This window comes from Phaseolus vulgaris, chromosome 8, assembly GCF_051622355.1.
Source record: "Phaseolus vulgaris cultivar YP4 chromosome 8, ASM5162235v1, whole genome shotgun sequence".
Classification (NCBI taxonomy): domain Eukaryota; kingdom Viridiplantae; phylum Streptophyta; class Magnoliopsida; order Fabales; family Fabaceae; genus Phaseolus; species Phaseolus vulgaris.
In genome coordinates this window covers 40,966,922-41,039,010 of record NC_143505.1, presented here as the reverse complement: position 1 = coordinate 41,039,010, position 72,089 = coordinate 40,966,922, and the positions used below count along the sequence as shown (strand labels likewise).

The 72,089-nt window shown below is 46.3% G+C and overlaps 1 protein-coding gene across 1 annotated transcript; it reads right to left on the bottom strand.

The window, feature by feature from the left end:
* Positions 1–43,468: 43,468 nt before the first annotated feature.
* On the bottom strand, positions 43,469–48,292 carry LOC137825010 (uncharacterized). Its single transcript, XM_090294404.1, has 4 exons — positions 47,806–48,292; positions 47,630–47,709; positions 47,288–47,414; positions 43,469–44,269 (listed from the first exon to the last, which is right to left on the bottom strand). Exons 1-4 carry the CDS (start codon positions 48,250–48,252, stop codon positions 43,733–43,735), a joined length of 1,191 nt encoding a protein of 396 aa, XP_090150530.1. The 5' UTR covers positions 48,253–48,292; the 3' UTR covers positions 43,469–43,732.
* Positions 48,293–72,089: the final 23,797 nt, after the last annotated feature.

Genomic DNA, 72,089 nt, shown 5'->3' with positions numbered 1-72,089 from the left:
TTTGTCTTGACATTGCTTCTGATATTGTTTCTGGGCGTCTTGTGCAATACACACAAGACTTTGGTTTTATCTTTTCTGCATATGCCTGCTTTGCTGTCTTACTGTCTTGTATACTTACCCCTTTCTCCTTTGAGCTAACTTATGCACTTTCATTTCATGCAGACACCATGTTGGGTAAGAACATGCTCGCCGATTTAAAGGCGCTCGCCCGCAACCATGGGTTGGCGACCGGCTCCCAGACGGTTCCCAACTCAGCGGTCGAGAAGGCCATCATCCAGGGGCGATCACCGCCTAAGGCGCCCACCCAACGAAAGAAACTGGTCCTTAAGAGGCCAAAGCGGAAAGCCCCCCAAATTGTCCAAGAGGATGAGGAAGAGGACGACGAGGTCACAGAGGATGGCCTTGTCACGAAAAGGAAGAGGGTGGCACCATCTTCTCCACCTGCCCCGCCCCCTCTTCCAGCTTCAACACCACCATCAACACCCGCTCCTCCTTCTTCACCACCAGCACCACAAGCCCCTTCACCACCAGTCCAAGCAGTTCCATTGGCCACTGCGCCACCTGCAACTGGGGCTCAAGAGCCAAACTTCTTAGAGGACCCCCCGAGCGCCTCTACTTCACATATATCAGCAGGAGGGGGCCCTCCTTCCAACGCCTCAGCTGCAGGAGTCGTTCCAATCGGGGATGAGGTCGCTCACACCTCTCCAATCCTAATCACCGAGTCCCCGATTGCGTCGCCGCGCCAAGAAGCAACCACCGAAAATATTGTTAAGGAAGGCGGCGACGAGAACCCTCAACAAGCCCCCCTGGCGCCTCTCCAAGCTGCAAATCTTTCCCTCGAGGTCACGAGGATGTGGGAACCTCTGACTGCTAAACTCAAAACCATTGCAGAGGATATCCCGTCAATCATAACGAGAGCTGTGGAGAGCTCCACCAGGCGGCTACAGGATGACATCTACAACCTCAAGACCGAGAACAGCACAATGAAGGTCGAGGTGGAGAAGGTGTCATTCAGCCTAATGCTCGCGGAGATGGAACATTCTCGAGTGGAGGATGCCCTAAACACCGAGCTTAGGCTTGCGCGCAAGGAAGCTGTTGACCTTCGCCGCAAAGTCCATGAACTTGCCCAAGAAAAAGTCGAGCTTGAAAGCAGAATCGTGCCTCTACGTACCAAGGCGAGCGACCTGGAGGCTCAAATTCAAGCCAATGCCGATAAGGTACAGAAGCTGGAGCAAAGGTCGATCGACCGTGAGAAGCTACTTGGGCAAGTAGAGAAAGCAAGAGATGACGCCATGGCTGATCTCTCCGAGGCAAACAAAGAGAAGGTGAAGATGGCTGCCGAGTTGGCTCAAGCTCAAACAGAATCCAAGAAGGTGGCTGACGACCTTCTTGAAGCTCAAGAGACCAACAAACAACTCCGAAAACAGGTCGAAGAGCTGGAGCAGCAGAACCAGGAGCTTAAGTAGCAGGTCGAAGGATTTCAGAAGCAAATTGAAGAACTTAAGCTATGTTCCGCTCAGATTCTGGTTGCCGGGTTTGACGCCGCTCGAGAACAGTTCGCATGCCTATTCCCTGATCTCGACCTCAGCATGGTGTCATTAAACAATGAAGTAGTAGATGGAAAGGTCGTTCCCGCCGAAGGCTCAACCAACTCTACCCCATCTGCTTCTTTATGAATTCACTTGTATTTACTTTGTAAAAAACTCTTGCACACGTATTTTGAACAGCTTCTTATTTCAACTGCGAAACTTGGACATTTCTTCCGACTCCTTTTGAGCGTTTTACTTTCTTTGTATGTTTAACTCTGCTGCGTTTAACTTAGCGATTTTGCAAACATGACCTTTGGCGTAACCGCTTCGAGCCGATTCGAACTTAAGTGATAATCGCTTTAAACAACTTGTACCCCTGAGGCACTAACCTGATCGTAAGAAAAGTTCCAAGCAATGAACTGTGATTCAATCATTGGTTCAAACAACGTCCCACTTGACCCGCTTTATCAAACAAGTCTTTCAACCTTCTCACCGTGTTTGAACTTTTCGCGATCACCTAGACCTCTTGGCAACACCAGCTTTCCTTAGCCTCAGGCTTTGGCAGTCATTTCTTTATCTGAGGCAGAAATGCCCTTTGGGATCTTCCTTTGCCTCCCTGAACCCCAGAGCTAAAGACTGGCTGGCTAGGCGTTCTCTTCGAACCTACCTTAGCCACCTTCGAAGCTTCTTCCACCCTTTTCGCCATACCTGAACTCGTTCAAGACGAGAAGGATTTTATCTTGCCCATACTCGCGCACAGGCGAGAAGGTCTTTAAACTCGCCTGAACTCGCTCATCGGCGAGAAGGACTTTTACTCGCCTGAACTCGCTCATCGGCGAGAAGGACTTTAAACGGCCTTAACTCGCTCGACGGCGAGAAGGACTTTGTCAGGTGCCTCAACTTGCCCAGGGTGTACATCTCCTCCCCCCTGGATGCACTAAGGACCTTTTCTTTCTCACGCCTGCACTCGCTCGACGGCGAGGAGGTCTTTGATGGGCCTTAGTTCGCACAACGGCGATAAGGACTTTATCCGGTGCCTCAACTTGCCCAGGGCGTACATCTCCTCCCCCCTGGATGCACTGAGGACCTTTCTCGCCTGCGCCCGCACAACGACGGGGAGGTCTTTAACTTGCCTCTACGTTGCCCCGGGAGTTACATCTTCTCGCTCCCAGAAACACGGAGGACTTTTTCTCTTTCTCGCCTGCACTCGCTCAACGGCGAGGAGGTCTTTAACTTGCCTCAAAACGCGCGAGGGCGTTGAGGTCTTCCATCTGGTGCCTCCGATCGCCTAAAGACGATAAGGACTTTAAAAACTTAACTGGTGCCTCTAATCGCCGAAAAACGATGAGGACTTCAAAACTTAACTGGTGCCTCTAATCGCCGAAAAACGATGAGGACTTTAAAACTTTAGAAAATACGCGACATATCTTTTCGTGCCTTGAATCATGTACAAATGACAAGGTCTTTCTTCGAAACTTTTGGAAATAACACACATGCAATCCGAAAACACCTTATACTTCGAAAACTCTTCTTTTATTGGGTGGCCTCATTAAAAACCCTCCTTAGGGAAAAAAGAGTGCCCCCTTAAAACTGTTTTAACAGAGACATTGCAATGTAATATTTGTGTTTGTCTTTACTTACAAAGCTCTTAGCTATAGTACAACTTCAGGTGTGTGGCGTTCCAGGTACGAGGGATCGCCCCCCCTTCCAACGTCTCCAAGCGATAGGCTCCGTTCCCGAGTGCCTCGGTTATTCTGAACGGTCCAGTCCACTTGGGCGATAGCTTATTCTCCATCTCGTACTGGTGGGCCTTTCTCATCACCAGATTGCCTTCTCTAAACTGCCTTGGCATCACCTTTGAGTTGTACCTTCGCTCGACCCTTCTCTTCACCGCCTCAGCCTTCAGCCTTGCCTCCTCCCTGACTTCGTCCAGCAAATCCAGGTTCAGTCTTCTCTCTTCATTCGAGTCTTCCTCTACAAAGTTCTGGAATCTCGGCGAGCTCTCCTGAATCTCGACTGGAATCATGGCATCACACCCATAGACCAAGCTAAACGGGGTCTCATGGGTTCCTGACTGCTCGGTGGTGTGGTACGCCCAAACTATACGGGGTACCTCCTCAGCCCAACTTCCCTTGGCTTTCTCGAGCCTTCTCTTCAAACCTCTCAGCAACACCCGGTTAGCTGATTCCACCTGGCCATTAGTCTGAGGGTGCTCGACGGATGCAAACACTTGCTGAATTCCGACCCCTTCGCAAAGCTTCTTCAACAGGTGGCTCGCAAACTGAGTCCCATTATCTGATACCAGGCGCTTAGGCACTCCAAACCGGCACACAATATTCTTCCATACAAAGCCTTCGATCTTGTGTGCGGTGATCTGGGCCACTGGTTCTGCTTCAATCCACTTGGTGAAATACTCAATCGCCACCACCAAGTACTTCATCTGCCTGATCGCCAGTGGAAAAGGTCCCAGGATGTCGATTCCCCAAGTATGAAATGGCCAAGGGCTATAGATCGACTTCAACTCCTCGGGAGGTGCCTTGTGCCAATCGGCGTGCTGCTGGCATTGTTTGCAGCATTGGGCATACTTCTTGCAATCTTCTCTCATGGATGGCCAATAGTAGCCTGCACGGAGAGTCCTCGCGGCCAGAGCTCGACCCCCGACGTGACTTCCACATATTCCTTCGTGGAGCTCTGCCATAATCCTCGTGCACTTCTCGCCGTGTATACATTCCAGGAGTGGGTGAGTGAATCCAAACCTGTACAGATCGCCATCAATCAATGTATACTTGCTGGAATTTTTCTTTACCTTCCTGGCTTCTGTTGGATCTAGCGGGAGGAGGCCATCCGCCAGGCACCGCTTGTACTGTGTTATCCACGTGTCTGGCTCATTGGTGGCGCAGACCTGCATCACGTCCACCTTCTCTCCTCGACATGCTCTAATCCTTGGCGATCTCAGAGTTTCTTGTGTCAAAGACTTATGGCTTCTCGCTGCTCTCTCCGTCGACCTGCTTATCTGAAGGACCAGGTGATCTGCTACAAATGCCCTCGGCGTCTTCAAAGTTTCTTGAATCACTGTCCTCTGCCTACCCCCCTTGCCTGAGCTGGCGAGCTTAGCAAGCAAGTCAGCTCGGGCATTCTGTTCTCGGGGCACATGCACCACTTCGAAAGAGGCAAAGGAACTCTTCAATTCCTGCACATACGCCAAGTAAGCCGCCATTTGTGGATCTTTAGCCTAGAACTCGCCTGTTACTTGCCCTGTGACTAGCAGCGAGTCACTCTTAGCCATCAGCATTCTGGCTCCCATTTCTTTAGCCAGCAGAATCCCAGCGATCAGCGCCTCATACTCTGCTTGATTGTTGCTGGCTTTGAAGGCGAATCTCAACGATTGTTCGATCAGCACGCCGTTGGGTCCTTCCAATATGACTTCAGCACCGCTACCCTGCTGGTTTGACGATCCATCCACCGAGAGTACCCAACGGAAATTATCTCCCTCAACCCGCGTCGCCTCTGAAGAGAGCTCGACTACAAAATCTGCAAAGATTTGCCCTTTGATCGGGCCTCGAGGCTCATATTTAATGTCAAATTCTGACAACTCGACTGCCCACTTCACCATTCTTCCTGCAACGTCAGGCTTCTTCAAGACCTTCTGGATGGGCAGGTCAGTCATCACCAGTATTGTGAAACTGTGGAAATAGTGGCGCAACCTCCTCGCCGAAAACACCACAGCCAATGCAGCCTTCTCCAGGGCCTGATATCTCGTTTCTGGGCCCTGCAACACTTTACTCACGAAATAAATAGGCTTCTGAGCCTGATCCTGGTCCTGGGCGAGCACCGCACTCACCGCCCTCTCAGTCACAGCGAAATACAACCTGAGAGGGATTCCCGCCAGTGGTTTGCACAAAACCGGCAGGCTCGCCAAATATTCCTTCAGCTTGACGAAAGCTTCCTCGCACTCTTTCGTCCAAGCGAACTTGTTATTGCGCCGCAGACACTGGAAATAGGGATGTCCCTTTTCTCCGCTCGCTGACACGAAGCGGGATAGGGCCGTCATCCGACCCGTCAGCTGCTGGACTTCTTTCACTGTAGTCGGGCTTCTCATCGCCAAGATGGCGGCACACTTGTCCGGGTTGGCCTCTATCCCTCTTTCAGTCAAGAGAAAACCCAAAAATTTTCCAGCCTCCACGCCGAAAATGCATTTCTCCGGGTTGAGCTTCAACCTGAACTTGGCGATCGTCGTGAACAATTCTTCCAAGTCTGCAACGTGCTTGCTTTTCTCCTGCGAGGTCACGACCATGTCATCGACGTAAGCTTGCACGTTCCTTCCCAGCATTGGTGCAAGTACTCGGTCCATCAGCCTCTGGTACGTGGCCCCCGCATTCTTCAGCCCAAACGGCATCACCTTATAGCAGTAGCACGACCTCTCCGTCATGAAGGCTGTTTTCTCTTCATCCATGGGATGCATCTTGATCTGATTGTAGCCCGAGAAGGCGTCCAGGAAACTCAGCAGCTTGCACCCTGCAGCACTATCAACCAGGGCATCAATGCTTGGTAAAGGATACGAATCCTTTGGGCAAGCCTTATTCAGGTCGGTGAAATCGACGCACATGCGCCATTTCCCGTTGCTCTTCTTCACCAGCACGACATTCGCCAACCACTCAGGGTACTGGACTTCCCTGATGTGGCCTGCAGCGAGGAGTTTCTGGGTCTCATCCTTGATCGCCTGCCTCCTCTCTTCATTAAATTTCCTCCTTCTTTGCCGCACCGGTCTCACCATATTGTCCATCGCCAGATGATGGCACAAGAAGTCGGGATCGATCCCGGGCATGTCCGAAGCGGACCAGGCAAACGCGTCCAGATGCCGTTCAATCACCTTGGCGATCTGGTCCTGTAGATCGATCTCCAGAGATCTTCCGAGCTTGAAAACCTTCCCCCCGATCTCCTTCTCGAGCCACTGCTCGACGGGCTTGGGCCTTGATTCTCTGGCGATCACCGCCTTGGTGATTCCCAGCTCCCTTGCTTCCTCCGGGCGATTCCGCGCCTCTTCTTCCTCCAGGCCAGCATTCCTCTCCCCCAGCTGAGCATCTACCATCTCTACGTCCCTTCCGGCGGCCTCCTCCCTCACCGGCGGTCTGGGCTTCACACCGGGAGGTGGGGTGGTTGTAACATAGCTGACTGATCTTTTGTTTTTCAGGCTATTTTCATAGCACTTTTTCGCTTCCTTCTGATCAGACTTTATCGTGATCACCACCCCTTCCATGGACGGCAGCTTCACCTTCATGTGCCGAGTCGATGGAATTGCGCCTATCCTGTTGAGAGTGGGCCTTCCCAGCAGGATGTTATATGCTGAAGGGGCGTTTACGATGAGGTACTTGATTTTCTCCGTCCTCGACCCAGCCTCATCGGTAAACGTGGTTCTCAGCTCAATGTACCCCCTGACCTCCACCTGGTCGCCAACGAACCCATACAAGCACCCTCCATAGGGCCTTAGCTGGTCAAGGGGCAATTCCAACTGCGTGAAAGTCGGCCAGAACATCACGTCTGCCGAACTTCCTTGGTCCACCAGAACTCGGTGGACCTTCCTCCCCGCCGTGATCAATGAAATAACAATGGGATCGTTGTCATGAGGCACAACGTCCCGAAGATCCTGCTTGGTGAACGTAATGTCCACTTCGGGCGAGTGATCTTCAAACATGTCTACTGACATCACCAATCGCGCGTACTTTTTCCTCTGCGACGCGGTGCATCCACCACCTGAGAAACCCCCTGCAATGGTGTGGATCTCCCCATGGATAGGCATCTCGTGTTGCTGGGCTTCTCCACCTGCCGGCTGGGAACTCGACGCTCCTCCGGTCCTTCTGTCCAGCAGATAGTCGTTTAGGAACCCGCTCTTAACCAGATCGTCGAGCTGGTACCCTAAAGACAAACACGAGTCCAGGTTGTGGCCAAAGCACTGGTGGAACTCGCACCAGACATCCGGCTTCGACCCTAGCACCTTGTCGCCCACCTTCTCGGGCGCCTTCAACCTAGCAGATATGTTAGGGATAGCGATCAGGTCCGCTAGTCCCATGACGAATTTGTGCTTAGGCGAGCGATTGTACTCTCGGCGTGCTGGTTGTTGGCGTGCTGGCGGTTGGCGCGCTTGGCTTCTCTCCTTGTTTCTCCTATCATAAGGATAGCGAGTCCTTTGATCCTTTCTGGCCGCCGCTGCCGTTTCCAGCACCCTCTGTGGCTGGATCCTGGTCTGGGCGCGTGGCCTGGCGGGAGCCACACTGCCTCTCTTCTCGGCAACCTCACTCTCGTCGGCGATGTGAGCCACCGCAAGTCGCCTGACTTCAGCAAACGTCGCTGGATGAGCCCTGATCAAGGCTTCGCAGAATGGCCCTGGCTGCACGCCCTTCTTGAAGGCATAACCCAGCATTTCTTCATCCTTGGCCGGCGATCTGACCATCTGTGCTCCGAAGCGATTGAGGTAGTCTCTGAGGGACTCCCCATGGTACTGCCTTATATCAAACAGATCATAGGACACTCTGGGCGGTGCCTTGTTCACAATATACTGCTCGACAAAGATTTTCGAGAATTGCTGAAAATTAGTTATGTGGCCATTAGGCAGGCTCACAAACCACTCCATCGCCGTTCCCTGGAGCGTGCTCACGAACATCTTACAATAGACAGCATCCGACCCCCCTGACAGCATCATCTGTGTGTGGAACGTGGTCAGATGAGCCTCTGGATCCTCCACGCCAGTAAAAACAGCTTTAACCGGGACCACGCTCGTGGGAATTGGCGTGTCGGTAATCGCCTGAATGAAAGGCATTGGGAAAACACGAGGCGGCGTCGACGGTGCCACCTCTTCAGCGGAAGAACGAACCTGCTGCTCCTGAAGAGCTCGACGTAGCTCCTCAGCTACCTTGCTGAGCTCCTCGTTTCTGGCGCGAGAGGCGACCAGGTCTTCATGTATCCTGGCCTGCTCGACGCGCGAGGCTTCTACAGTGGCCTGTAATGAGCGCATCATTTCTGCCATCTGCGCCATGGTCATGGCGGCGTCGCCTTCAGCTGCGACGGGAGCCACGGGACTGGAACGATTGCTCCTCATCTTTCTCATCAACTTCAGCGAACCACAGAAATACAGCAAATAACACTTCAACCACGAACGAACCAGCGATCAATCGGGGAAAACTCAAGAAACTGCGCAAGAACCCAAAAACACCGCAAACCTTCGCAGAAAACCACCAAGGAACTCGAACCTCCACCAGACAGATTGCGCGAAAGCAACGAAAGACCTCACTCCACCGATTGAAAGACAAACGAACGGCTCAAAACACAAACTTCACCGAACGAAACTCAAAGGAACCAAGAACGACGATTGCACCAGCACACAACCGCGCAAAAAACCTCGAAAAACCTCACGAACTCACGCTGTGGATGGGAGCACGTTTTACACGGCCCCACGGTGGGCGCCTGATGATCCTGCCTGTTGACCGGAGCGCTGGAGAATGCCTCGTCAAAGGATCAACGTGCGCGCCGCTTCTCACCTCCGTTCCTCCTCTGGATCTATCTCAAGAACCTGCAAAGAAACGATACGGCGCCGCTGCGGCCGATCGCACTCCGACGCTCAAGTCAGTGGCGGTATCACCAAATACTAAGAACTGGAACCGTGCAAATCTCTCTCACAAACAGCTCTGTCACTCGCAAGCGTAAAGTGTATGAACTGAACGTGCGTACCTTAGAAAATCTGTTAGGAACTCTTATATACCTGGTGGTTTTCTCTCTCCTGGCAGTTACAGACTTGGACACGTGGCTCGTATCCAACTGTACACGTGCCATCATCTGGAGGCTCCCTGACTTGGCGCTACTTCTACTCTCATTTTGGCTAAGTTACCTATGCATGGTGCTGCCCAGTGCATAGCTAACTCAGGAGTGCGATCTCTACTGAAACTGGCGAGGTAGGGCCTTCATACACCTTCCCTGTGGTCTCGCCGGCCGCCTTCATAATCTGCTTCTCCCTTAACTTCGGCGATGTGCTTGATCTGGCGATCTCCGACTGCCTGATCGTTTGAGTCTGCATCTGGCGGCTTCACCTTTCATCCTGGCGATCGCCTATTCTGGTAAGCTGGAGATCGGAACACGCCAACTTAACTATCGGCGACTACACGTGCCTCCCGACTTCCTTCCCAACTGCCAACCTGGCGCCTTGTCAACACGCCTACACTGTAACAGGATGCCACGTCATCGCATCCGACCATCAGGGCGGTACAGAAGTCATTCATCCTTCAAGTGGCGTGCACACCTCCAAGATCTCCAACCACATAAGTTTCCTTGTGCTTTTCATCTTCTTCTTCCATTTCCATTCCATATCAAAACTCTAAAACATGTCTTTGAAGTTTCTTGTCTTTTCAATCGGTAGAACTTGTTGTTTTGTGTTTATGTTTGGTAGTTTCTTTTAGTTTGTTGTTCTTGTGATTGTAGTTGTGTTTTCTTGAGTTTTAATCGGTTCATTTCTGTTCTTTCTAGTTTTAATTGGTTCATATGCCATAATATGGGTTTCTGTGAGTTTGGCTTGGCTACTTGTGTTTTGGTGAGTTCTTGAATGTTGAGAACATTGATCCAATTCTTAAAAAGTGACTAATCATATTCCAATTCTTGTTGAATCCATAACATATTCATATTATATCCTGATCCTGCCTGTTGACTGGGACGCAAGAACCTTGCCTCGTCAAACCTGGATCGACTTCTGCGCCGTGTTAGCCTCCGTCCTTCACCGTGATTCACCTCAAGAACCTGCAAAAGACAGAACGGCGCCGCTGCGGCCGATCACGCTCCGACGCGCAAGTCAGCGACTGAACCACCAAATACTAAGAGAAAACTCAAGAACTCTAAAGAACCGTGCAAAATTCTCTCTCAGCGTACTCAAGACTCGCAAGCGTAAAGAAGTAATCTAAACGTGCGTACCTCAGAAGTTCGTTAGAATCTCTTATATACCTGCGCACGTTCTCTCTCCTGACAGTTACACATCTGGACACGTGGCCCGCATCCAGCTGTACACGTGTCACCATCCGGAGCATCCTTGACTTGGGCGCCACTTCTTACTCTTTAGGTTTTTGGCTAAGTTACTTATGCATGACACAACTCCGTGCATAGCTGCCTTGGAGCGTGATCTCTTCTGAGTGGCGAGTTCGGGTGCCTTCGTACACACCTTCCCTGTGGTCTCGTCGGCCGCCTTCATGATCTACTTTACTTGCTTCACCGTGTATGTTCAGGTAAGCTGTCTCCCGACCTCATCCTCTGGCTAGCTAGGAAATGACTATCTGACTTCATCTTCGGCGATGTCCTTGTTTCGGCGATCTCTAACTACCACGTGGTCGCGGGTTCGCATCTGGAGACTTCATCTCAAACCCGGTGACCGCCGGTTTAGGTATGCTAGAGACCGGGGCACGCCAACTTAATAACTGGTGACCACACGAGCCCCCCGACTTCCTTCCCTTCTGCCAGCCATGGGCCCTGCTCAACACGCCTATATAATAGCTTGCTGCCACGTCACCACTTCCGACTACCAGGACGGTACACAAGCCCCCCAGTCTTAAGCGAAGACTTGTCCAGCGAAAAGACTAAAGAAGTCACGTCACTACCGATCTACGTGGCGCTGGTGCAGAATTCCAAACGTTCGTACTTTCTGCTTTCCTGACGCTCCACCAAACACTTTTCCAATCGCTCGACACGTGGCTTCATCAACGGTCATCTTTAGCTGTCGTTTACGCTTCCAAAAATCGTTTGAAAAACCCTTAAACCCATTTCATTTCTACTGTTCCATCATCTCTTTGCTTTCTCAAACGCTCTGAGTTTCCTCTGCAAACCCACGACGCTCTTCAACTCTCTCAATCCCAAACTCCCTTCAGCGTTTGTCCGATCATCGAAAGGTACTCCTTTTACTTCCTCTGTTGATATTTGCTGCATTTTAACCGATTCGCATCATCCATTAACTGTCTGGTGCATACGCTGTGGGCTGTTTCTTCTTCTTCCCCCTTTTCGTAACTTAGGGCTTCGTCTTCCATTACTTTCATCACAACGAACTTTCGTTCGTTCGTTTTTCATCCTTCTTTCTCAATCGAGTCGACCTCTGCAACCTTCACTCATCTTTCCCTTCCTTTTTCCTTTGCAGTTTCCGCGATGGCTCGCTCAAAGATCACCGCGAATCCTCCTCCCTCGTCGCGAAACCCTCCATCCCAAGCGCATAACCCACCGCGAGCACCTGGTGCTCCCTCCTCCCAGGCTGAGAGGCCTGCAACCTCTCACCCCAACCTTGCTCAGGCAACTCCACCCATCGCCGGAGGTGCCTCCATCCCCTCTCCAGACTACAAGAAGCTATACCCATGGGCCACTTCAACTTTGCTGAAGGAGACTTCTTCAGTAAACTCTGCTCTGGCGGTGCTTCGATTGAAGAAAGGGGACAAGCCCAACCTTTCGTTCCACAAGGAGCACGATGACAAACTGATGGTGCTGCCTTGCCCCCCCGACGTGCCAGTCTGCGCAGATGACAAAGGGAACAACGACGAGTTGTTCTGCTTTGTGTATACCACCCTCTTCAAGAAGGTGAAACTCAGGTTTCCCCTTACCCGTTTCGAACGGGAACTCTTAACCGAGCTCGTCATCGCCACCGCCCAGCTCCATCCCAACAACTGGGCATTCGTGCGGGCGTTCCAAATTTTGCGCGCGCATTTGGGACTACCGGCCTCGGTAGATGTGTTCCTTTTCCTGTTCGAGGCCAAGAACCCTGGAGATCGCCTTTGGGTGAGCCTGAACGGAATTGCTGGGAGGTCGATCCTTTCTATCTTCCAGCAATCTTACAAGGATTTGAAGGGAAAATTCGTCCAAGTGCGCCAAAATGACCGGGACACTTCGCTGCTCGACGGCTTTCCCTTGTACTGCGTAAACAAGGGAAATAAGGACTCCAAGGGAAGCTTCAGAAAGCCAAGAAGCCCCGACAACATGGGCGAGTTGGACAAGGACCTATGCCTCTTCTGGAAGAGCGTGGCAGCCGCTAACATCACCTTTCTCACCTCTTCGATCATCTCCTTCGAGTTCTTCGAGGACCAACTCGAGGCTCGCATAGGTTAGTGCTTACCTCAACATTTAAGTTTTGCCCTGTGCTGCATCTCTGTTATCTATTACTGGGCGTCTTGTCTGTTGCGCACCAGACTTGGTTTTTATTTCCTGCACCATTTGTTTGTCTCATTTTCACACTTACTCATATGTTTTACCTTTGTCTTTGAGCTTACTTGTATACTTTTGCACTATGCATATCTCATGCTGGGTAAAGGCAAGTTAGCTTAATTGAGGGCGCTCGCCCGAGCCCACGGGTTGGCGTCGGGCTCCCAAACTGTGCCCAACTCAGTAGTGGAGATCGTCGCTGCTCAGGGCAGATCGCCCCCTCAAGGCCCAGCTCCTTCAGAAGCATTGCCCGCTCAACAACGAAAGAAACTCATCTTGAGGAAGCCAAAGAGGAAAACTCCTCAGGTGGTCCAAGAAGATGAAGAAGAGGACGATGAGGCAACTGAGGATGGCCTCATCACCAAAAGGAGAAGGGTGGCACCTTCTTCACCACCTGCTCCACCTCCTCTTCCAACACCAACACCGCCTTCTCCCCCAGCTCCAACACCGCCAGTTCAAGCAGTACCTTTGGCGGCTGCATTTCCTGCGGTTGAGGCTACCGAGCCCAACTTCATGGAGAACCCTCCGAGCGCCTCCACCCATTCGTATCCGCTGGAGAGGGTCCTCCTTCAACAGCCTCAATCACCGAAACTGCGCCAGGTGGGGATGAAGGCGCTCATAACTCGCCGATAATCATCACCGAATCCCCTACATCACCACCACGCCACGAAGCCCAACCTCAACCAATCCAAGAGGGCGGTGGTGAGAGCCAGCACCAGGCTCCGTTAGTGCCTCCACCAACAGCGGTTGCAAACCTTCCCCTCGCGGTCAAAGGGATATGGGGGCCCTTCACAGCCAAACTCAGAATGATGGCAGAGGACCTCCCCTCCATCATATCAAAAGCTGTGGAGAGCTCCAGCAAAAAACTTCAGGACGACATCTCCGTGCTCCAAGAGGAGAATCGCCTAATAAGGATCGAGGCGGAGAAGTTGTCCTGCAACCTCATGATGGCGGAAATCGAGCATTCGCGGGTGGAGGACGCCATGAGCACTGAGCTGAGGGTGGCGCGTAAGGAGGCCACCGATCTACGCCAGAAGGTGCACCTCCTAGCTCAAGAGAAAATTGAGCTGGAGAGCAAACTGGTTCCCTACCGTATCAAGGTGGCTGACTTGGAGGCATCGATCAAAGCAGATGCAGCCAAGGTAGAGAGCCTTGAGAAGAGGTCAGTAGATCGGGAGGTCCTCTTAAGAAAAGTCGAGAAAGAGAGGGATGACACCGTGGCTGAGCTCGCCGAAGCCAGAAAGGAGAATGAAAAGATCGCCGAAGAGCTGGCCCAGGCGCAGGAGGAAAACAAGAAGGTTGCTGAAGACCTCATTCAAGCTCGTGAGACAACTGAAGAACTAAAGAAACGAGCTGATGAGTTAGAACAGCAGATCGAGGGGCTCAAAAAGCAAACTGAAGAGCTCGAGCTGAGCTCCGCCCAAATCCTCGTTGCTGGGTTTGACGCCGCCCTGGAGCAATTTGCCTGCCAGTACCCTGATCTGGACCTCTCCATGGTGTCACTAAACAACGAAGTGGTGGATGGGAAGATCGTTCCTTCTGAAGATTAGCTGCTTCCCTTCATCACTTATTCCTCTGTTTTTTCTCTTGCACACACTTACTTGTAATAACTTTTCCTTTTTTGGTATATGTATTTTGAACTGATACCGCCTTGCTATGAAGTTTTCTGCTTCTTTATATAATCTCTCTGTTAGCTTTATTTCTTCTTGTACAAATCGCTTAAACGAATTTGACTTAGCAACTCTGCGAGCGCAACTGTTCACTAACTGCCTCAAACTATCAACTTTCGAACGATAGCACTCTAATAACTTGTGAACTTAAGGCAATCGAGCTTCAGTGTAAAACTATTTGCTAAACAGCAAGTTCCAATCCAACTAATAGTTTAAGGCATAGTTCACCTGATCTGCTCCATCGAAATGGGCCTTAACTCTTGCCATCGCTTGAATTTCTTCTGATCACCAAAGAGTCTTGGCGATTCCACCTTCCTCTTGCCTTCATAACTTGGCCATTGTTCCCTCATCTGGGGGTAGAGGCGCCTTTCGGATCCTTCTCTACCTTCCCTGACTTTCAGAACAGTAAGCCGGATAGCTAAGTGTTCTCTTCGAACCTACCTTAGCTATCCTTTAAACTTCTTCCACCCTCCACACCGTACCTGAACTCGTTCGAGACGAGAAGGATTTTATCTTGCCTGAACTCGCTCGGCGGCGAGAAGGTCTTTAACTCGCCTGAACTCGCTCATCGGCGAGAAGGTCTTTAACTCGCCTGAACTCGCTCATCGGTGAGAAGGTCTTTAACTCGCCTGAACTCGCTCGTTGGCGAGAAGGTCTTTAACTCGCCTGAACTCGCTCATCGGCGAGAAGGTCTTTAACTCGCCTGAACTCGCTCGTCGGCGAGAAGGTCTTTAACTCGTGCCTCTACATTGCCCCAGGGGCTACATCTTCTCTCCCCTGGAAGCATTGAGGACTTTTTACTGGTGCCTCTACATTGCCCCAAAGGCTACATCTTCTCTCCCCTGGAAGTACTGAGGACTTTTTACCGGTGCCTCTACATTGCCCTAGAGGCTACATCTTCTCTCCCCTGGAGGCACTGAGGACTTTTTACTCTTTCTCGCCTGCACTCGCTCGACGGCGAGGAGGTCTTTATCTCTTTCTCGCCTCAGGACGCGCGAGGGCGTTGAGGTCTTTTAAACATTGCCGGTGCCTCCGATCGCCGAAAGACGATGAGGACTTTCAACTTTAACTGATGCCGCCAATCGCTGAAAAATGATGGGGACTTAGAAACTTTTTAGAAAGCATGCAACATAACTTCAAAACTCGCCTTAAATCACATTCGAGTGACAAGGTCTTTTTTTTTTCAAAACTTTCGCAATAACAACAAGCATGCAATCTAAAACACTTTAAACTTCGAAAACTCTTCTTTATTGGGTGGCCTCATTAAAAACCCTCCTTAGGGAAAAAAGTGTGCCCCCTTCAAACTGTTTTAACAGATACCTTGCAAACTCTTCGTGTTTGTTTTTACTTACAAAGCTTTTAACTGTAATATAACTTGAGGTGCGTGGCGTTCCAAGTGCGAGGAATCGCCCCTCCTTCCAACGTTTCTAAGCGGTAGGCGCCGTTCCCGAGCGCCTCGGTTATCCTGAACGGTCCCGTCCACTTAGGCGACAACTTGTTCTCCATCTCGTACTGGTGGGCCTTCCTCATCACCAGGTCGCCTTCTTTAAACTGCCTTGGCATCACCTTCGAGTTATACCTTCGTTCAATCCTTCTTTTCACTGCCTCAGCCTTCACTCTCGCCTCCTCCCTGACCTCATCCAGTAAATCCAGATCCAGCCTTCTTTCCTCATTCGAGTCTTCCGCTACAAAGTTCTGGAATCTCGGCGAGCTCTCTTGGATTTCCACTAGAATCATTGCGTCGCATCCATAGACCAGGCTAAACGGGGTCTCATGGGTTCCTGACTGCTCGGTGGTGTGGTACGCCCAAACTATACGGGGTACCTCCTCAGCCCACGATCCCTTGGCTTTCTCTAGCCTTCTCTTCAAACATCTCAGCAATACCCGATTGGCTGACTCTACTTGGCCATTTGTCTGAGGGTGCTCGACGGATGCAAATACTTGTTGAATTCCCACCCCTTCGCACAGCTTCTTCAACAGGTGACTTGCAAACTGAGTCCCGTTATCTGACACCAGGCGTTTGGGCACACCAAACCGGCACACGATGTTCTTCCACACAAAGCTCTCGATCTTGTGTGCGGTGATCTGGGCCACTGGTTCTGCTTCAATCCACTTGGTGAAATATTCAATTGCCACCACCAAGTACTTCATCTGCCTGATCGCCAATGGGAAAGGTCCCAGAATGTCGATCCCCCACGTATGAAACGGCCAAGGGCTGTAAATCGACTTCAACTCCTTGGGAGGCGCTTTGTGCCAATCGGCGTGCTGCTGGCATTGCTTGCAACACTATGCGTACTTCTTGCAGTCCTCCCTCATTGTTGGCCAGTAGTAACCTGCACGGAGGGTTCTTGCGGCCAGAGCCCGACCCCCGACGTGGCTTCCCCAAATCCTTTCATGGAGCTCGGCCATGATTCTTGTACATTTCTCTCCGTGCACACGTTCTAGGAGTGGGTGTGTGAACCCAAACCTATACAACTCGCCATCAATCATCGTGAACTTGCTGGAGTTCTTCTTTATCTTCCTGGCCTCCGTCGGATCCAGTGGGAGAAGGCCATCCGCCAGGCATCGCTTGTACTATGTTACCCAGGTGTCTGGCTCATGGGTAATGCAGACCTGTGCCACGTTTACCTTCTCCTCCCGACACACCCTTATTCTCAGCGATCTCAAGGTCTCCTGAGTTAAAGACCTGTGACTCCTTGCCGCCTTCTCCGTCGACTTGCTTATCTGAAGAACCAGGTGATCTGCCACAAATGCTCTAGGCGTCTTCAGAGTTTCTTGGATCACCGTCCTCTGCCTACCCCCCTTGCCTGAACTGGCGAGCTTAGCTAGCAAGTCAGCTCGGGCATTCTGCTCTCTGGGCACATGGACCACTTCGAAGGAGACAAAGGAACTCTTCAACTCCCGCACATACTCCAGGTAAGCCGCCATTTGTGGATCCTTGGCCTGGAACTCGCCTGTTACTTGTCCCATGACCAACAGCGAGTCACTCTTAGCCATTAGCACCCTAGCTCCCATCTCCTTGGCCAGCAAGATTCCGGTGATCAGCGCCTCGTACTCTGCTTGGTTGTTGCTGGCTTTGAAGGCAAACCTCAGGGACTACTCAATCAGCACGCCGTTGGGTCCTTCCAAGATGACTCCAGCACCGCTACCCTGCTGGTTCGACGATCCGTCCACCGAAAGCACCCAACGAAAATCATCCCCCTCAACTCATGTTGCTTCTGACGAGAGCTCGACCATGAAATCTGGGAAAATCTGCCCCTTGATCGGACCTCGGGGCTCATACTTGATATCGAACTCCGACAGCTCCACCGCCCACTTCACCGTCCTCCCAGCTACAACGGGCTTTTTCAGAACCTTCTGAATGGGCAAGTCGGTCATCACCAGTATTGTGAAACTGTGGAAATAGTGGCGTAACCTTCTCGCCGAAAAAACCACTGCCAGTGCAGCTTTCTCCAAGGCCTGATATCTCACCTCCGGGCCCTGCAGCACCTTGCTGACGAAATAAATAGGCTTTTGAGCCTGGTCCTGATCTTGGGCGAGCACCGCACTCACCGCCCTCTCAGTCACAGCAAAATACAACCTGAGAGGGGTCCCCACCAGCGGTTTGCACAAAACCGGCGGGCTCGCCAGGTACTCTTTAAGCTTGACGAAGGCCTCTTCACACTCCTTCGTCCAGGCAAACTTGTTGTTTCGCCTTAAACACTGAAAGTACGGATGGCCCTTCTCTCCGCTGGCTGATACGAAACGAGACAGGGCGGCCATCTGTCCTGTAAGTTGCTGCACTTCCTTCACGGTAGCCGGGCTCCTCATCGCCAAGATGGCAGCACACTTATCAGGATTGGCTTCTATTCCTCTTTTAGTCAAGAGAAATCCCAAGAACTTCCCCGCCTCCACGCCAAAGATGCACTTCTCGGGATTCAGCTTTAACCTGAACTTGGCGATCGTGGTGAACAACTCCTCCAAGTCCGCAACGTGCTTGCTTTTCTCCGGCGAGGTCACGACCATGTCATCTACGTATGCTTGCACATTCCTTCCCAGCATTGGTGCAAGTACCCGATCCATCAACCTCTGGTACGTGGCCCCTGCGTTCTTCAGCCCAAAAGGCATCACCTTGTAGCAGTAGCACGATCTCTCGGTCATGAAGGCAGTCTTCTCTTCATCCATGGGATGCATCTTTATCTGGTTGTACCCCAAGAAGGCATCCAGGAAACTCAACAACTTACACCCTGCAGCACTGTCAACCAGGGCATCTATGCTTGGCAAAGGATACGAATCCTTTGGGCAAGCCTTGTTCAGATCAGTGAAGTCGACGCACATGCACCATTTCCCATTACTCTTCTTCACCAGCACGACATTGGCTAGCCACTCAGGGTACTGGACTTCCCTGATATGGCCTGCAGCGAGGAGCTTCTGGGTTTCATCCCTGATCGCCTGCCTTCTCTCCTCGTTGAATTTCCTTCTTCTCTGTCGCACTGGTCTGACCTGGTTGTCCATTGCTAGATGATGGCACAAGAAGTCGGGGTCAATTCCAGGCATGTCTGAAGCAGACCATGCGAAAGCATCCAGATGCCGCTCTATCACCTTGGCAATCTGGTCTTGGAGCTCAGCCTCCAAGGATCTTCCCAACTTGAAGACCTTTCCCCCGATCTCCCTTTCGAGCCATTCCTCGACGGGTTTGGGTCTAGCTTCCCTGGCGATCACCGCCCTGGCGATTCCCAGCTCCCTCGCTTCCTATGGGCGGTTCCTCGCCTCTTCTTCCCGCTTGGCGTTCTCTCCCTCAGCCTCAGCATCCATCATGGCGACGTCTCCCCCAGCGGCCACCTCCATCGCTGCACCAACAACCCGCCACTCTGTTGGCTTGGGCTTCACACCGGTAGGCGGCGTCGTTGTGATGTAACTCACTGACCTCTTGTTTTTCAGGCTATTCTCATAGCACTTCTTCGCTTCTTTCTGGTCATATTTGATGGTGATCACCACCCCTTCCATCGATGGCAACTTCACCTTCATGTGCCTGGTCGAAGGCACAGCTCCTATTCTGTTGAGTGTTGGTCTTCCCAACAGAATGTTATATGCTGAGGGGGCGTTCACGACGAGGTACTTGATTTTCTCCGTTCTTGAGCCCGCCTCATTCGTGAAGGTAGTTCTTAACTCTATATACCCCCTGACCTCCACCTGATCGCCAGCGAAACCATACAAACACCCTCCATAGGGCCTCAGCTGGTCAAGGGGCAACTGCAACTGTGTGAAAGTCGGCCAGAACATCACATCTGTCGAGCTTCCTTGGTCCACCAGAACTCTGTGGACCTTCCTTCCCGCCGTAACAAGCGAGATGACTATTGGATCGTTGTCATGAGGCACAACGTCCCTGAGATCTTCCCTTGTGAACGTGATGTCCACGTCTGGTGAGTGGTCCTCGAACATGTCCACCGTCATCACAGACCTCGCATACCTCTTCCTCTGTGACGCGGTGCATCCACCACCCGAGAAACCTCCTGCAATGGTGTGGATCTCTCCGTGGGTAGGCATCTCGTGCTGCTGAGCTTCACCACCTGCTGGCTGGGAGCTCGACGCGCCCCCCGTCCTTCTATCCAGCAAGTAATCATTTAGGAACTCGCTCTTGACCAGGTCGTCGAGCTGGTATCCTAAAGCCAAACACGTGTCCACGGTGTGGCCAAAGCCCTGGTGGAATTCGCACCAGGCGTCTGGCTTTGGTCCCAATACCTTGTCGCCAACCTTCTCGGGTGCCTTAAGCCTGGCTGCTATATTGGGAATGGCGATCAGGTCCGCCAACCCCATGACAAACTTATGCTTCGGCGGGCGATTGTATTCCCGACGTGCCAGTTGAGGGCGCCCTAGGCCCCTGCCCTTGTTCTTCCTTGGATCATAAGGATGGCGAGTCCTCTGATCCCTCTTGGCCGCCGCTGTCTCCAGCACCCTCTGTGGCTGGATCCTGGTCTGGGCACGTGGCCTAGCGGGGGCCACGCTTCCCCTCTTCTCGGTGACCTCACTTTCATCGGCGATGTGGGCCACAGCAAGTCGCCTAACCTCAGCAAACGTGGCGGGGTGAGCCCTGATCAACGCCTCGCAGAAAGGTCCCGGCAGCACGCCCTTCTTGAATGCGTAGACCAACATCTCTTCGTCCTTGGCCGGCGAGCGGACCATCTGCGCCCCAAAACGATTCAAGTAGTCCCTGAGGGACTCTCCCTGGTACTGCCTTATGTCGAACAGATCATAAGACACCCTAGGCGGCGCCTTGTTCACTATGTACTGCTCGACAAAGATCTTCGAAAACTGCTGGAAATTGGTTATGTGACCTGTAGGCAGGCTCACAAACCATTCCAGCGCTGTCCCCTGGAGCGTGCTCACAAACATCTTGCAATACACGGCATCCGATCCTCCTGACAGCATCATATGCGTGTGAAACGTGGTGAGATGTGCCTCAGGATCCTCCACGCCGGTAAAAACAGCCTTCACGGGTACCACACTCGCAGGGATAGGCGTGTCTGTAATCGCCTGAGCGAAAGGCATGGGGAAAACGCGAGGCGGCGTTGACGGCGCGACCTCTTCAGCGACTGGGCGCCCTTGCTGCTCCTGAAGAGCTTGGCGCAATTCCTCAGTCACTCTGCTAAGCTCTTCATTCCTGGCCTGAGAGGTGACCAGGTCCTCATGCATCTTTGCCTGCTCTATGCGCGAGGCTTCCACATTCGCCTGCAACGCACGCATGATTTCCACCATCTGCGCCATAGTCATGGCGCCTTCAGCAGCAACTGGCGCAACCGGACTTGAACGGTTGCTTCTCATCTTTCTCATGAAAACTTGACAGATCACAAAGAGCGACGAACAACACCTTCTTCAGCGACGATCGATTCAGCGATCAATCGGTCAGAGCTTCGCAAAACTCCAAAGAACTTCAAGAACACCACCTCAACAGCAGACCTTCACAGAAACTCACTACTCCACCACGAACGAACGGCAAAACTTAGATCTCACCGATTAAAACTTGCGTAAGCAGCGAAAAACCTCACCTCACCGAACAAGAACTCAAACGAACGGTGAAAAACCCAAAACTACCGAACAAAGCCTAGATGAACGGCGGAAAATGGTTGCACCAGCACACAACCACACAAAACTGCGGAAACTTCCAAGAACTCACGCTGCGGATGGGAACAGGTTTTACACGGCCCCACGGTGGGCGCCTGATGATCCTGCCTGTTGACTGGGACGCAAGAACCTTGCCTCGTCAAACCTGGATCGACTTCTGCGCCGTGTTAGCCTCCGTCCTTCACCGTGATTCACCTCAAGAACCTGCAAAAGACAGAACGGCGCCGCTGCGGCCGATCACGCTCCGACGCCCAAGTCAGCGACTGAACCACCAAATACTAAGAGAAAACTCAAGAACTCTAAAGAACCGTGCAAAATTCTCTCTCAGCGTACTCAAGACTCGCAAGCGTAAAGAAGTAATATAAACGTGCGTACCTCAGAAGTTCGTTAGAATCTCTTATATACCTGCGCACTTTCTCTCTCCAGACAGTTACACATCTGGACACGTGGCCCGCATCCAGCTGTACACGTGTCACCATCCGGAGCATCCTTGACTTGGGCGCCACTTCTTACTCTTTAGGTTTTTGGCTAAGTTACTTATGCATGACACAACTCCGTGCATAGCTGCCTTGGAGCGTGATCTCTTCTGAGTGGCGAGTTCGGGTGCCTTCGTACACACCTTCCCTGTGGACTCGCCGGCCGCCTTCATGATCTACTTTACTTGCTTCACCGTGTATGTTCAGGTAAGCTGTCTCCCGACCTCATCCTCTAGCTAGCTAGGAAATGACTATCTGACTTCATCTTCGGCGATGTCCTCGTTTCGGCGATCTCTAACTACCACGTGGTCGCGGGTTCGCATCTGGCGACTTCATCTCAAACCCGGTGACCGCCGGTTTAGGTATGCTAGAGACCGGGGCACGCCAACTTAATAACTGGCGACCACACGAGCCCTCCGACTTCCTTCCCTTCTGCCAGCCATAGGCCCTGATTAACACGCCTATATAATAGCTTGCTGCCACGTCACCACTTCCGACTACCAGGACGGTACATATCCATATCATGTTATTGGAATCATATAAGAAAGCCTATTTTGGGTAACAGAAACAATGGAAACCTTAGGCTATATAAAGGGAAGTAACAAACTTAGTAAGGTACACTATTCATTTGCGCCGCTTAACACACACAGTTACACAGAGCTTTACACTTAACAATTTTGGTGTTTCCTATCCCTAAGATTGACTTGAGCGTCGGAGTGCAAACGACCTCTAGGGCGCCCTTTGTCTTTGTGTTTTCAGGTGTTCAATCGGAAGGAAAGCACGAGTGAACGCAAGGATTCTTGGGCGTTAGATTGTCGTAGACGCACGAAGGCGTTTTCGGTCAACCGGCAGGAACATTTATGAAGTTGTCCCGACCAGTCCTCGCTCATCGACTCAAACACTGACCTCAGACATCGCGCACCGATGCTTGGTAATGGAAGGGGGCCACGTGAGGTGGGCCCCAGACGCACCTACCAGGGGATTGGTTAGTCTTTGGATATTGGTATCCTAAGCTCCGATGTTGGAGATCGATATCGGACCTCACCAGTAGAGGGAGAAGATCGGACGTCGGTGGTCTGAACGTTGTAGAGGGCCAGTAAGGTGGGCCCTAGAGTTATGCTAAGTTAACAGTTAAGACATGAGATATGTGGGAAGCCTAAGTCACGAGGGATCCATGCACGTGGTGTGTATAGCGCATGAAGGCGCAACACGTATGAATAATCCTGGGAAGCATTAAGGCCTATTAGGGTTAGGGTTACTAGAGAAAGCTACATGCATGGCATGTGGATACTTAGGGCACCCACAAAGCAGATGGCGCTAAAGGTTAGGTGCATAAGTTGGTACCCAAGCGGCCACTTTGTTATTCGTTGCACTCCAGTTAAGGGAAGTCCTATATGCCAGATACGCTAAGATTCTGTAAAATAGCATGCAAGGACGTTCCCTAAGGAACCCTAGACAAGGGTAACAACACAAAGGTAAACCCTAGTTTCAGCCTATAAAAAGGGTGCCAAGAACCCTAGCAAGGTACGCATTTTCTAAAACTGAAGCTAATATACACTTTTGGTGTTTCTTTGCCCTAATACTGACTTGAGCGTCAGAGTGCAAACGGCCACTAGGACGCCCCTTTGTCTTTGCAAGTGAAAGGTTTCTTCATCAAGAAGGTATGATTCTCAGGCGGAGATAGAAGGGCCAAGGCTACCGTTAAAGGCAACCGGCGAAGCGAGTCAACAGGCAAGAACAAAAGTGAAAATTAAAATCATCCGATCGTATGCTTTTCGAGCCATCACACTGCCACACCGCATCCCTCACTTCTTCCTCTGTAAAGTCTGATATAAGTCTTATATTATCCTCTTGGGATATAGAATTGAACTCGACTGCTCCAAGTCTGACCCCAAAATCCTTTGTTGATACAACCCAAGTTGATGTGATTCCAATAGCATGATATGGATATCGAATGAATGGGTAACTTCTAAAACAGCAAGTAAACCCCAAGAACTACTCAAGAACAGTTCAGGAATCACAGGAACAGTGCCAAGAACAGCAAGTTAACGCAGCATGCAAAGGATCTACCGAATGAAGTGAGCTAAACAACAAAACCCATGGAAAGGAATTTGAAAACAACAAGATTATCACATGTAATTGGATACAGAAAATGGAGTAACCAAGAACAACAAGGAACAACCAAACTGCACTGATTAAAGGAGAAATAAAGTGCAGAAAAAGAAAGGGAAAACAACAAAGAACAGATTGCACCGAATGGAATAGAAAACACAAGCAAGAAACACAAAAATGGAAGAAAATGGAAGATGGAAAGAGTGACTTATGTGGTTGTAGACCAAGGGAGGATCTTCACGCCACTTGGAGGGTGGTTTGCTCCAAGATGAGTGGTGGTGCCCCCACTTGAGAGTCCCAAGAGCTCACAATATGAGACTAAAGAGAGAAGAAGAGTCAAGGCTCACAACTTTCTCTAAAATTCACTAGCATTTCATTACTCTCAATTTTCAACTTCTTTTACAATGAGGCAAGGCTCTCCTTTTATAAGGTGGGAGATGACCGGCCCTCTAGGTAAGGAAGGAAGGAAAGACTCCTTCTAGTTCCTTCTATGAACAAAAGGCATCTAACTAGGCCAAAAGGTGACCTTCCTAGCCATTTCTAAGTAACTAATGACTAAAAGTGTCTTTACATGCATAGTTTCTTTTGTTTCCTTTTTTTAGGCACTTCCCTAAGGCTATCCTATCTTATTGACAATTTTATACAAGAGATATTACAAAGAGAGATTTCATTTGGCAATCTCTTCCCAATGATCTAGCCATGCTCCTACTGATTCTTTGATTGGAGTGGGCTTGGGCTTCTCCATGAGTTTGGTCTTCTTCTTCTTGAATGTTGGCCTCCTTTTCATCTTGATTTGCATCACAAGTCCACAAGAAGATGACCAAGGATGCCAACTATGAAGGGTCATCTCAACAATCAAGGGAAGACCTCATCAATAGGAGGAATGGGCTCACATGAGGGGTCCAAATAGTAGAATAAACAAGAGTAGGTTTATATAGCATAATTAGGAGGTGGAGACATAAGAATGGGCCCATAAGAAGTCCATTAGGGTAGGAAGGAAACCCTACCTTCTAGAATAGGTGAAGGGTGTGATATTGACTATAGCCAACACCCTAAACCGCCCACTTTATGTTATTCCCATCCTACCCTTTAAGCTTGCTCTCCAAGGCTCCTAAATCTATAAATAGGGAGGCCGACCTCATGTATTGATATGTTGAATGAAGAGTAAAGTTACTATACACAAATTGTGTTAGAGTGTGTGAGCATTGTCTCTCTAAACCTTTGTCTTATCTTGTGAGAAATTGAGAGCTCTCAAGTGGCGGCATTCACACTTATTTTGAAGCAAATCACCAATCCAAGTGGTGTGTTTCATCTTCTCAAGTTCATCTCCTAAGTTTCCTGTCACTCATATTTTTCCATTCCATTTCCATTCCAATTTCAATTCCAAAATATGTCTTGTTCTTGTTTTTGCTTCCTTGTTTTCTATTCGGTCATGGCTTCCATTATAGCTTTCCATGTTTAAATATTCGCACCTATTTTGGCTTTCATCTTCACCTTTAATTGTGTTTTTCCTTTTGCCTTTGTGAAATGAACCTTCACATCTACTTAACACTTGTTAAGTTAATGTCTAGTGGGAATTTTCCTTAGGCTTTTCACTCTTAATTGCTTAACAATCTCAATCTTAAATCTAAAGTGTCACCTAAGTGAACCAATCTAAAATCAACTCACATCATTTGTGGTAGTGAATCTTTCTTCAAACAGTTTTTTTGCTTATGATCTAACCAATTTTTGTTCCCCAATCCATTGACCCCCAATTACCACTCCTTTGACTTCATTCCTAAGTCTTCTCCATCTAATAATAGAATGACAATATTTTGGGTTAGAATCACCATACTTCAACCAATTTGACCTAGCCTTTTGACGCAACAGAGAATCTATCTTGTTGCTTGTCATCCATAACTGGGTAACTAAGTCCATCCTTTTTAGTCTAGAACTGCCCTCCAGTTCACTATTATCATCTTAGTTGTCTAGAGCCTCAATATCCTTCAAAATATCAAATTTTTTTATTCTGAGTGCCCAAACACTTCCTTATTCCAAACTTTAAGATCCCCCTTCAGAAATTTCAACTTGTCTTTGAAGTTCCTTACACTGTCTCCATGTACATTGTAATTGTTTCTTTGTCTTTCACAGTTTCCTTAAAGCCACTTTCCAAAAGCCATGCATCAATGGTTTTGAAGGGCCTTGGGCCCCAATCCTTGGCCATTGATTTTACCACAATTGCACAATGGTCTGAAATTTCCCTAGGTTGTATGTATTGCTTACACATTAGCCAATCCTAACCAATCATAAGATACTAATACTCTATCTAATATACTTTTTATTGTTCTGTTAGGTTTGTATAATGTGCATCTTCTTCCAACAATAAGAATATCTAGCAAAGATTATTTTCAATGAAATCATTAAACCTTGTTATTTCATTCGTTTGGCTACCCCTGACATTAATTACATTCCTTTCATTTATGTTTCTCACAACATTAAAGTCTCCAATTAGGCACCACTTATAAATCTGATTGGCCAATATAATGTTAGATATTTCCTCCTATAGAGCATTCTTTTCACAAGCATTGCATGTTGCATACACATTAACCAATGTACTAGACAGAGTGCTCAAGGCTCAGTGCTTAGTGGTCGGAGCTCGATGCATGGTGTAGACAGGCTAGCTCGATTGTTGGGCCAATAATGTGGGACATGTGTTAGGCCTAGTTTTGTTTGTAAGCCCGTTGGAACGTAATTAAAACAATCTCCTTGTACGCAGATATAAGGTTATTGGTAAAGGGTATTTACGAACCTAGGGGTGCATATAGAACATGTGGTGGTTAGGTCATGTAAATATATTTTAACTTAAGTATGTGTCAGGGCACGCGGTGGTTAAGTTGCATGCATAGTAAAAGATAATGTTGCACCTTAGGTAAGGGTGCCCACGTAAGCAAAATATCTCTCTGTTGTTGGCACCTAAGATGGTGCCCTGTTGGCAAGTGGTTGTTATGTTATTATTTTATGCTCTCATAAGAGATAAGTTCTCTTTTTGTTGTAGCACCTCGAGAGAAGGCACCCATAAACATAATGTTTTCCTGTTACGTATGTTTTCAGTTGAGATTAGATTCTCATAGGAGAAAGCTTTTACAAGAGATAAGTTATAAAAGGGGCTTGAGTCCCCAGGTAAAGGTACGTTGTCAGAGTGTGATCAATAGGTAGGGCCCCCTTTGTTTTAACGGAGCTACGTTCTAGTGCAACAAGATGTAGAACAGATTCCAAAAAAGACAAACCGGAGCTAGAACTTGTCACTAGAGTCAACCGGCGAGAAAGTCAACCGACAAGAACAACCACCAAAGATGTTCATTTGAGATTTTATGTGTTGATCAAAAGTTATAGTAAAACCTTTTCCAATTAGGTGGTTGTCATAATTAAAAACATCCTTATACCACATAGTGAGCATATTCCCAACCCCATCTTCATTATAGTGAGCATACTCCCAACCCCATCTTCATTATGTAACCATTTTATGTTACTATCTCCCCATTAAGAGAAGCATCTGACATCTTGACATAGAATTTGAGGTTCTCAGTGGATTCCCCTATTTCGCTCAACCTTCATTGTCTGCATTGGTATGGAGGAGTATAGTTACCTCCTCTCCCGAGAGCCTTGATATCAGCAGTGGGTCAATTGTTCCTCTCCTTTCTTCCATTTTCGCGTTCCCCTTGATTTATCAATTCTATTTGCGGCCCTTCACCGATAAGCGCACAATGTTTCTTAGCGTCATTTGGGTCGTGGCTGATGCACGACGACGCCCTCGTCTTTGATTCCATATGCATTGGCGAGATCTCTCCACTTTCCCCTTTGCTTGCTCCCACTGATTCACGATCCTTAGATAAACACAAGATAACGTCTTTTTCCACCCTCGATTTTGCTTCTGTGTTGCCAACAGTCATCAATTGACACCCAATACCACTTACTTGGGCTGACTTATTGTAGCAATAGAGGCTTTAAAAATGAACAAAATTGATTTCCCAAGGCATGAGTGATCACTGTCCGTAAGGACTTATTCGCGATGTATTGTGCAAGTCCCCCATGATACAACAGGAACTTCCCAGAGATTTCCGAAGATCAGAACTAGCAAGTTACTCTTAAAAGAGTAATAATCCAATAAACCCAAATATATTATAATAAAGTAAAATGTTAAATGATGAGAGAGAAAAAGAAATAAGAGGAAGAAGATGAAGAAGGTGAGTAAGTGAGCGATTTTTGAAGCAAAGGGTTGCGGTATTTATAGATGGAGAGACCAAACTGCTACATCTTCAAACCCTAATGGAGCCGTGACCGCCGCCGGAGATGTGGGAAGACCCACTAGAATGGAAGAGCCAACCACCCATGACTCTTGCAACGTTCTCAAGATTCCGCAAGACCAGCAGTGTGGAGGCGTGAAGGTTCCCAGTCGTGCAACCACGATTCGTGGGTGGAAGGGGCAACGACGCTCGACAATCTCGATACAAATCCACTCTCCGCTGCACTTCCGAGATCTCCTCCAATGATAACAAAAAACGCTAAGGTTTTCTCACACTCTGTTTTCCGTTTGCACACACTCTATTTTTCATTTACAATATTTTCGATTTTACAACACTTATTGCCTAGTTGGGTTGAGCCCAAAGTAGGCCTAACGTAAATACTCTTTACAGCTTCTACAGCCTCAGAAAAATTAGCCAGGACTTCTTAGACAGATTTGGAATCAGAGGACCTAGAAGTAGCCATTAAATTCATAGGTTGTACCTCATCCTCCCTCTGCCCACACATTGTCATTTCCATGATTATTTTGGCAACGTTCACCTTCAACTTCCTCTCCTTCGAAGAAGACTCCCCAATCAGAGACATAGCTTGTTCTTGCGCAGACCGTCCATGTCCTTCCTCCAGCGTCTCCTCTGCTCGAAGATGTATTCTTTCATCTCTGTTGTTATCCTTAGAAAACAAAGTTTCCTCCCCAACTGATCTAGTGAAGTGACATTTTCTGAAGAATCAAAGTAATTTATATTGACATTTGCATTGACCACCATTGTCACTTGGGTTCTCCTCTTCAATATTAATAATAAATCTGGCCATTAATCTTCATACCTTTATTCAATCTTGCATTCCCGCTCTTGAGTAACCTCACTCGAATGCATATTCTAAAATTTCCTAGTTTCCATAGCTTTGTCATTGGATACAAGAGAAGCTACTTCACCTACTCCTTTTGCAAAGCACTCTCTATTCCATAAGGAAATGGGCAATCCAGTGCATCTTTCCCATACAATTTTGTATTTTGTGGCCAGCTAAATAAGACTCTGCCTAATTGTGTACCGCCCTGGTAGTCGGGAGTGATGACGTGGCATCCTGCTACAGTATAGGCGTGTTGGCAAGGCGCCAGGCTGGCAGAAGGAAAGGAAGTCGGGGGGCTCGTGAAGCCGCCAGTTATTAAGTTGGCGTGTTCCGATCTCCAGCATATCAGAATAGGCGATCACCGGGTTAAAGATGAAGTCGCCAGATGTGAACTCAGGCGACCAGGCAGTTGGAGATCGCCAGAGAAGGCACATCGTCGAAGATGAAGGAGAAGCAAATTACGAAGGCGGCCGGCGAGACCACAGGGAAGGTGTATGAGGACACCCTAACTCGCCAATTCCAGTAGAGATCGCACTCCCAAGTTAGCTATGCACTGGGCAGTACCATGCATAAGTAACTTAGCCAAAATGAGAGTAGAAGCAGCGCCAAGTCAAGGAGGCTCCAGATGATGGCACGTGTACGACTGGATGCGAGCCACGTGTCCAGGTCTGTAACTGCCAGGAGAGAGAAAACAACCAGGTATATAAGAGTTCTCAACAAACTTTCTGAGGTACGCACGTTCAGTTTATACTCTTTACGCTTGCGAGTTATATAGCTGACTGTGAGAGAGGATTTGCACGGTTCTTGTTCTCTTAGTATTTGGTGATTCGGTCACTGACTTGGGCGTTGGAGTGCGATCGGCCGCAGCGGCGCCGCTCTGTTTCTTTGCAAGTTCTTGAGGTGGATCTCGAAGAGGAACGGAGGTGTGAAGCGGTGCACACGTCGATCCTTTGACGAGGCAGTTTCCAGCGTTCCGGTCAACAGGCAGGATCATCAGGCGCCCACCGTGGGGCCGTGTAAAACTTGCTCCCATCCACAGCGTGAGTTCTTGGAGGTTTTCGAAGTTTTCTGCGTGGTTGTGTGCTGGTGCAACCATCGTTCGCTGTTTGCTTGAGTTTCGTTCGGTGAATTCGCGTTTTACACCGTTCGTTTGGGTTTTCGATCGGTGGAGTGAGGTTTTCCTGCTGTTCGCGCGTAGTTTGTTAGGTGGAGTTCGAGTTCTTTCGCTCGTTTGGTTGTAGCGGTGGTTTCTGGTGAAGTTGTGGTTTTCTTTGAAGGTTTACGGTGTTCTTGAGTTTTCTTGCGCAGTTTCGCACAGTTTTCTCCGATTGATCGCTGAATCGATCTTGGTTGAAGTGTCGTTCGCTGCATTCTGTGATTCGCTGAGTTTCATGAGAAAAATGAGAAGCAATCGTTCAAGTCCAGTTGCGCCCGTTGCTGCCGAAGGCGCCGCTGCCATGACCATGGCGCAGATGGCAGAGATGATGCGTTCGTTGCAGGCAACTGTGGAAGCCTCACGCGTGGAGCAGGCGAGAATGCATGAGGACCTGGTCGCCTCTCGCGCCAGGAATGAGGAGCTCAGCAAGGTGACTGAGGAGCTGCGTCAAGCTCTTCAGGAGCAGCAAGGGCGTTCTTCTGCTGAGGAGGTGGCGCCGTCATCGCCACCTCGTGTTTTCCCTATGCCTTTTGTTCAGGCGATTACTGACACGCCTATTCCCACAAGCGTGGTTCCGGTTAAGGCTGTCTTTACCGGCGTGGAGGACCCAGAGGCCCACCTAACCACGTTCCATACGCAGATGATGCTGTCGGGAGGGTCAGACGCCGTCTACTGCAAGATGTTCGTGAGTACGCTCCAGGGAACGGCGATGGAGTGGTTTGTGAGCCTGCCTAACGGCCACATAACCAATTTTCAACAGTTCTCGAAGATTTTTGTCGAGCAGTACATCGTGAATAAGGCACCGCCCAGGGTGTCTTATGATCTGTTTGATATAAGGCAGTACCAGGGAGAGTCCCTCAGAGATTACCTGAATCGCTTTGGAGCGCAGATGGTCAGATCGCCGACAAAGGATGAAGAAATGCTGGTCTATGCCTTCAAGAAGGGCGTGCAGCCAGGACCATTCTGCGAGGCCTTGATCAGGGCTCACCCCGCGACGTTTGCTGAAGTCAGGCGACTTGCAGTGGCTCACATCGCCGACGAGAGTGAAGTCGCCGAAAAGAGAGGAAGCGTGGCTCCCGCCAGGCCACGCGCCCAGACCAGGATCCAGCCGCAGAGGGTGCTGGAAACAGCGGCGGCGGCCAGGAAGGACCAGAGGACTCGCCATCCTTACGATAGGAGGAACAAGGGAAGGAGCCAGGGGCGCCAGCAACCAGCACGTCGGGAATACAATCGCCCGCCTAAGCACAAGTTTGTCATGGGACTAGCGGATCTAATCGCCATTCCTAATATATCTGCTAGGTTGAAAGCGCCTGAGAAGGTGGGCGACAAGGTGCTGGGGTCAAAGCCGGATGCCTTGTGTGAGTTTCACCAAGGTTTTGGCCACACTTTGGACTCGTGTTTGTCCTTGGGATATCAGCTCGACGATCTGGTTAAGAGCGGGTTCCTAAATGACTATCTGCTGGACAGGAGGACGGGGGGAGCGTCGAGTTCCCAGCCAGCAGGTGGAGAAGCCCAGCAACACGAGATGCCTATCCACGGGGAGATCCACACCATTGCAGGGGGCTTCTCAGGTGGTGGATGCACCGCATCGCAGAGGAAGAAGTACGCGCGATCGGTGATGACAGTGCATATGTTTGAAGATCACTCGCCGGAAGTGGACATTACGTTCACCAAGCAGGATCTTCGGGACGTTGTGCCTCATGACAACGATCCCATAGTCATTTCGTTGGTTACGGCGGGAAGGAAGGTCCACAAAGTTCTGGTGGACCAAGGAAGCTCGGCAGACGTGATGTTCTGGCCGACTTTCACGCAGCTGGAGTTGCCCCTTGACCAGCTAAGGCCCTATGGAGGGTGCCTATATGGGTTCGCTGGTGACCAGGTGGAGGTCAGGGGGTACATTGAGCTGAGAACCACGTTTACAGATGAGGCTGGGTCGAGGACGGAGAAAATCAAGTACCTCATCGTAAACGCTCCTTCAGCATATAACATCCTGTTGGGAAGGCCCACGCTTAACAGGATAGGCGCCATTCCGTCGACTCGGCACATGAAGGTAAAGTTGCCGTCCATGGAAGGGGTGGTGATCACGATCAAGTCTGATCAGAAAGAAGTGAAAAAGTGCTATGAGAATAGCCTGAAAAACAAGAGATCAGTGAGTTATGTAACAACCACCCCACCTCCCGGTGTGAAGCCCAGATCGACGGTAACAGAGGAGGCCGCCGGAAGAGATGTGGAGATGGTGGACGCTGAGCTGGGGGAGAAGAATGCTGGTCTGGAGGAGGAAGAGGAGCGGAATCGCCCTGAGGAAGCGAGGGAGCAGGGAATCGCCAGGGCGGTGATCGCCAGAGAATCCAGGCCAAAACCTGTCGAGCAGTGGCTCGAAAAGGAGATCGGAGGAAAGGTCTTCAAGCTGGGAAGATCTCTGGAGGTCGAGCTCCAGGACCAGATCGCCAAGGTGATTGAGCGGCATCTGGACGCATTTGCATGGTCCGCTTCGGACATGCCCGGGATTGATCCCGACTTCTTGTGCCATCATCTGGCGATGGACAATTTGGTGAGACCAGTGCAACAAAGGAGAAGGAAGTTCAACGAGGAGAGGAGGCAGGCGATCAGGGACGAAACACAAAAACTCCTCGCTGCAGGCCACATCAGGGAAGTCCAGTACCCTGAATGGCTGGCGAATGTTGTGCTGGTGAAGAAGAGTAACGGGAAATGGCGCATGTGCGTCGACTTCACCGACCTGAACAAAGCTTGCCCAAAGGATTCGTATCCTTTACCAAACCTGTCGAGCAGTGGCTCGAGAAGGAGATCGGAGGGAAAGTTTTCAAGCTCGGAAGATCTCTGGAGGTCGATCTCCAGGACCAGATCGCCAAGGTGATTGAGCGGCATCTGGACGCGTTTGCTTGGTCCGCTTCGGACATGCCCGGGATCGATCCCGACTTCTTGTGCCATCATCTGGCGATGGACAACATGGTGAGACCGGTGCGACAAAGGAGAAGAAAATTCAATGAAGAGAGGAGACAGGCGATCAGGGACGAAACCCAGAAACTCCTCGCTGCAGGCCACATCAGGGAAGTCCAGTACCCTGAATGGTTGGCAAATGTCGTACTGGTGAAGAAGAGTAACGGAAAATGGCGCATGTGCGTCGATTTCACCGATCTGAATAAAGCTTGCCCGAAGGATTCGTATCCTTTACCAAGCATTGATGCCCTGGTTGATAGTGCTGCAGGGTGTAAGTTGCTGAGTTTCCTGGATGCCTTCTCGGGATATAATCAGATCAAGATGCATCCCATGGATGAAGAGAAGACAGCCTTCATGACGGAGAGATCGTGCTATTGCTATAAGGTGATGCCGTTTGGGCTGAAGAACGCGGGGGCCACATACCAGAGGCTGATGGATCGAGTACTTGCACCAATGCTGGGAAGGAACGTGCAAGCGTACGTCGATGACATGGTCGTGACCTCGCCGGAAAAAAGCAAGCACGTTGCCGACTTGGAAGAATTGTTCACAACGATTGCCAAGTTCAGGTTAAAGCTCAATCCGGAGAAATGCATTTTCGGCGTGGAGGCTGGAAAGTTTTTGGGTTTCCTCTTGACTGAAAGAGGAATAGAAGCCAACCCAGACAAGTGTGCCGCCATCTTGGCGATGAGGAGCCCAGCTACGGTGAAAGAAGTCCAGCAGCTAACAGGTCGGATGGCAACCCTATCTCGCTTCGTGTCAGCTAGCGGAGAAAATGGGCATCCCTATTTTCAGTGTCTGCGGCGAAATAATAAGTTTGTTTGGACGAAAGAGTGCGAGGAAGCTTTCGTCAAGCTGAAGGAGTATCTGGCGAGCCCGCCGGTTCTGTGCAAACCGCTGGCGGGAACCCCTCTCAGGTTGTATTTTGCTGTAACTGAGAGAGCGGTGAGTGCGGTGCTCGCCCAGGATCAAGATCAGGCTCAGAAGCCTATCTATTTTGTGAGCAAGGTGTTGCAGGGCCCCGAAACGAGATATCAGGCCCTGGAGAAGGCTGCGCTGGCTGTGGTATTTTCGGCGAGGAGGTTGCGCCACTACTTCCATAGTTTCACAATACTGGTGATGACTGACCTGCCCATCCAGAAGGTCTTGAAGAAACCTGACGTTGCGGGAAGGATGGTGAAGTGGGCAGTAGAGTTGTCAGAGTTTGATATTAAATATGAGCCCCGAGGCCCGATCAAGGGGCAAATCTTTGCAGATTTCGTGGTTGAGCTCTCATCAGAGGCGACGCGGGTTGAAGGAGACGATTTCCGTTGGGTACTTTCGGTGGATGGATCGTCGAACCAGCAGGGCAGCGGTGCTGGAGTCATATTGGAAGGACCCAACGGCGTGCTGATCGAACAATCTCTGAGGTTCGCCTTCAAAGCCAGTAACAATCAAGCAGAGTATGAGGCGCTGATCGCCGGAATTTTGCTGGCCAAGGAGATGGGAGCTAGGGTGCTGATGGCTAAGAGTGACTCGCTGCTAGTCACGGGGCAAGTAACAGGCGAGTTCCAGGCTAAAGATCCACAAATGGCGGCTTACTTGGCGTATGTGCAGGAATTGAAGAGTTCCTTTGCCTCCTTTGAAGTAGTACATGTACCCAGAGAGCAGAATGCCCGAGCTGACTTGCTAGCTAAGCTCGCCAGCTCAGGCAAGGGGGGTAGGCAGAGGACGGTGATTCAAGAAACTCTGAAGACGCCGAGAGCATTTGTGGCAGATCACCTGGTCCTTCAGATCAGCAAGTCGACGGAGAACGCCGCGAGAAGCCATAAGTCCCTGACGCAAGAAACTCTGAGATCGCCGAGAATTAGAGCATGTCGAGGAGAGAAGGTGAATGTGGTGCAGGTCTGCGCTACCCATGAGCCAGACACTTGGATAACACAGTACAAGCGGTGCCTGGCAGATGGCCTTCTCCCGCTAGATCCGACTGAGGCTAGGAAGGTAAAGAAGAATTCTAGCAAGTACACCCTCATTGATGGCGATCTGTACAGGTTTGGGTTCACTCACCCGCTCCTGGAATGTATACACGGCGAGAAGTGCACGAGAATCATGGCGGAGCTCCACGAAGGTATATGCGGAAGCCACATCGGGGGTCGAGCTCTAGCCGCGAGGACTCTCCGTGCAGGATACTACTGGCCATCCATGAGAGAAGATTGCAAGAAGTATGCCCAATGTTGTAAACAATGCCAGCAGCACGCCGATTGGCATAAGGCGCCTCCCGAGGAGTTGAAGTCGATTTATAGCCCTTGGCCATTTCATACCTGCGGAATCGACATCCTGGGACCTTTCCCGCTGGCGATCAGGCAGATGAAGTACTTGGTGGTGGTGATTGAATATTTCACCAAGTGGATCGAAGCAGAACCAGTGGCCCAGATCACCGCACACAAGATCGAAGGTTTCGTGTGGAAGAACATCGTGTGCCGGTTTGGAGTGCCTAAACGCCTGGTGTCGGATAATGGGACTCAGTTTGCAAGCCACCTGTTGAAGAAGCTCTGCGAAGGGGTGGGAATTCAACAAGTGTTTGCATCCGTCGAGCACCCTCAGACAAACGGCCAGGTGGAGTCAGCTAATCGGGTGTTGTTGAGAGGTTTGAAGAGAAGGCTTGAGAAAACCAAGGGAAGTTGGGCTGAGGAGGTACCCCGTATAGTCTGGGCGTACCACACCATCGAGCAGTCAGGAACCCATGAGACCCCGTTCAGCTTGGTCTATGGGTGTGATGCCATGATTCCAGTGGAGATCCAGGAGAGCTCGCCGAGATTCCAGAACTTCGTAGAGGAAGGCTCGAATGAAGAGAGGAGGCTAAACCTGGATCTACTGGATGAGGTCAGGGAAGAGGCGAGATTAAAGGCGGAGGCGGTGAAGAGGAGGATCGAACGAAGATACAACTCGAAGGTGATGCCAAGGCAGTTTAGAGAGGGCGATCTGGTGATGAGGAAGGCCCACCAGTACGAGATGGAGAATAAACTGTCGCCCAAGTGGACTGGACCGTTCAGAATAACCGAGGCGCTCGGGAACGGCGCCTACCGCTTAGAGACGCTGGAAGGAGGGGCGATTCCTCACACCTGGAACGCCACGCACCTGAAGTTGTACTATAGTTAAGAGCTTTGTAAGTAAAGACAAACACAAAGGTCATATTACAATGTCTCTGATGAAAAAGTTTGAAGGGGGCACTCTTTTTTCCCTAAGGAGGGTTTTTAATGAGGCCACCCAATAAAAGAAGAGTTTTCGAAGTATAAGGCGTTTTCAGATTGCATGTTTGCTATTTTCCAAAAGTTTTGAAGAAAGACCTTGTCGCTTGTACGTGATTTAAGGCAAGTAAAGATATATCGCATGCTTTCTAAAAAGTTTTAAGTCCTCATCGTTTTTCGGCGATTGGAGGCACCAGTTAAATATTTAAAGTCCTCATCGCTTTTCGGTGATCGGAGGCACCAGATAAAATACCTCAACGCCCTCGCGTGTTCTGAGGCGAGATAAAGACCTCCTCGCCGTCGAGCGAGTGCAAGCGAGGAAGAGTAAAAAGTCCTCCGTGTTTCTGGGGGCGAGAAGATGTAACCCCTGGGGCAATGTGGAGGCAAGTTAAAGACCTTCTCGCCGATGAGCGAGTTCAGGCAAGTTAAAGACCTTCTCGCCGATGAGCGAGTTCAGGCAAGTTAAAGACCTTCCCGCCGATGAGCGAGTTCAGGCAAGTTAAAGACCTTCTCGTCGATGAGCGAGTTCAGGCGAGTTAAAGACCTTCTCGCCGATGAGCGAGTTCAGGCGAGTTAAAGACCTTCTCGCCTACATGCGAGCTTAGGCAAGATAAAATCCTTCTCGTCTCGAACGAGTTCAGGTATGGTGCAGAGGGTGGAAGAAGTTTGGAAGGTGGCTAAGGTAGGTTCGAAGAGAACGCCTAGTCACCCGGTCTTTTGTTCTGAAGTTCAGGGAGGTAAAGAAGGATCCCAAAAGGCGTTTCTACCCCCAGACAAAGAAGCAATGGCCAAAGCATGAGGCTAGAAAGAAGCTGATATCACCAAGAGTCTTTGGCAATCAGGAAGAGTTCAAACAGCGGCGAGAAGGTTAAAACACCTGTTTGATGAAGCAGGTCGAGTGGAGCGGTGTTTAAGCCAGTGACTGAGTTGCAGTTCATTGCTTGAGGGATATTTTTACGATAAGGTTAATTGCCTTAAGATTACGAATTGTTAAGTGTTTGTTGCTTAAGGCTGAAGTGATCCGAAGCAGTTAAGTCAAAGGTTGTACCTACAGTTTTCCTAAGTCATTTCTTTGAAATTAAACAAGCAAGGAAAGTTGAAGCGAGTGAAGAAGTTATAAAAGGAAAAACGTAGACCTTTGTCATTAACAGTTAACAGTTCAGAGCATATATACGAAGGGACATAAAGTTTATTACAAGTTATAATACAAGGGAAAGCACGAAGGTAGCAGATGAAGAAGAGTTGATTAGTCTTCAGCAGGAACGACTTTTCCATCCACCACTTCATTGTTCAGCGACACCATGCTGAGATCCAGGTCGGGGAACAGGCAAGCAAATTGTTCCCGCGCAGCTTCGAATCCAGCAGCCAGAATTTGAGCAGAGTTCAGCTTGAGTTCTTCAATTTGCTTCTGAAGTTCCTCAATCCGCTTCTTGAGGTCTTCAGTTTGCTCTTTTAGCTCTTTATTCTGTTGCTCCAGCTCTTCAACCTGTTTCTTGAGTTGTTCATTGGTCTCTTGAGCCTGGAGAAGGTCTTCAGTAACCTTCTTGGATTCCGCTTGTGCTTGGGCCAATTCAGCAGCCACCTTTCCCTTCTCTGCGTTGGCCTCGGCAAGATCGGTTATGGCGTCGTCCCTTGCCTTTTCCACTTGCCCAAGGAATTTCTCTCGGTCAACTGACCTCTGCTCCAATTTCTGCACCTTAGCGGCGTCAGTTTTCATGAGAGCCTCCAGGTCAACCACCCTGACGCGAAGAGGCACAATCTTGCTCTCCAGTTCGACCTTCTCTTGAGCAAGTTGATGCACCTTGTGGCGAAGGTCAGTGGCCTCCTTGCGCGCCAGCCTGAGCTCGGTGTTCATTGCATCCTCCACTCGGGAGTGTTCGATTTCTGCGAGCGTCAGGTTGAAAGACAACTTCTCCACCTCGACCCTCATGGTGCTGTTTTCGGTTTTGAGGTTGAAGAGGTCGTCTTGGAGCCTCCTGGTTGAGCTCTCCACAGCTCTGGTTATGATCGCCGGGATATCTTCTGCTATGGTCTTCAGCTTGGCAGTTAGAGGCTCCCACATCCTTGTGACCTCCAAAGGGAGGTTTGCTGCTTGGAGAGGCACCAGGTGAGCCTGTTGTTGGTTCTCGTCGTCACCTTCCTTAGCGGGTTCTTCAGTAGGCGCTTCCTGGCGTGGCGACGGAATCGGGGATTCGGTGATCAGAATCGGAGAGGTATGAGCAACCTCATCCTCGATTGGAGCAACTTCTGCAGCTGAGGTGTTTGAAGGGGGACCCCCTCCAGCTGACACATATGGTGTAGAGGCGCTTGGGGGGTTCTCCATGAAGTTTGGCTCTTGGGCCTCAACTGCAGGTGGCGCAGTGGCCAGTGGGACTGCTTGGACTGGTGAGGCAGGAGCCTGTGGGGGTGGCGATGATGGAGGAGGAGCAGGCGTCGATGGAGGTGTTGAGGTTGGAAGAGGGGGTGGAGCAGGCGGTGAAGAAGGTGCCACCCTCTTCCTCTTTGAGACCAAACCGTCTTCGGTGGCCTCGTCATCTTCTTCCTCTTCCTCGTGGATCACCTGAGGGGCTTTCCTTTTAGGTCTCTTGAGGACCAATTTCTTGCGTTGGGCAGGTTCCTTAGGTGGCGATCGCCCGTGGACGATTGCTGTCTCCACCACCGAGTTAGGCACCGTTTGAGAACCCGTCGCCAACCCGTGGTTTCGGGCGAGCGCCTTCAGTTCAGCGAGCATGCCTTTGCCCAACATGTTATCTACATGGAACGAAAATGCATGGGTTAACTCAAGGAAAAAATAAGTGCGTAAGGTAGTACACAGCAAAGCAGATGACATGTGCAGGAAAGATAAAACCAAAGTCTTGCGCATAACGCACAAGACGCCCAGAAACAGTTAAACAGAAGCAATATTAAAACAACAGTTTTTAATGTTCTAACCTATTCGAATTTCTAGCTGGTCTTCGTAGAATTCGAAGCAGATCAAGGTGGTGGTAAGGAAAGTAATGTTGGCGTCCGCCACCCTTTTCCAGAAGAGACAGAGATCTCTATCCAATGCTCCCATGCTGTCAGGACTTCTGGGTCTCCTGAAGCAGCTCTTGGACTCTTTCTTCCCCTTGTCCACCCAGTACAAGGGGAAGCCGTCGAGAAGGGAGGCGTCCTTGTCATTAGCGCGTACTTGGACGAACTTCCCCTTCCAGTCCTTGTAGGATTGCTGGAAGATAGCAAAGATGGACCTCCCAGCAATCGCGTTCAAGCTAACCCACAGGCGGTCTCCTGGGTGCTTGGCTTCGAAGAGGAATAGGAACACGTCCACTGATGCGGGCAACCCCAGATGGTCACACATCACTTGGAAAGCTCGAACAAACGCCCAGCTGTTGGGGTGAAGCTGGGCGGCGGCAATGTTGAGCTCGGTAAGGAGTTCCCTCTCGAATCGGGTGAAAGGGAACTTGAGCTTCACCTTCTTGAATAAGGTCGTGTAGACGAAGCAGAAAGGCCCGTCGGCACTCACCTTGTCATCGGCACAAACAGGCAGATCGGGGGGGCAAGGCAGCACCATCATCCTTTCGTCGTGTTCCTTATGAAATGATTGATGAGGCTCATCCCCCTTAGTCAACCGCAAAACTGCTCCCGCAGTGTTCACAGAGGATGTCTCCCTCAGAAGGGTCGAGTTGGCCCAGGGATACAAGGTTTTGAAGTCTGGCAAGGGAACGGGGGCTCCTCCGGCGATAGGTGGAGTCGCCTGGGCCAGGACAGGACGGGAAGACGCAGGCCTCTCAGCCTGGGAAGATGAAGCGCCACAAACTCGTGGTGGATCGTGTGCTTGAGAAGGGGGGTTTCTTGATGAAGGAGGAGGATTCGGGGTGATCTTTGTGCGAGTCATGGTTGCAGCTGCAAAGGAAGAAGAAAAGGAAAAATGATCAGGGGTTACAGAGGCTGACTCGATCATAGAAGGAAGGTGAAAAACGAACGAATGTAGGTTCGTTGCGACGATTGACGAAGCCCTAAGTTATGCAGAAGGAGAAATGGAAAAGCAACCCACAGCGTATGCACCAGGCAGTTACAGGATGACGCGAATCGGTTAAAATGCAAGGAAAACCAGCAGAAGAAGGAAAGTAGGTACCTTTTGATGATCAGGATGACGATGAAGGTTGATGGTGATTCAGAATGCTGGAGAGCGCTGAGAGTTTTCCGCAGAAGAAAGTTAGAGCGTTCATGAATGCGAGGGAAAGTGATGGAACAGTGTTGAGTGAAAACAGGTTTAAGGGTTTTTTCGAAATGGGTTTAGGAAGCGCAAACGGCAACTGAAGAGAGCCGTTGATGAAGCCACGTGTCAAGCGATGGGCGAGGGGTTTGGTGGAGCGTCAGAAAAGCAGAAGGTACAACCGTTTGGAATTCTGCGTCAGTGCCACGTAGACCGGTGTTGACGTGACTCTTTCAGTCTTTTCGCTAGACAAGTCTTCGCTTAAGACTGGGGGGCTTGTGTACCGCCCTGGTAGCCGGGAGTGATGACGTGGCATCCTGCTACAGTATAGGCGTGTTGGCAAGGCGCCAGGCTGGCAGAAGGAAAGGAAGTCGGGGGGCTCGTGAAGCCGCCAGTTATTAAGTTGGCGTGTTCCGATCTCCAGCATATCAGAATAGGCGATCACCGGGTTAAAGATGAAGTCGCGAGATGTGAACTCAGGCGACCAGGCAGTTGGAGATCACCAGAGAAGGCACATCGCCGAAGATGAAGGAGAAGCAAATTACGAAGGCGGCCGGCGAGACCACAGGGAAGGTGTATGAGGACACCCTAACTCGCCAATTCCAGTAGAGATCGCACTCCCAAGTTAGCTATGCACTGGGCAGTACCATGCATAAGTAACTTAGCCAAAATGAGAGTAGAAGCAGCGCCAAGTCAAGGAGGCTCCAGATGATGGCACGTGTACGACTGGATGCGAGCCACGTGTCCAGGTCTGTAACTGCCAGGAGAGAGAAAACAACCAGGTATATAAGAGTTCTCAACAAACTTTCTGAGGTACGCACGTTCAGTTTATACTCTTTACGCTTGCGAGTTATAGAGCTGACTGTGAGAGAGGATTTGCACGGTTCTTGTTCTCTTAGTATTTGGTGATTCGGTACCTGACTTGGGCGTTGGAGTGCGATCGGCCGCAGCGGCGCCGCTCTGTTTCTTTGCAGGTTCTTGAGGTGGATCTCGAAGAGGAACGGAGGTGTGAAGCGGTGCGCACGTCGATCCTTTGACGAGGCAGTTTCCAGCGTTCCGGTCAACAGGCAGGATCAGGATCAACTACTTCAAAAACGCTTTTGAACCACGCTTTGTTCATATCTATAAGATCTTTCATTCGATCGCTTTCAGTTGGGGTTAATAAAACCAAATTATCTCTCATATACCTTGTTTTGATTATATTCATACCTCCCTTTATAAATTCCTCACATATTTGAGAAAAGTCTAATTCTGGTATTGTCTGACTGATCGCAATGCTTTCCATCCAAGGTAAAATTTGTTTGAGTTTCAATGATAGGAACATTCCACATCTCCTGAGAAGAAGGTCTTCTAAATGCATCAACGAAAGATTTTTTCTTTTTCTTTTTCTTCCACACCTCCTAATATCTCTTCTCCCTTGTATCCTTTCTCACCTCCTTAGTTTTCTTCTCCCTTATATCATATTATGTTTTCTTACCTCCATGTTTGAACCATTTTCAGCTCTCCTGTACCATGGCAGATTAATATTAAGCCTCATATTGCATATGTATATTTGGTCCAGTTCCTTCTCCAAACATAACACATTTGCCACATCAAAGACTCTCACAAACCCAAACCTTCTTCCTTCTATTCAACTATTCAATTAGCAGGCAATGAATCTTTAACTCTATCCCACCTTAGAAGATTTTTATAATATCATATTTCCCAAAACAATTCGAAACGTTGGAGAAGAAGAAGAACGTTGTATAGTTACTTGAGGATTGTTGATGTCTACGGTTTTTCTCATAAAATCCATTTGCCATTCCATTTGCCATTGTTTTAAGGAGAGAGAAGAGATGATATTTGACATTTGCAAGTAATGATATTTAGAAAAATGATAGTTTGACAACATTTGAAATTGTATACGATATTTGATGTGATGGATTTAGAAATAAATAATATAATAAAGGATAAACTTGTAATTAAATTATATAAAACATATTAAAATAATATTATTGGAAGTTATAATGTGATTATATAAAAAATTGGAGTTGTCAATCTATCATTATCCTGATATTTAATATAATATTCATTTTGTATAAGGTTATAACATATTCTTAAATATTATTTTTTTTATTCAATTTTTTCATTATTGATAAAAAAAAAACACAATAAAAAAATCTTAGAAAAAAAATACTCTATTATTGTTTTAAAATCAAATTACTCTATTTGTTGAAAAATATATTATGAAAAAAAAATTATCCGCATTATGAAAAAACAAATAGCTTTTTAACTTAAAAATGTTGAATAAAAAGTGAGAATTGTTTCTCTTTTGTTAACGTGTTTTTTTGGTGCATTTCAAAAAAAATAATTTCCTCCCTTCAATTACTTTTCATCTTAAACATATAAAATTTTAAAGTGTGTTGAATTCTATTTTTAAAATATGATGTAACCAAATGTTGGCATACTACAGAAAAAGGTACCAGACACAAAGCAGTACGTGGACTGAAAAATATGTTGAACAAGATGAAAGTCGAAGAAACATTAAAAAATTAATTACTAAACAATATAAATTTATTTTAAAATCAATTTATGAAAACAAAAAATGAAATTGGAATTAGTCAGACTCTTATTTGCAGTTCTTTATTCTCATTTTTATTTTCCTCCTAAGATTAGGGTTAGAGATTATTGCACAGTTGAAATGAAGACATAGAAATGAGCATTACATAAATTAAAACCAAATAGGGCAGTCTGCACCAGGTATCCACGCAAACTCAAAACATGCAAGCTTTAGTTGTTACAGCCGAAACAGAAGCAAACAAACGCCCCACCAAAACCACTTTCGAACCGAAAATCACAAGACAAAACAAAGGAACTAAAATATCCACGGCATGCAACCCAACCGAAGAAAAACCACAGTTTGAATGATGTCTGAGATAAAGTAAAGAAGAAACTAACAAAAGAAACAAGGAAGACGGTGTGATGAGAAGGAAAACCACCTTAACCTTTTCTATAGATGATCTCCATGAGATCCATCTCCTTCCTCATCTGGACCTCCGGTGCCATCTGCAAGGCAACCTCGTAATCAATCAGGTTCTCTTCCCCAGCGTTGACCATCAGTGGCACATAGCCACCATCACCACCACATGGCACGTGGTGCTGCAGGCTCCACCCAACCTCCTCCTCCTCCGAGCTGAAGTCACCTTCGGAGCTCTCGTACCGAACCCGAAAGAGACCCGCATTGGTGGTCTCATTCAAGTTCATCTTGCTCATGCAGTTCTTCAATTCCTTCTCAGACTCTTCCGCCGCAGTGACTTTCCTTATGTAGCTCTCGAGAAGCGTGGGTGCACCCTTGGAGCTCCTCCGCTTGCTCCTCTGCCTCTTGGCCTTCTGGCGACGCTTGGTAGCGTTCCAGTGGTTCTTGATGGTGTTTTCAGTCCTTCCCGGCATTCTCCTTGCAATCTCTGCCCATTTGTTCCCGAGTTCCTTGTGAGCTTCAATCAGGATTTTGTCCTCCTCTTCGCTCCATGACTCCTTCTGCATTGGTACACAACAACAATGCGTACATATGTCAAGTTAGATAAGTTCTCCATTCTATTCTATGAACCATGGAAGATCTCAACTTCAACCCTGATTGAGATATATATGGACAATCAGATGTTGACACTCTTTCTCAACACACTCTCATGCATCACATTTATCAAATTATTACTGCTCACATCAACCTCATTTATCATAAAAACAGTGTGAATTGTGAGTTTTTAAAAAATAACTAATAAATAAACTTTTTCCAATACATGTAACAATAATAAGTTGACATCTTTAATATGATAAGTTGAGACCTTAAGTAACATTTAATTTTCATTTTACAATCATATATATTATTATTTTATTTTAAAAATATATATATTAATTTTTATTAAAAATATATTATATTTTATTATTAAATGGGGGTTGTAATGTAAAAGTGAAAAAAAAAACTAATTTCTAATAAACCTTTTTCCATCTGCATATAATTGGCCATTTGGCTGGATTGGAGTAGAAAGAAAAGGGATAATAATAGTTTCACTATGTTTTAACCATCTTTACAATCTTTATAACTCGATTGATTTAGATATAAATATAGATAATAAAAAGTAAATTTATAATTAAATCATATGAAAAAGTATTAAAATAATAATATTGAAAGTTGTATTGTGGTGGAATAAAAAAGTGGATTGTTGATATATTATTATCCTATAATATTTTATTATTAAATGAAATTGTAAAGTAGAACTATAGAAAAATAAGAGTGTGAAAAGGTTAATTTTCCAAAGAAAAGAGAGATGACAACATAAAGGGAAAGATAAAGGGAAATTCATTAAATGTTATATATTATGTAATGAAAGTAAGAGAAAGATATAAACAAATAGAATGAAAGAAAAAGTAATTATAGGTGTATATATACAAACAAAGGAATCGGTATACATGTATATACCAATAAATATATATATAAGGGTTAATTGTGACATTTTGATATGGTATGCAAGAACCAGAAAAAAAACTATGTAACATTTTGAAACTCATATATAAATGGAGAGGCCAATTTCAACTTACATATATATTTATAAAATTTGATATTAAATATTTTTAAATAGAAGAGAAACTAAATATATTTTTTTAAAACTTCAAATAAAACAATGTATCATAAACATTGTTATTTCACATTAATCACATTTTTTTGGATAAATACACTATTAATTGTCTTAAAAACAAATTAAGTTTACTGCACACTAAATAAAATGTTCCCAAATTATGTTGCGACTAAAGTTACACCCACCAAAAATAAATTAAATTTTAGCAAGTATCAGTGTAGTTTATTTCTCCAAATTTTACATTTTAACTTGTTTGGATCAATGCGTATAACTAAAAACATTTTATAGAGTTATAAATAATGTCGAGTAAAACAAAAGAGAAAAAGAAAATTGTTAGTGTATTTCAAACGTTATAAATAATTTATAATCAAACTAATAATGTAAAAGAAAGGGTAATAAAGTCCAGCAAATAAAGTTAATATAAAGAAATGGTAACAAATTTTGTAATTTGCTAACAAAAGAAAATTAATATAAATATAATAATATTCTCATACTTTATCTTTGAAAGAGAAATAATATAATTTTATTTTTAATAAAGACTGTAAATAGAAATAAAGTACCTATCTAAAAATATATTATTAATTTGAAAATAAGAGTTATAAATATTTTACAAAAATATTAGCTAATTTTAAATATTATTATCTAATTAAAATAGAAATATTTATTTTAATTTATATATATATATATATGTTTTTTTTATCAGCATATATATTTATGTATATATATATATATATGTATATATATATATATGTATATATATATGTATATATATATATATATATATATATATATATATATATATATGTATTAACGTAAATGTGGGTATGTGCTCAGCTTTGCTATTTAAGATATTTTTTCACAGAATTTAAGATAAAAAAAAATCCAACATACTTTAATTAATATATAATTTTAAATTGTAATTTTTTTTTAAAAATTAAAGTAACATTTTTGGCAAAAAAACATTTCTACTTTTATAAAACTTTTTAAAGTATTTTCGTAAATTTCAAAGACTTTTACTCCTTAAAAAGTACAAACAAATGCCCTAAATGCTCATAGATTTTGGGGAATTAGTTAAAAAGAATGTAGATAAAAGGAATATTATTTCTCTACTATACGAATATGCGTATAAGTGTGAATTACAAATATTTGATGTTGTAATAAAATTATTAATACTATAAATTAATTCATTTATTTATTTAATTAATTAATATATTAAAGCTTTATAATTTAAGTGAAGTTGAAGATCCAAAAAAAATTGAGAAATTAACTCTCCACATGGTGACCACATGACCGGGAAAATCCTCTAGTGTAACTTTGGTCAGTGATAACAATTACTCCTAATACCAGAATTCATCTCAACTTGGAAAATTTTATATTCAAAAGAGAAACAATTGTGTTCAATAAATATTTTATAGATGATATCACTAATTTTTATCCTATATAAAATATTCAAAGAATATTTACATAACCATTTATTGTATTTTATGAAACTCAATTATATCTCGAGTTCCATTCATTCCACATCTAAAATTTATTTTAAAAATATTGTAAAATGGTTTTTCTTTTCTATTAGAGTGTTAAAGAAATTTTATTCTAAGAATAATGATATTTAACACCAGTTGTGCCATAATTGACACCTAAAAGTTATTATTTTATATAAAAAATAATATTAAAATAGTTGATTTTTAAGTTAAAAAAAAATATTTTACCCAAAACACAATGTGTCTTGATACCAGTTCCATTCACCTTGCACCAATATTTTTAATTATTTAATTATAATAGGATGAAAAATTGTTGGAAGATGTTTGTATTTTTTTTTTATCAGCTGGAAGATGTTTGTATAACTCTGAAAGATGGTATTAGCCATGTATGTGTAAGAGAGTGAGGGAGAAAGTAAACAAAGAATAGAAGATGAAGTAACCCTAATGTTTGGCCGGAGATGATTGTGCCACCTCTCTCTGCACTGTTTCCCAACCCTGCCATTCAGCAACTTGGCGATATGGGACCATTTTTTGATCCCAAAGCGTTTCACCAATTGGACAAGGACGCTACAAAACCACAGAAAGGGTTCACCATTTGTCCAAGCAGATGAATAATGGACAAAAAAGCATTAACAAACCTCACTAAAGTCAGTAGCAAAATCAATGAGGAAAATTCTTATTAAAAGCCCCATATGAAGCCGTGAAGAATTTAATAGCAGATGAAAAAAGATAATAAGAGAAAGAGACAGACAGCATGGAATTGAGAACAGTTTGGTAAATACCTGTCCTCCTCAGCACTCCACTGGCCTTTGATTATGTTGGTCACCCTGTGTTGAATTTGGCCATTAGTCTTCCTCTGCACCTGTTTCATGTTAACAACAACCACAGCTAATTAGCATTAATATTTCCAGTTCCAGTGAAGCATGAAAGCAAATGATGGCGACAGTGAAGTACCCACCTGAGGATCTGAAGTTGCACTTGGGCCAGAGTGAAGGGGAACTTTCTGGGAAAAGTCCCAGATGACCTTGTTGGGGTGACCATGCATGGATTCAACATTGGTGTTGTTTGGTGCATAAGGCATGGGGTAGTAGGGGTTGGCATAGCCTCCTTTGAGGGATTCATTGGGGTAAGTGGATTTGTAGGAAGATGGTCCACCTGAAGAATGGTTTGCTGAGGACAAAGAGAATAATGGGTTGATGATGGAGGAAGGACCCTCTGTGAAAAAACTTTCAGGGTGGCCCTGATTTGGCTCATTCAGGTGATGATGGTGGTGCTGGAAATGGTTGAAATTGTTTTGATACATGAAGCTGGTGTTCTCTTCTGACGCAGGAATCTCTGATTTGATTTCAGGGAAAATCCCAGAAAGGTAGTGAATTTTCTCAGGAAAGCTTGGACTAAACTCCATGCAAAATCAGAGGGAGAGTGAGAGAGATTTGGTGATGGTGTGTACTTACAAATACCGTCTCAGTGTGTGTGTGTGAAGAAAGGGGTGGAGTCCTAGGTTCTTATAAAATCAAGTGTAAACAAAGGACAATTGTAAGACACGTGCCCATTATGATAACATCATCAAACGGCTCAGATTAGTTGTTTTTGTGACTGTTCAGCTTCCGCCCTGAAGTAAACAACTGAAAATAAAAATATGTTTTTTTATTCATCTCTTTTCATTTTCTGTATTATTTATGAACAAAAAAGTAAAGGGAAATGATGAGTTTGTTACAGAGGTTTGTGTTTGGTGATGGCTTTGGACAAATGTTTAAAAACACATGAATGACATGTAGAGCTGCCACTCTCTCTCCTAAGTGAGATCAGAAATTGTATATTACGTTTCATCAACTTTCATTTTTTTACTCTTTATAATTCAATTTCATTGGTTATTTTCTCATTATATTATTTATCATATTTATTATTAACTCTGTTGTTATGTATAAATAAAATAACTTCAAGAAAATCCGTTAACTATATAAATTTTTGCTAATATTTTAATATTTTTCTTAAAATGTCCTTTTGATTAAAGAGAATAAAGAGGGGGGAAAAGTGTGATTTTTATCTATCAAGGGTGAGTAGAGTGTCAAAGCAAGTTATCAATTTCATGATAATTTTCGTATTTGTTAAAGACTGACTGATTAAAATGAATTAAAATTATATATAACATCACGAAAATTTGATGGCATTTGCCTGTAAAATAACTTGAATTTTGTGTGTGACAAGTCAAATAATTTAGATCCTCTAAAAGTATACCAGAAAAGGGTAAAATGATAACTTTATTTTTCCTTTTCTTTTAATTTATTGAGTCAAAGCGATGACAAAATGTTCATTTTTATTACCAGTAAAAGCTGGAAATTAGTTTTATGAATTTATGATGGGTATGGTATGGTCATAACAGTCTTATTCTATATAATTATATTATAACTGTTTTATTAATTTTTTTAGTAAATTATTTGATTTATATTTTAATTTAATATTTTATTATTAAACAGGTTATTAAGTGTGAAAAAGAGTAGTAGGTTTGAAGCTATCTTTTTCCAATAATTAACAAAGAAACCAAAAATTTACAATTTACTTTAAACGTGTGAATGTATTAGTTGTTTAAAATAAATTTTATATATCCTGAATTTCTTATTATATCACATAAATTTAAGAATTCTTCACAAAAAAATTACTTTAAAAATAATAATTGATAAATTAGTATTTAATGTAAAATGTTAAATTTTTTTGACTAAAAGAGAATTATTTAATGAGTATAGGAGAAACTTGTTTTAAGTGATTCCCTCAAATAATACACTGTTTAATAATTTATTTTAATAAAAATATTAAAATTAACTCTAATAATCACATATAAGACACACTTAAATGATGTTTTTATGAATGAATGGTTTCTTGGCCTTTTACGAAAGTAAGGAGAAATAAATGTATAGGAAAGCACCAAATCATTTATTTTTTATGTTTAATGATCATTTATTTATTATAAGACAGATAGTTTGCTAAATACATATCAGAATGGTCAAGACCCTGTGAAAAAAAAAATTATCTTATATATAAGAGTAATAAATTCCAGATTCATGTTAAAAGTGGGGTTAGTAAAATCTGATTCATAGTCAAGTTTGTAACCAATATTAAAATAACTTTCAACTTTCACCCTTCTCTTAATTGATAGTATAATTATTTAATAACTTTCATAAAAAAAAACTAGTTACATCATTATAATATTAAAATATTCATATTGATTATGAAATATTTAAAGACTGATACAATTACCGTACGTATTACATCCTGTACTGTTAAAATTGAAATTTTAATGAGTTATAGTAATGAGTAAATACCAAATTAATCTTTAAAAAACATATGAGTGCGCTTTTTATTATCTTTTTAATCAGAATATTCATCTAAATTATATTCTTTGATTTTTTTTTTGTATTTACATATTTTTATTTATAGGTATTTAATATTTATTATACAAACATAATTTTTTCTTTATATTTAGGAACTTTTCAAATACCCATTTACATAAAAAAATTAATCAAATGCCTATTAGTCACACTCATCTTTAAAGACCGTATTAGATATTTATTAGTTATGTTAATCCTTCCGTTTTGTTATATAACTTATCATTTCATAAATATTAATTGAATTATCACTACTTGACTCTAATAAATTCCTAGTCATAGTTAATACAATTAACTATTTATTTTATATTATTAAAATATACATATTGAATATAATATATTGCAAAATAAAATACAATTGTGTACTACGTTTTGTACTTCAAAATTTGAAATTGTTACTAGTAATTAATATTTATTTAAGATGATAAAATGAGCTGGAATGTAATAAATGAATTTGGTGTTCAACTTCGTGATCAATTATAGTTTTTCCTATTTAGTTTAATATAATGAAGGTTATTAACAAAGAGGACCAACCTATCAATTCCTATTTTTTTAAGATATGTTTTAAGACTCCCAACTTCATTAGTAATAGTATAAATAAAAATCTATTCCAAAATATTTATTACTGATATTATTATATTAACTATGATCTTAAAATATTGATTTGAGCGTTTGTAATGTTTTTTTTAAGACACATTGTCTTTTTTAGATCAAAATTTTCAAAAAAAATATTATTTGCAATTTTTTTATCAATTAAAAATAAATAAAATTAAAAAAAATATTTTAAAGGTGTTTCAATCCTTATACAAAACCATCTAGTAACCAGAATAAATCATTGTTGATTACATGAGAATAAGAAGTCCAAAACTTCTTGAGACTCTTATCCTAGCACTAATAGAAAAATGACATTTTATGACGGTTAAAACTTACCTTTTTATGACGATTTTAGACCCGTTATAGATGCAGGCAACATAGAAAGTCTTTATTTTTTTATGTCATATTTAAAAGAGCCATCATAGAAAATTCACTTTCTATGCTAATTTATTTTTAACCATCATAGAAAATAACACATTTTATGATGATTAAAATTAAACCTATCATAAAAAATATTACTTTTTATGACACATATTGTTTTAACCATCATAAAATATGTTATTTTCTATGATTGATAATATTTTAACCGTCATAGAATGCATTTTTATTTAATTATTTTGTGATATATTCATTTTCTTATATGCATAAAGTATCCTGCATAATAACCACAATTCTCAAGCAAATATTTTTAAAATAAAATCTTAACGATCTAGCATATAAATAACGATATATTTAACTAAAAGTTAATATGTTGAAATTCATACAAAATTGTTAACTAGTTTTAAAATTATCATTTAGAGTAAATACTTAAAAGTTAATATGTTGAAGTTCATACAAAATATTTAACTAGTTCTAACATGAGAATTTACAGTACTTAAAAGAAATGATGCCCACTGCTCTTGAACCTCTTGTAGCACTTCCAACTTCAATGGAGATGGATCAATGAATATCTACATAATCAAATATTGAGGATGAAATTAACATTTAACACATTTAACATATTTAACATATTTGAGTTAATTATATATTACCTCCTTCCACGAGTCCTTAATGTTAGCAGATATAATTTTATGCATATGTCTCATCAAATAATACACGCACTCATAGTTTTCCGATTGATATGAGCACTACAAGTTAAATACAAATAGAATAATATAATAATTTATACATTGCAATTTCATACTAGTAAGATGAATGACTTACATTTGGTGCAATGTATTGTAGCTTCTTCTTAGCAATATGTGAAAGTCCTTGCAACCTTACATGAGCTTCCATAGCTCTACAAATAGTTACATACATTAAATTTTATATTATTTATAAAATCATATAATATAACAAAATAATTGAAAACTTACGCATCCAGTATATTTCTAATTGCCAAACTATTAATTTTCTTGTGCAATGAACACAAGAGAACAACAAGAGATTGTCGAGGAATAATTACTATCAATTTTCCGCTACTCTTCTTGACCAGAACGACATTGACGAGCCATTCTGGATATTGGATCTCCCTGATGTGGCCTGCTGCAAGGAGTTTTTGTGTTTCGTCTTTGATCGCCTGCCTTTTTTCCTCGTTGAACTTTCTCCTTCTTTGGCGGATGGGCCTGACTTGGGGATCCATTGCTAAGCGATGGCACAAGAAATCAGGGTCGATCCCCGGCATGTCTGAAGCAGACCACGCAAATGCATCTAGGTGTCTACTTATCACCTTGGCGATTTGGTCTTGCGTCTCGCTATTTAAGGTTCTCCCCAGCTTAAACGTCTTGCCGTTGATCTTCTTCTCGAGCCATTCCTCCACTGGCTGAGGCTTTTTTTCGCTGGCGATCAGCGCCCTCGCGATACCTGTTTCCCTGGGGGTCTCCGAGCAGTTTCTCTCTCCCTCCATCCGGGCGGCGTTTTCGGACCTCGCCTCGATATCTTCCATTGGCACATCGCCCTCGGCGGCCACCTCCAACGCCGTATCCGAAACTCGTTGGTCTTCCCGCGCAGGCTCCACGCCAGGGGGCGGCGTTGTGGTTACGTGACATATGGATCTCTTGCTCCTGAGGCTGTTTTCGTAGCACTTCTTCGCCTCCTTTTGGTCGGAACAAATGGTGATGATCAAACCTTCCATGGATGGTAGTTTGACCTTCATGTGCCGTGTTGAAGGCACAACTCCTGTTCTGTTGAGCGTTGGCCTTCCCAACAGTATGTTGTATGCTGACAGAGCGTTTACTACAAGATACCTGATCTTCTCTGTTCGTGAAGCTAAAACATCTGTGAACGTCGTCCTTAACTCAATATACCCCCTGACCTCCACTTGGTCGCCGGCGAAACCGTACAAGCAGCCCCCATAGGGCCTCAGCTGGTCAGGGGACAGTTGTAGCTTCTCAAAAGTCGGCCAAAACATTACATTTGCCGAACTTCCTTGGTCGACCAGCACCCGGTGGACAGTCCTTCCCGCCGTGACAAGCGAGATCACAATAGGGTCGTTGTCATGAGGCACAACGTCCCTAAGGTCCCCTTTGGTGAACGTGATGTCCACGTCGGGTGAGTGATCCTCAAAAACTTCCACTGACATCACTGACCTTGCGTACTTCTTGCGTTGCGATGCAGTGCACCCCCCACCGGAAAATCCACCAGCTATGGTGTGGATCTCACCGTGAATGGGCACCTCGTGCTGCTGTCCCTCGCCACCCGCCGTTTGGGAGCCTGATGACTGGCCCGCTTGCTTCTCCAGCAAGTAATCTTTCAAAAAGCCACACTTGACCAACTCGGCGAGTTGGTGTCCCAAAGCCAAACACGAGTTGATAGAGTGGCCAAAGCTCTTGTGGAACTCGCACCACGTGTCTGGTTTTGGTCCCAAAACCTTTTCCGTCGTCTTCTCAGGCACCTTGAGCCTGGCAGCAATGTTAGGGATGGCGATCAGATCGGCCAACCCCATCACAAACTCGTACCTTGGAGGGCGATTAGTCTCTTTGGGCCGCCCCGACCCCTTGTTCTTATTCTTCTTAGGGTCATAAGGGTGGCGCATCCTTTGGTCCCTCTTCCCCGCCACTGCCTCCATTACCCTCTGTGGCTGGACCCTTGCCTGGACGCGCGGTTTAGCTGGGGCCACGTTTCCCCTTTTCTCAGAGACTTCGCTCTCGGCGGCGATGTGAGCCACAACACGTCGCCGGATTTCAGCGAACGTGGCGGGGTGACTCCTGATAAGCGACTCACTAAAGGGCCCAGGTAACACACCCTTTTTGAAGGCGTGTACAAACATTTCTTCATCTTCACCTGGCAAGCGGACTATCTGAGCCCCGAATCTGTTCAGGAAATCCTTCAAGGACTCCCCTTGGTACTGCCTTACGTTGAACAGGTCGTAAGACACCAATGGTGGTGCCTTGTTCACTATATACTGCTCAACAAACATCTTGGAAAACTGTTGAAATGTGGTAATGTGGCCATTAGGTAAACTGACGAACCAGTCCAACGCTATTCCACTAAGAGTGCTCATGAACACCTTATAGTAAACCGCGTCTGACCCCCCCGAGAGCATCATCTGGGTATGAAACGCCGTGAGATGGGCCTCAGGGTCCTCCACCTCGGTGAAAGACGCCTTCACCGCCACAGTATTGGCCGGGACCACCGAGTCCATGATCTCTTGAGAAAATGGCATGGGAAAGCTGCGCGGTGGGGATGGGGGTGCAGATCTGTCTCCGACCGCACGCTCCTCCCGCTCTTGAAGAGCTTTACGGAGCTCTTCGTTGACCCTGTTGAGCTCCTCATTCCTAGCTTGCGAGGCCACCAGTGCCTCGTGCATCCTTTCTTGTTCAGAACGTGATGCAGCCACGTTCTCCTGCAGCGTCCTCATCATGTCCATGACCTGCGTCATAGACACAGCATCCTCATCTATTGACGGCGTGACTGAACTAGACCGCGTTGTCCTCATCCTTTCTCAGCAAACTCAGCAACTCAAAGAAACTACAAACAAACGGTGAAAACTCCAGGAACCGACTGCGACAGTGAGCAGTCGAACAGAAAGCACCAAAACCTCAACAAACACGAACTATGGTTGGGAATCACCTTTTATACGGCCCCACGGTGGGCGCCAGATGATCCTGCCGGTTGACTTAGCGCTAGAACGTTGCCTCGTCACGAACCTCCTCACCAGCTTGACTCCACGTGCCCTTCAAGTCCACACCACAGAAAGCCTCTCTGAGAACCTGAAAACACAAGGTGGCGCCTCTGTGGCCGGTGGCGCTCCGACGCTCAAGTCAGTAACAAGAACACCCAAAAACTGAGAGAAAGTATGCTCTGTAGAACCGTACTAAAGGCACACAACCCTAGCAATGAGCCGTAATGAAAAACGTACCTCTGTAAATTCTGTTAAGTTTACCTTTATAGCTAGGTTTCTTCTCTCTCCAGGCCGTTATGCTTTTGGACGCGTGGCTCGCATCCAGCCCTGCACGTGTCACCATCTGGGCTGGGATAGCAGGTAGCGCCCAGCCCTACACGTGTCATCATCTGAGCTAGGATAACTTGAGCGTCATTTCACTATTACATCCAACCCTACACGCGTCATCATCTGGGTTGGAGTAACGGGTAGCATCCAACCCTACACGTGTTGTCATCTGGGTTGGGCCAACTTGAACGTTATTTCTGTGTAGTAACCAGCCGCGCGGCTAAGTCCTCTACTCAAGGAGCAAGCTAGCACGCGATATGCCCTAGAACACCATCTAACAAGGCGAGTACCGGGTGCAGCAAAATGCACCATCTCTATGACATCGCTTGTCGTTAGTGGTACCTTCCTTATTGCTACACCATGCATGTTCTAGCTGGGGGAACCTTGCCACCAGCGAATGTCCACTCTGGGAATCTTGTCGCTGATTGGATAAGCTGTTCCCTTCAACCTACTCGACCTCCATGCCCCATGCTAGCGCAACAATCATCTCGTTGGACTTACACGCTTGGACTTACTCTTCCGAGTTCCCAACAGCCTTAACTAAGTCTGTTGGGAAATCCGGCGACGTGCTTCTTGCGGCGATGTCAAGCCACCCGGTCGCCAATCGTCTAACACGTTAATGTTATACAATCTCGGCGACAACCGATCATGTACGTTGTAGCACGCCGCTTCCACGAGTGGCGACTACACTAGCTTCTGAACCACTCGCCCTTCTCTAGCCACGTGCTCTGCTAAACACGCCTCGCGTAGTCACGTGCTAGACACGTCATCACACCCGATGACCTGGTCGGTACAGTAAATAATTTTAATACCACTGACAATCGAGTGAACTTAGTGCATCTTGGATATAAAGGTTTTTCAGCATCAGTACACAAATTTTTATACACATGTGCATGTTGGAAGGCATCATGTCCTACATCACGGATCATTTCCTCTAGTTGATCATCCATCTCTAAATTAACTTCTTGTGCTTCAACTTCAGACATATGTACACTTGGTATGTCTACTAATTCACCATTCCATATCCACTTTGTGTAACTTTTTAGGAAACCATCACAAAGAACATGCTCTTGAATAACTTTAATCGGTAGTCTTCGCTCATTCAAACAATTCACACACGGGCAATAAAATCTTCCATTATTATCCGGAACATTCACCTTTGCAAATTCAAGAAATTGTTGTACTCCATTCTCATATTCATTTGTTGTGCGTTTGTAATTGATCCAACTTCGATCCATTGTTATGTTCTCTGACATAACACAACAAATAACTATATATTTTAACTTTATGGGTACTAGTGTATTTACGGATCAGGTTGGATCGTCTTTCGGAATATCATCATACAATGTTGCCAAATTTTAAATAGCATACAAATCATAAATACAATAAAATAAATATTAATAACAAATAAATATTTTGCATACCTTAGATAACGTAGGTTAAAGAGTCAACGACAACTTGGGAAGAGGGAAAACAAGAAAGTTGGTGCATTCGAGGAATGAAAGAAAAACATAGAAAAGTAAGAATATATGAAAATATTTTGTTATAATCATAATAATATACATCTTACAAACACTTTTATGTATCAATTTTCCTAACAACTTATACTAAGGAAAGAGATCAAGACACACACAATTAAATAAAGAAAATATTCCAAATCATCATGTCACAGAATTATATATAAGTACCTATAAGTACTCTCCGGTACAACCTGGTGATGGTATTTATTTGGATTTTGTGATTATTGGTTTTGTTTTATGATACGACGAGCTCATGAATGACATGTGAAATCAACTTCAATCAGACATTACACTCAATGCAAACGAAACCAACTTTGCAGAAACCCATGTGTTCCTAATTTCTCCTACTTTCTACATTTTCAACCAAATTCCTCACTTTATCTTCAAATCGAATAATAATCACCAATACACTCACTTATTCATTTTAGGGTTTGGAGGTTTTGGGAATACCTTTTTGGATTGTTAAATAAACTTAGTTTGGATAGGAACTTGGTCTTCACAGCACAAGATCAATGCATGGAGTCTGTATCAAATTTTCCCACTATATATTTTGGTTGACAAGAAAGGAAATTATGATACACATTGTTGTTTTAATAAATTTTCAATCAAAATTTACCTTTATCTCATAATATCGCTATCAACTTCAGTTATTGAGACAAACCATAGAGCAAACCTAATAAAGCTCTAACTAATTAAGTTTTGATATATTAACTCTACTGATTTTCCGAGAAAATGCTTCACCACCTTTGAGTTGCAAGAATAATTGTATAAGAATTTGGTATTATACAGCAATGCATTTGGGTAGTAATTGCACATGTCTATATTGTGATTATTTAAATGTTTAATGAGGAGGAAAAGCATGACAAGACAAGCTAAGTTGTCATGCAAGTTTTGAATATGAAGATGAATATTGAGAGGTCATGCTCAACGTGGTTGGTTGCCGTGATGGTTCTTTTCTTGGGAAGACACTCATATTAATTGCTCAGAGGATAACAAAAAGGGATGAGATCAAACTATGTTGGAGATCCCAGCAAATGTGGTAATTAAAGTTATTTCTTGCTTGCTAATTTCTCAACCTACATATCACTACTTCATTGTTTGCTATTACAAAATAAGTGTCTCAATTTTGCAAGCTGCCCATGTGTTCTTGCCATAAACAACCTACACTATACACAAAATTTGTAACCTATATCAAATGCATATCATATTTTATTGTTCTAACTCCTTCGTTTTTGTTTCTTTTTATCACTTTCCTTCGTTTCTGTGATCTCTCCTCCACCTTTTTTTTTCTTAATGCCAAATAATAATGATAATATTATGATCACAAACCACTTTACAGGACAAATTCTAATTGCCTTTAAATTTTGTTTGTTAAAAAATTTAAACCAATACAGAATATACCCAAATTAAATATAATATAATATTTAGATATTAGACTTTCAAGTTATTCATATATATATATATAGTATAATATTTAAAGATTACATTATAATTGAATAAATAAAAGATAGTAATATTATTATTAAAAAAATCCTGGGTGGGCAATGAAAATCAAAAAGTGAAAAAAGTGTAAAAAGTGAAAAAGTAGAAAAAGTTAATTCGTGAATCCGTATATCTTTGAAAAAAAAAATCATCTCTGCGCACCATGCCTATTGCACCTTCGCGTTTCCCTATTCTCATCTTTGCGCACTCATGCTACTGCACACTCCTCCCAACACTACTCCCATTCACTCCTTCTCCTAAATCTTCCATTCCATTCTCTTTTTCTCCAACTTCAAATTTATTACATACTAAAAAGTTCTTACTAGAATAATAATTTTCAACTAAAAATACTTGTTGAGCACAATGGAAGACACAAAAAGAAGAAATGGAACGAGATTTGCAGTGAAGAAATACCTGTTGAACACAATGGAAGCACAAGCAGCAAAAAAATTTTGATCCTGCCGGTTGACTTAGCGCAAGAGCGTTGCCTCGTCACGATCTTCCTCACCAGCTTGACACCACGTGCCCTCCAAGTCCACTCCACAGATAGCCTCTCTGAGAACCTGAAAAACACACAGTGGCGCCTCTGCGGCCGGTGGCGCTCCGACGCTCAAGTCAGTGACAAGAACACCCAAAAACTAAGAGAGAATATGCTCTGTAGGACCGTACTGTAGGCACACAACCCTAGCAGTATCAGCCGTAATGAAAAACGTACCTCTGCAGATTCTGTTAAGGTTACCTTTATAGCTAGGTTTCTTCTCTCTCCAGGCCGTTATGCTTTTGGACGCGTGGCTCGCATCCAGCCCTGCACGTGTCGCCATCTGGGCTGGGATAGCAGGTTAGCGCCCAACCCTACACGTGTCATCATCTGAGCTAAGGCAACTTGAGCGTCATTTCTCCATTGCTCCCAACCCCACACGTGTCATCATCTAGATTGGAGTAACTGGTAACATCCAACCCTACACGTGTCGTCATCTGGATTGGGGCAACTTGAACGTCATTCTTGTGTAGTAACCAGCCACACAGCTAAGTCCTCCACTCAAGGAGCAAGCTGGCGCACAATGCGCTGTGAAACACCACCCGACAAGGCGAGTATCGGATGCAACAAGGTGCATCATCTCTGTGATATCGCTCGTCGCAAGTGCCACCTTCCTTACTGCTACGTCATGCATGCTCTAGCTGAGGAAACCTTGCCACCAACGAATGTCCCCTCTGGGAATCCTGTCGCTGATGAGCAATTCGTTCCCTTCAACCCACTCAGCCTTCACGCCCAGGCTGGCGCAACAGTCATCTTACTGAACTTACACGCTTGAGATTACCCTTCTGAGCCTCTAACAGTTTCAACTGAGTTTACTGGGAGATCCGGCGATGTGCTCCTCGTGGCGACGTGTAAACCACCCGAGCTCCTAGCATTCCTCGGCGATCTCTCACCACCTGATCTCCTAGCACTCTCGTACGGCGACTGCGTCGTAACTCTGGTGACCGCCGGTTACGCCCACTAGAGATCGGAGAACGCCGACTTAGCGTAACCGGCGACTATGCTCACTTCTGAACCATTCATCTTTTCTAGCCTACGTGTTCCACTGAGCACGCCCCACTTGGGCACTCGCAAGACACGTCATCGCTCCCGATGACCTGGTCGGTACACAAGCCCCCCAGTCTCGAGTTGTGACTTGTTCAGCGAGGAGACTAAAGAGGTTTAAAACTGGCGGCTTACGTGGTTCTGCGCGTTGGCGCTAAGACTGTTCATTGACTCGACATTTCACCAACTCCTCCGATCAGTCGACACGTGGACCCATCGACGGCCATTGTTCACTGCCGTTTGCGCTTCCCACAACATTCGAAACCCTTAAACCCTTCGCGCTATTCACTGTTTCATTATCGTTCTTTGTCTTCAAGCATTCTGAACACTCTCTCTGCGAACTACAAACCCTACGTCCCCCTCAATCTTCAACTTCCTTCAACACTCATCCGATCGTCAAAAGGTAACTCTTTTACGCCTTCTACTGATATTTGTTGCATTTTAATCGGTTTGCATCATCCATTAACTGCTTGGAGCATACGCTGTGGGTTGTTTCTCTCTTTTTTTTTTCTCGTAACTTAAGGCTTCGTTCTTGATAGCGTCTTTCCCAACGAACTCTCATTCGTTCGTTCTGTCTTCTTCGTCTTCGATTGAGTCATTCTTTTGCTATCCTCATTTCCTCCATTTTCTTTCCTTTGCAGTTCCTGCGATGGCTCAGACAAAGTCCACCGCTAACCCTCCTTCCTCATCGCGAAACCCTCCTCAAAATACTCGTAGGGTTGCCACTGGGACAAACCCTCCACCAACACGCAACCCCCCACGAGCCTCTGGCGTTCCTTCCTCACAGGCTGAAAGGCCTGCCTCATCCCATGCCAATCGTAACCAAGCAACCCCTCCGCAGGCCCGGGGAGCCTCCCTTCCTTCACCAGACTACAAAAAGCTCTACCCTTGGGCCTCCCCGATTCTACTGAAGGAAACTTCATCGATAAATACTGAGGTGGGGGTACATCGACTGAGGAAAGGGGATCAATCTGATCTCTCATTTCACAAGGAGCATGACAGCAAAATGACAGTGCTGCCTTGCCCTCCCGGAGAACCGATTTGTGTGGACGATAAGGGGTGCAACAGCGAGTCGTTCTGCTTCATCTACGCCACGCTATTCAAGAAGGTGAAACTTAGGTTTCCTTTCACTCGCTTTGAGAGGGAGTTGTTGACCGAACTCGACATCGCCCCTGCCCAGCTCCATCCCAACAGCTGGGCATTCGTGAGGGCATTCGAGATTATTTGCGTGCACTTGGGGCTACCAGCTTCGGTGGATGTCTTCCTCTTTTTGTTCGAGGCAAAGAATCCTGGAGATCGCCCCTGGGTCAGCCTGAACGGGATTGCTGGGAGGTCAATCCTCTCCATCTTCCAGCAATCCTACAAAGACTGGAAGGGGAAGTTCGTCAAGGTGTGCCAGAACAACCAAGACCCTTCACTACTTGATGGCTTCCCTTGTATTGAGTAAACAAGGGGCACAAAGACTCCAAAGACAACTTCAGGAGACCAAGGAGTCTCGACAACATGGGGGAACTGGACAAAGACCTTTGTCTCTTCTGGAAGAATGTGGCCTCTGCCAACATCACCCTCCCCACTGCCCAGATAATCTCCTTCGAATTCCTTGAGGACCAACTCAAAATGTACATAGGTTAGCCCCCTTCCCAACACCAAGATTTTCACTTCGTGTATAAGCTGACCTAGGACTCTTACCACTCTGTCTTTGTGCTGTTTACTTATGTTATCTCTGTATGTATATGCCTGCATGCTCTGTTTTTGCTTTGGGGCATACTCATTGACTTTACCTTGTGCAGACACAATGTTGGGCAAAGGAAGACTGGCTGAACTAAGGGCGATCGCCCGAGCCCACGAACTCGCCGCGGGCTTCCAAACGATCCCGAACTCTGTTGCGGAGATCGCCGCCGCCCAGGGCCAATCCCCACCAGTTAGCCCAACCGCTGCTGCTGCTCTTCCAGCCCCTCAACGCAAAAAGCTACCTCTTAGGAAGGCCAAAAGGAAAGCCCCCAGGGTAGTATCTGACGAAGAGGCGGATGAGAGCACCGAGGATGGGTTAGTCTGCAAAAGAAGGAGGGTGGCGGTTCCCGAGCCCCCAGCAATTGAGAGCGTCGTTCCAAACTTCATCGAGGACCCTCCCAGCGCCTCCACTCCATTCGAGTCCGCTGGGGGCGTTCCTGTTTCAAACGCGTCAATTGCTGAGGCTGCTCCTGATCAACTCGCTGATACGCAAGCCTCCTCACAAGCCGCCGAGGAGCCGCCTGCCTCACCACCACGCCTCGAAGCTCTCCCCGTCGTTCAACCTTGCGAGGGTGGTGGTGAACACCAACCTTCGCCTCCACCAGCAACCTCAAGCCTCCCAGCCGCTCTTCAAGGAGCTTTGAAGTCCTTCACCGTGCGCCTAGGTGCCATGGTTGACGATTGTCTTCCCCAAATCGTCGGCGAAGGGCTCAAAGACTCCCTGGAGAAGTTCGAGCTCGACAATCGGATCAACCAGGAGGTGGCAAGCACCGCGAAAGCTGAAGCCGAAAAGACCAAGTGCGATATGATGATGCAAGGCTTGGAGTTTTCGCGAGTTGAAAACGCCCTCAAGGACGAGCTCCAGAGTGTGCGGCAAGATAACAAAGAGCTGCGCAAAAAGCTCCATGACAAACTCCAAGACGCTGTCGAGCTGGAGAGCAAGATCGTTCCTCTGAGGGAGAAAATTGCCGCGCTGGAGGAGTCAAAGGAGGCTGACGCTCAGAAGATGGCCAACCTGGAAAAGAGGTCAGTCGAGAGAGAGACCCTTCTGGGAAAGGTTGAGCAAGAACGGGATCAGGCCTCCAAGGAACTCAGTGAAACTGCTGCTGAACTTGCTCGAGTTCGCGAGGAGAATAGCGGGCTCAAGAAGAAGGCCGACGAGCTCGAGCTTGAAGTCACCCAGGTTCGTGAAGAGAACAGTGGGTTCAAGACGAAGATCGACGAGCTTCAGCTTGAGGCTGCACAGGTCCTAACCTCCGGCTTTGGCTCTGCCTTGGAGCAGTTTGCTTGCAAATATCCTGACCTCGATCTTTCTGAGTTCTCAGTGTACAACGAGGTGGTGGACGGCAAGATCGTACCCCCAGTTGACTTATCGCCTTGAAACTTCTTGTATTTAACTTTGACCTGTATGTAATAACTTTTATTATGCTCAAACTGTTCGATATTCATGTGCACATATATGCACACATACATATATATATAATCTTCTAACTCATCTGTTGTGCAACCAACTGATTTAGCTAACATAACTGGTGAAACTTGCTCAACTGCGTGAACTCAGCAATACTTGGGCTTAACCCTCCACGTACCGCTTTTAACTCGAGCAAATTGTTTAACCTTATAACAAACTTGGCAAATTGTTAACTCAAAGTAAACTTGAGCAAATATCAACTCTTCGGCGATGACGTTCAATAAAACTTGTGAACTTAAGGCAACAAACCTTAACATAAAATCACTTACTAGGCAGCAGGTTTTGACTCAAACTAGTATTAAAATACAGTTTACCTGATCTGCCAAGTGAAGTGCCCCCTACTTCTGTCATCGCCCGAAACTCTTCTGATCTGGCACTCGCCGCACAACCCCTTCACTGTCTCAACCTTCGCGCCGTAGGTTCTGGCGACGTTATCTTTCTTCTTTGCATAACTTGATCATTGTTCCCTCATCTGGGGGTAGAGGCGCCTTTCGGATCCTTCTCTACCTCCCTGAGTTTCAGAACAATGATCTGGATAGTGAGGTGTTCTCTTCGAACCTACCCCAGTTATCCTTTATCTTCTTCCACCCTTCACGCCGTTCCTGAACTTGTTCAAGACGAGAAGGATTTTAGCTTGCCTGAACTCGCTCGACGGCGAGAAGGACTTTATCTGGTGCCTCAACTTGCCCAGGGTGTACATCTCCTCCCCCCTGGATGCACTGAGGACTTTTTCTCGCCTGAACTCGCTCGACGGTGAGAAGGTCTTTTTCTCTTGCCTCAAAATGCACGAGAGCGCTGAGGGCTTTTTGCACTACTGGTACCTCCGATCGCCAAAAGACGATGAGGTCTCTAAAACTTTTAACTACTGCCACCGATTGCCGTAAAACGACAGGGATTTTAAAACTTTAACTATTGCCACCGATCGCCGAAAAACGATGGGGACTTTAAAACTTTAACTATTGCCACCGATCACCGAAAAACGATGGGAACTTTAAAACTTTTACTATTGCCACCGATCGCCGAAAAACGATAGGGACTTTAAAACTTTTACTATTGCCACCGATCGCCGACAAACGATGGGGACTTTAAAACTTTACTATTTGAAGCATGCAATATGACTTTACTGTTGCCCTAGATCACATACGAGTAATAAGGCCTTTTTCCTAAAACTCTCGAAACCATAAGCATGCAAACATAGAAGCTTTAAACTTTGAAAAACTCTTCTTTATTGGGTGGCCTCATTAAAAACCCTCCTTAGGGAAAAAAGAGTGCCCCCTTGAAATTGTTTTAACAGAAACTATTCGAATCTCTTCATATTCGTCTTTACTTACAAGGCTTTAACTGTAATACGACTTGAGATGTGTTGCGTTCCAAGTGCGAGGAATCGCCCCTCCTTCTAACATCTCCAAACGGTAGGGGCCATTCCCGAGCGCCTCGGTTATTCTGAATGGTCCCGTCCACTTGGGCGACAACTTGTTCTGCATCTCATACTGGTGGGCCTTCCTCATCACCAGATCGCCGCTTCTAAACTGCCTTGACGTTACCTTAGAGTTGTACCTTCGCTCAACTCTTCTCTTTACCGCTTCAGCTTTCACTCTCGCCTCCTCCCTGACCTCATCCAGCAAATCCAGGTTCATTCTTCTTTCTTCGTTCGAGTCTTCCGCCACGAAGTTCTGGAATCTCGGCGAGCTTTCCTGGATTTCGACTGGAATCATCGCATCGCATCCATAAACCAAACTAAAGGGGGTCTCGTGGGTTCCTGACTGCTCTGTGGTATGGTATGCCCAAACTATGCGGGGTACCTCTTCAGCCCACGATCCCTTAGCTTTCTCTAATCTTCTCTTTAAACCTCTCAGCAACACCCGATTGGCCGACTCCACTTGGCCATTCATCTGTGGGTGCTCGACAGATGCAAACAACTGTTGTATCCCCACCTCTTCACACAGCTTTTTCAAGAGGTGACTTGCAAATTGAGTCCCATTGTCTGACACCAGGCGTTTAGGCACACCAAACCGGCACACTATGTTCTTCCATACAAAGCTCTCGATCTTGTGTGCGGTGATCTGGGCCACTGGCTCCGCTTCGATCCACTTGGTGAAGTATTCGATCGCCACCACCAAGTACTTCATCTGCCTGATCGCTAATGGGAAGGGTCCCAGAATGTCAATTCCCCAAGTATGGAACGGCCAGGGGCTGTAAATCGACTTCAGCTCTTCTGGGGGTGCCTTGTGCCAATCGGTGTGCTGCTGGCATTGCTTGCAACGCTGGGCATATATTTTGCAATCTTCTCTCATCGTGGGCCAGTAATAGCTTGCACGGATAGTCCTTGTCGCCAGCGATCGACCTCCAATGTGGCTTCCGCAAATTCCCTCATGGAGCTCAGCCATAATCCTCGTGCACTTTTCTCCGTGTATGCATACAAGAAGGGGATGCGTGAATCCAAACCTGTACAGCTCGCCGTCAATAAGGATAAACTTGCTGGAGCTCTTCTTTATTTTTCTAGCCTCAGCTGGGTCCACTGGGAGCACACCATCCGCTAAATAACGTTGGTAAGGCGTTATCCACGTGTCTGGCTCGTGGACAGCGCAAATCTGCATCGATCTTGCCCCTTCTTCTGCTGGCCGCGCTCTGACCCTCGGCGCCCTCAGAGTTTCCTGCGTTAGGGACCTATGACTCTTCGCCGGTCTTCCCATTGATCTACAAACATGGAGAACTTGGTGGTCTGCCACGAATGCCCGAGGCGCTTTCAAAGTTTCTTGAATGACAGTCCTCTGCCTACCCCCCTTGCCCGAACTGGCGAGCTTGGCTAGCAAGTCAGCTCGGGCATTCTGTTCTCTTGGCACATGCACCACTTCAAACGAAGCGAAAGATCTTCTTAGCTCCTGCACGTACTCCAAGTAGGCTGCCATCTGCGGGTCCTTGGCTTGGAACACGCCAGTTACTTGTCCCGTGACCAATAGCGAGTCGCTCTTGGCCATCAGCACTCTCGCCCCCATTTCCTTAGCCAGCAAGATTCCAGTGATCAAGGCCTCATATTCTGCTTGGTTGTTGCTTGCTTTGAAAGCGAACCTCAATGACTGCTCTATCAACACTCCGTTGGGCCCTTCCAAGATGACCCCAGCCCCGCTGCCCAGCTGGTTGGACGACCCATCAACAGAGAGTACCCAGCGAAAGTCACCCTCGGCGTTTTGTGCTACCTCGGAGAACAACTCGACCACGAAATTGGCGAAGACTTGCCCTTTGATCGATCCCCGGGGTTCATACTTGATGTCGAACTCCGAAAGCTCGACCGCCCACTTCACCATCCTTCCAGCAACATCGGGCTTCTTCAAAACCTTCTGGATCGGTAGATCAGTCATCACCAGTACCGTGAAGCTCTGGAAGTAGTGGCGCAATCTCCTCGCCGAGAATACAACCGCTAATGCTTCCTTTTCTAGGGCCTGGTACCTTACCTCCGGGCCTTGCAGCACCTTGCTAACGAAATATATAGGCCTTTAGGTCTGGTCCTGATCCTGCACTAGCACTGCGCTGATCGCCCTCTCAGTTATGGCAAAGTGCAGCCTGAGGGGTGTTATGTCTTGGGGCTTGCACAGAACTGGAGGGCTCGCCAAATATTCCTTGAGCTTTACGAAGGCCTCCTCACACTCCTTTGTCCAAACAAACCTGTTGTTTCTCTTCAAACATTGGAAGTATGGGTGGCCCTTCTCTCCGCTCGCCGATACGAATCGGGACAGGGCGACCATCTGCCCCGTGAGTTGCTGCACCTCCTTCACATTGGCGGGGCTCCTCATTGCCAAAATGGCGGCGCACTTCTCGGGGTTAGCCTCAATTCCCCTCTCTGACAGAAGAAACCCCAGAAATTTCCCTGCTTCTACACCAAAAACGCACTTTTCAGGATTTAGTTTTAGCTTGTACCTGGCTATTGTGGTGAACAACTCTTCCAAGTCTGCGACGTGCTTGTCTTTCTCCAAGGACGTCACGACCATGTCGTCGACGTATGCCTGCACATTCCTTCCGAGCATAGGCGCGAGCACCTTGTCCATCAGCCTTTGGTACGTGGCCCCTACATTCTTCAACCCGAAGGGCATCACCCTGTAGCAATAACACGACCTTTCCGTCATGAAGGCGGTCTTCTCTTCGTCCATGGGGTGCATTTTGATTTGGTTTTACCCTGAGAAGGCATCCAGGAAACTGAGCAGCTTGCACCCTGATGCACTGTCTACTAGGGCGTCAATGCTTGGCAAGGGGTAAGAGTCCTTCGGGCAGGCCTTGTTCAAGTCTGTAAAGTCAACGCACATCCGCCATTTCCCGCTGCTCTTCTTGACCAGGACGACGTTAGCGAGCCATTCTGGATATTGGATTTCCCTGATGTGGCCCGCTGCAAGTAGTTTTCGTGTCTCTTCTTTGATCGCCTGTCTCTTCTCCTCGTTGAATTTTCTTCTTCTTTGGCGGATGGGCCTGACTTGGGGGTCCATTGCCAAACGATGGCACAAGAAATCGGGGTCGATCCTCGGCATATCTGAAGCAGCCCACGCAAACGCATCCAAGTGCCTACTAATTACTTCGGCGATCTGGTCTTGCGTCTTGCTATCCAGGGTTCTTCCCAACTTAAACACCTTTCCACTGATCTCCTTCTCGAGCCATTCCTCCACCGGCTGAGGTTTCCTCTCGCTGGCGATCAGCGCCCTCGCGATACCGGTTTCTCTGGCGGTCTCCGAGCAATTTCTCTCCGACCTTGCCTCTGCATTCCCCATCGGCACATCGTCCTCGGTGACCACCTCTAATGCCGCATCCGAAGCTCGTCAGTGTTCGCGCTCCGGCTCTACGCCAGGGGGAGGCGTGGTGGTTACGTGGCACACAGACCTCTTGTTCTTAAGGCTATTTTCATAACACTTCTTTGCCTCCTTCTGGTCGGAGCAAATAGTGATGATCATACCCTCCATAGAAGACAGCTTGACCTTCACGTGCCTTGTCGAAGGCACAGCTCCTGTCCTGTTGAGCGTTGGCCTCCCCAGCAGTATGTTGTATGCTGATGGGGCGTTTACGACAAGGTACCTGACCTTCTCCGTTCGTGAGGCCAAACCGTCAGTGAAGGTCGTCCTCAGCTCGATATACCCCCTCACCTCCACTTGGTCGCCGGCGAAACCGTACAAGCAGCCCCCATATGGTCTTAGCTGATCAGGGGACAGCTGCAACTTCTCAAAGGTTGGCCAAAACATCACGTCTGCTGAGTTTCCTTGGTCGACCAGCACCCGGTGGACGGTCCTTCCTGCCGTGACAAGCGAGATCACAATAGGGTCTTTGTCGTGAGGTACCACGTCCCTGCGGTCCTCCTTGGTGAACGTGATGTCCACGTCGGGCGAGTGATCTTCAAAGACTTCTACTGACATTATCGACCTCGCATACCTCTTTCGTTGCGACGTTGTGCACCCCCCGCCGGAGAATCCGCCAGCTATGGTGTGGATCTCGCCGTGGATAGGCACCTCGTGCTGTTGCCCCCCGCTGCTCGCCGGTTGAGACCCTGATGTTTGGTCCGCTTGCTTCTCTAGCAAGTAATCCTTCAGGAAACCACATTTGACCAGCTCGGCGAGCTGGTGCCCCAGAGCCAAACACGAGTTGATAGAGTGGCCAAAACTCTTGTGGAACTCGCACCATGCGTCTGGCTTTGGCCCCAAAGTCTTCTTCGCCGCTTTCTCAGGCACTTTGAGCCTGGCAACTATGTTTGGGATGGCGATCAAATCAGCCAAACCCATCACAAACTCATACCTCGGGGGGCGATTACTCTCCCTGGGGCGCCCTGGTCCCTTGCTCTTATTTTTCTTAGGGTCGTAAGGATGACGCGTCCTTTCATCCCTCTTTCCCGCCGCCGCCTCCATTACCCTCTGAGGTTGTACCCTTGCTTGGGTGCGTGGTTTAGTTGGGGCCACATTCCCTCTCTTCTCGGTGACCTCGCTCTCGGCGGCGATGTGAGCCACAGCACGTCGCCGGATTTCGGCGAACGTGGCGGGGTGGCTCCTGATGAGCGACTCACTAAAAGGCCCAGGCAACACACCCTTTTTGAAGGCGTGCACGAACATCTCTTCGTCCTTTCCTGGCAAACGGACTATCCGAGCTCCGAATCTGTTCAGGAAATCCTTCAAGGACTCCCCTTGGTACTGCCTTATATCAAACAAGTCGTAAGACACCAAAGGTGGCGCCTTGTTCACTATGTACTGCTCAACAGACATCTTGGAAAACTGTTGGAACGTGGTAATGTGGCCAGTGGGTATACTGACGAACCAGTCCAACGTCGTTCCGCTCAAAGTGCTCATGAACACCTTACAATATACTGTGTCTGAGCCCCCTGAGAGCATCATCTGAGTATGAAACGCCGTGAGATGGGCTTCAGGGTCCTCCACCCCAGTGAAAGACGCTTTCACTGCCACAGTGTTAGCCGGGACTACCGAGTCCATGATCTCTTGGGAAAATGGCATAGGGAAGCTGCGTGGTGGGGATGGGGGTGCAGACCTGTCCCCTTCCGCACGCTCCTCCCGCTCCTGAAGGGCTTTGTGCAGCTCTTCGTTGATCCTGTTGAGCTCTTCGTTCCTTGCTTGCGAGGCCACCAGCGCCTCGTGCATCCTTTCCTGCTCAGAACGCGATGCAGCCACGTTCTCCTGCAGCGTCCCCATCATGTTCATCACTTGCGTCATGGACACAGCATCTTCGTCTGTTGATGGCGCAACTGAACTGGAGCGCGTTGTCCTCATCCTTCCTCAGCAAACTCAGCAGCTCAAAGAACTCCAAACCAACGGTGAAAACTCCAGGAGTCGACTGCGATAGCGAGCAGTCCAACAGAAAACGCTTGAAGCACCACAAACACAAACTATGGTTGGGAATCACCTTTTATACGGCCCCACGGTGGGCGCCAGATGATCCTGCCGGTTGACTTAGCGCAAGAGCGTTGCCTCGTCACGATCTTCCTCACCAACTTGACACCACGTGCCCTCCAAGTCCACTCCACAGATAGCCTCTCTGAGAACCTGAAAAACACACAGTGGCGCCTCTGCGGCCGGTGGCGCTCCGACGCTCAAGTCAGTGACAAGAACACCCAAAAACTAAGAGAGAATATGCTCTGTAGGACCGTACTGTAGGCACACAACCCTAGCAGTATCAGCCGTAATGGAAAACGTACCTCTGCAGATTCTGTTAAGGTTACCTTTATAGCTAGGTTTCTTCTCTCTCCAGGCCGTTATGCTTTTGGACGCGTGGCTCGCATCCAGCTCTGCACGTGTCGCCATCTGGGCTGGGATAGCAGGTAGCGCCCAGCCCTACACGTGTCATCATCTGAGCTAAGGCAACTTGAGCGTCATTTCTCCATTGCTCCCAACCCCACACGTGTCATCATCTAGATTGGAGTAACTGGTAACATCCAACCCTACACGTGTCGTCATCTGGATTGGGGCAACTTGAACGTCATTCTTGTGTAGTAACCAGCCACACAGCTAAGTCCTCCACTCAAGGAGCAAGCTGGCGCACAATGCGCTGTGAAACACCACCCGACAAGGCGAGTATCGGATGCAACAAGGTGCATCATCTTTGTGATATCGCTCGTCGCGAGTGCCACCTGTTGGGTTTAATAGTGCCAAAGTTCAAGAGGGGGGGTGAATTGACCTTTTAAAACTTTCTCGCAGAAACAGTGTTTAACACAGTTTTACAGAAAATAAATCGATTTATGTGAAAATGAACAGATTTATTTTAGCACTGTTTTTGTTTGAAAAGCTTTTAATTCAGCAAGGTTAATCACAAGATTATGCATATAGAATTTCCAGATGCACACACACAGATATCAGATAGAAAAACAGTGTAACACAAAAACAGCAAACCTTAATTCCAATTCGTGTGATTTAGGTTCAGTTAAAGGCTTGACAATTAGTGAGACAATCTATTACACACAACCTGTTTTATTAGCCTTTAACAAATTATCAGAGTTCTTATTGAAACCAGACAATTTTCCAGAAATCAAGAACAATGAATCACAGAACAGCAAGCTTCAACTTTAAGCAATTGTTTAAGGTCCAATTAATAGCTTTAACAATTTCTTGAGCAACCTATCACAGCCAATCTGTTCCAGTGGCTTTTAGCAGATTTTATATGTTCTTATCAGATTCAAACAACTTTTTCAGAAATTAAGAACAGTATGCACAGTGCCCAGAAAGAACAGATTTATTTTCAATTGAACAGATTTATTTCTTTGCTGTTTTATCAATTATGCAGAAACGAAATTTTAGAGAGTGAGAGAGAATGAACACAAGCAGTTATACTGGTTCACTCAACTGAGCTACATCCAGTCTTCACCAAACCAGGTGGAAATCACTAAACCACAGTACAACCAAGTACAATTCCCACTGTTCTTGAAACCTACAAGAACTTAGGTACTCTTGCTGAAATAACCTATTTCAGCTCACACACACACACTCTCCAAGAAAACCTATCAAGAAGAGTGTTCAACCAAACTATTACAAGAAATGATAAGTGAAACGACTACACCTGATTGAGGTTACAAAGATCTGTCTTAAACCAGTAGGCAAGATTGCTAGAACAGTAGCTGCACCTCACACCAAGCTTTTGGAACCAAACCAAGAACAAGCACTTTGTGATTTTCGAAATCTTTGAAGAACAAATGCTAATCCTTTGTAAACACTTAACTCTCTGCTGTCAAAACTTGTTTTTGCAAATGTATGAATTAGTATTAAACTCAGAAACAAGTTTGCATTTTATAGAAAACCAACTTATAACAGAATTTTAAAAAACAGTTAAAGCTTTTATAAAATGAACAGATTGAAAATAAAATGAACAGATTTATTTTCAAAAGCAGTTAGAGAATTTGTTAAGTGAGGAGACTTAGTCAACCATTCTGGTGCTGAGATAAAACTGAAAAACGTTTAAGCTTGACATGGCACCAGAGACAAAAAGAATCTATTCATTTACAGATGAACAGATTTATTTTTCAAAGCGAAAACAGAGAAAGTTTAACTATTTAAAACTCAGTCGTTTTGAAAAGAAGAAGACTT

What these genes read in the sequence shown, in the direction of transcription:
- LOC137825010 (XM_090294404.1), bottom strand. Translation starts at nt 48,252, where the DNA reads ATGGAGTTTAGTCCAAGCTTTCCTGAGAAAATTCACTACCTTTCTGGG. An exon ending in GTGCAACTTCAGATCCTCAG is followed by an intron (nt 47,710 to 47,805) that starts GTGGGTACTTCA and finishes AACATGAAACAG; the next exon opens with GTGCAGAGGAAGACTAATGG. An exon ending in ATCTCCGGCCAAACATTAGG is followed by an intron (nt 44,270 to 47,287) that starts GTTACTTCATCT and finishes GTACCAATGCAG; the next exon opens with AAGGAGTCATGGAGCGAAGA.